The sequence below is a fragment of the Silene latifolia genome, chromosome 6 (assembly GCF_048544455.1).
Source record: "Silene latifolia isolate original U9 population chromosome 6, ASM4854445v1, whole genome shotgun sequence".
In the NCBI taxonomy this organism is placed as follows: Eukaryota; Viridiplantae; Streptophyta; class Magnoliopsida; order Caryophyllales; family Caryophyllaceae; genus Silene; species Silene latifolia.
In genome coordinates this window covers 8318956-8389371 of record NC_133531.1, presented here as the reverse complement: position 1 = coordinate 8389371, position 70416 = coordinate 8318956, and the positions used below count along the sequence as shown (strand labels likewise).

At 35.8% G+C, this 70416-nt stretch overlaps 6 protein-coding genes across 10 annotated transcripts in view; 3 read left to right on the top strand and 3 right to left on the bottom strand.

Annotated features, from left to right (window-relative positions):
- LOC141586224 (WAT1-related protein At3g30340-like) overlaps positions 1-1748 on the top strand; it is a 2645-nt gene extending 897 nt beyond the window's left edge. Inside the window, exons 4-6 of the mRNA XM_074407393.1 lie at positions 399-798; positions 1077-1228; positions 1426-1748. Coding sequence (XP_074263494.1) covers positions 399-798; positions 1077-1228; positions 1426-1573 — 700 coding nt within the window. The 3' untranslated portion in view covers positions 1574-1748. The remainder of the gene's footprint in view (positions 1-398; positions 799-1076; positions 1229-1425) is intronic.
- Positions 1749-10427: 8679 nt separating this feature from the next.
- On the top strand, positions 10428-22930 carry LOC141586222 (endoribonuclease Dicer homolog 1). Its single transcript, XM_074407389.1, has 19 exons — positions 10428-11932; positions 12030-12143; positions 13768-13978; positions 14167-14561; positions 14648-14876; positions 15469-15641; positions 15727-15849; positions 16351-16511; positions 16616-16849; positions 17644-17794; positions 17894-18076; positions 18520-18681; positions 18811-18906; positions 19021-19646; positions 19729-20029; positions 20115-21029; positions 21326-21490; positions 21775-22148; positions 22481-22930. The coding sequence occupies exons 1-19, from the start codon at positions 10817-10819 to the stop codon at positions 22656-22658; spliced, it is 5907 nt and encodes a 1968-aa protein (XP_074263490.1). The 5' UTR covers positions 10428-10816; the 3' UTR covers positions 22659-22930.
- Positions 22931-23108: 178 nt separating this feature from the next.
- Positions 23109-25841, bottom strand: LOC141586223 (soluble inorganic pyrophosphatase 1-like). 3 transcript variants are annotated; one of them, XM_074407390.1, is made up of 9 exons: positions 25711-25841; positions 25283-25414; positions 25168-25196; positions 24757-24822; positions 24518-24625; positions 23896-23961; positions 23692-23812; positions 23513-23594; positions 23109-23386 (listed from the first exon to the last, which is right to left on the bottom strand). In XM_074407390.1, the coding sequence occupies exons 2-9, from the start codon at positions 25401-25403 to the stop codon at positions 23344-23346; spliced, it is 636 nt and encodes a 211-aa protein (XP_074263491.1). In that variant the 5' UTR covers positions 25404-25414; positions 25711-25841; the 3' UTR covers positions 23109-23343. The 3 variants fall into 3 exon arrangements, with proteins under 3 accessions (XP_074263491.1, XP_074263492.1, XP_074263493.1); XM_074407391.1 differs by having other exon boundaries at positions 25283-25408; positions 25711-25823; XM_074407392.1 differs by having other exon boundaries at positions 25568-25735.
- An 8213-nt stretch (positions 25842-34054) lies between these two features.
- On the bottom strand, positions 34055-37710 carry LOC141586221 (probably inactive receptor-like protein kinase At2g46850). The gene is made up of 3 exons (XM_074407387.1): positions 36761-37710; positions 35675-35758; positions 34055-35452 (listed from the first exon to the last, which is right to left on the bottom strand). The coding sequence occupies exons 1-3, from the start codon at positions 37566-37568 to the stop codon at positions 34428-34430; spliced, it is 1917 nt and encodes a 638-aa protein (XP_074263488.1). The 5' UTR covers positions 37569-37710; the 3' UTR covers positions 34055-34427.
- A 2190-nt stretch (positions 37711-39900) lies between these two features.
- On the bottom strand, positions 39901-47659 carry LOC141586220 (protein LATE ELONGATED HYPOCOTYL). Of its 2 annotated transcripts, XM_074407385.1 has the most exons (8): positions 47374-47659; positions 46262-46445; positions 44730-44841; positions 43909-43970; positions 41972-42199; positions 41740-41881; positions 40733-41640; positions 39901-40506 (listed from the first exon to the last, which is right to left on the bottom strand). In XM_074407385.1, the coding sequence occupies exons 2-8, from the start codon at positions 46298-46300 to the stop codon at positions 40111-40113; spliced, it is 1887 nt and encodes a 628-aa protein (XP_074263486.1). In that variant the 5' UTR covers positions 46301-46445; positions 47374-47659; the 3' UTR covers positions 39901-40110. The 2 variants fall into 2 exon arrangements, with proteins under 2 accessions (XP_074263486.1, XP_074263487.1); XM_074407386.1 differs by lacking the exons at positions 43909-43970; positions 44730-44841; positions 46262-46445; positions 47374-47659 and adding an exon at positions 42892-43055.
- A 10887-nt stretch (positions 47660-58546) lies between these two features.
- Positions 58547-68541, top strand: LOC141586217 (pre-mRNA-splicing factor ATP-dependent RNA helicase DEAH10). Of its 2 annotated transcripts, none has more exons than XM_074407383.1 (13): positions 58547-58873; positions 59921-60093; positions 60176-60222; positions 60349-60429; positions 60993-61209; positions 62566-62971; positions 63995-64198; positions 64342-64502; positions 65475-65660; positions 65818-66049; positions 66783-66982; positions 67136-67270; positions 67830-68541. In XM_074407383.1, the coding sequence occupies exons 2-13, from the start codon at positions 60029-60031 to the stop codon at positions 68011-68013; spliced, it is 2118 nt and encodes a 705-aa protein (XP_074263484.1). In that variant the 5' UTR covers positions 58547-58873; positions 59921-60028; the 3' UTR covers positions 68014-68541. The 2 variants fall into 2 exon arrangements, with proteins under 2 accessions (XP_074263484.1, XP_074263483.1); XM_074407382.1 differs by having other exon boundaries at positions 58785-58873; positions 60008-60093.
- The last annotated feature ends 1875 nt before the right edge of the window (positions 68542-70416 follow it).

Sequence of the window (70416 nt, the reverse complement as noted above, 5' to 3'; positions counted from 1 at the left end):
TTTGTCTACTAGCTGAATAGTGAGGCTTGTATGAGGCGGTTTTTTCATTTTATACTCCGTATTTTTCACATACTCATAGGATTAAATTTGTTCCGACAAAATTGACTTGACCTTAACAAACCCCAATACCTGAATATTACCTGAATTGACCAGATCCGGCCTGCGTTACCCCGAAATGTCTGAATAATGGCACTCTTGAAACATACCCGAGCCCAAAATATCCCCATCCTAACCCGATTTCAAGCATACATGAATTGACCAGATCCGTACCAAATCTGAATCACCCATTTACCGTTTTAGATAATACGTTGGTCTCACATATGAGAGCGTCTCATAATCTCATAGGAGTATAAGTTTTTGTTCTAGCTTATTGAGGCAAAAATTGCACTAATTTGCAGGCAGGAAAATGTAAACTTGAGAAGAAAAAGTGGGATCGCTAAAGTATCAGGCTCGCTAATTTGCATAGGTGGAGTTGTAGTTCTGATATTTTACAGAGGATTTCCTCTGAACCATTCAGGAATGTCTACTTCATACCACCATGCTCATAACTCAAAACTTGACGGACGAAGAAACTGGACTGTTGGGTCGTTATTCCTAGTTTTAAGCATCTTATGTTGGTCAGGATGGTTTCTTATACAAGCAAGAATTGGTCAGATGTATCCATGCAAATACACAAGCACAACTGTGATGTCGGCTCTTGGTGCAGTTCAGTCAACATTTCTGTGTTTTGCCATCAACAGGGATACTAGTGTCTGGATTCTCACTGGGAAGCTTGAGATCATTACTGTATTATTTGCAGTGAGTTTATTTAGACTAGACCTCCTTTTCCGGTTTACACAAAAATGAGATACCACAACTGGCTAATAGTTGATTTTGGTACCACCTTGGAACCCACTATCAACAATCTGCTGATAATTTTTCATGGAAAACTTCAGACGCTACCTGTGCTGTGTCTATCTTAACAATGTTATTTTTCCAAGACTTTTTGGGATACCTTGTGCTTAGTTTTCTAAGGAGTTTTAAGATGTTATACAGCATATACAGATGTTGACTGATAATAATGGTGATAATTACAGGGAATATTTGGATCAGGACTTTGCTATGTCGGGATATCATGGTGCGTTGAACAAAAGGGACCAGTGTTTACAGCGGCATTCAGCCCTGTCATACAGATTTTTGTAGTGATATTGGATTTTACCATCTTTCATGAACAAGTTTACATCGGAAGGTCAGTCGCTTTCAGTTTTTCTTTTTCTTTTTAAAACGACATACTTCCTGATGGCTTGGTCCCTAGTCCGGTTACTCAGATACCTCATTTTGACAGCGCATCACTTGTAGACACAACTACAGTTTTTTTAGGTCAAAAACACGGTATTTGGCTAGTTCTAACCTCTCATATATGACCCTTTCTTGGTTTGTTCTCAGTGTTTACGGATCGGTCTTGGTTGTTTGCGGTCTGTACATTCTTCTGTGGGGTAAAAACAGTGACAAAGTCGCAGTGGTGAACATCAGTAAACCAGCCGAAGTTGCAGAATGCAATGGAAATTCTGCGCCCTTAACTACGGTTATTTGAGATGTTACTCTAATTAGCTCTAATTCAAGATGTTACTCTTATTTTTATTTTGATGATTCAAGTGACTTGGATAACATATCTGCTAGTCTCAATGTAAACATTTAAGGAAACAAATCTATTATGTTGCAGGGATAATTTAACATGGCAATATCGCCCGTATGTGTTAGAAAATTGTTTATTTTTGTGTATACCATCTGATTTAGTCCTGATTTGAGTTGAGTAGAATTATTACGGATTTAGGTGTGTTGGAAAATTGTTGAGGGTTGGTAGTACCTTGAGAATCTCGTGCACGGCCATTATTTGGATCTCTAATCGAACAACAATCTATTATAACCAACATTATCGTGTATCAACGAGTGGTGCAATCGTACCCACCAAAATTTTTTGCACGAAGATCAAACCGTGCATGCTATCACTTGCTTGATAAATGAATCAAGGGGGCTGCCAAAAAAAAAAAAAAAAAATTGAATCAAGGGGTTGATTGTATTACCATTAGAATGGATTAGACGATCCAAATTTGAAAATAAATTTGTATAAAATGAATTTAACGATCGTGTAAATTTGGATGGATTTGCACATAAACGTGTGCAAGCATCCTCTTTCGATTCCGCCCTATCGTTTTTTAGTTTGGGCGTTCCGCACCCAGTGGCGAAGCCAAGATTTCAAGGCAGCGGGAGCGAAAGGGAAATATTATAAGGCGGCCTCGAAAAAAATTCAAAAATTTTAATTAAAAATTTTGAAATTTTCAAACTTCAGCGGGGGCGACCGCCCCTGCTAACCCCCTTGCTCCACCACTGTCCGCACCCCAACCATGGCGATTATCTAGGTTAGGGTATAAACCACCACCTCTGATATTACATTACATGTTGACACTTTTATAGTGTCACTGGGCTTTTGTGTCACTTTTGTTCCAAATGATTTGAAATTGAGGAGGCGTGAGTGTCGAATGAGATGTCTAAGCTATTATAAAGTCGTCGTACTTAGTGCAGTTGTCTATTACCGCTACAAATCAATTAAGTTGCACAAATACTTGCGTAAGGCGGTTACAGGGCCGTCTCCGCGTATTAGGGGCTCCTGTGCAAATTTATAGTTTGGGGCTCTCGACAATTTCAGCGTGCTGAAATTATGTATATTGATTTTTTTTTTTTTGTGCAACGACTCTAATAGCATAATTTGAATTTTTTTAATCTCATGTCCGACTAGTTTTAAATACTCAATAAATCAAAAACAACACTAAAAAAAAGACTATTAACTAGATTAAAAGAAATATATAAATCAAATTACAAAGAGGAACTGAACATAGTCTCCAAAAACAAAAGAACATAATTAAAAAGAGAGTAGCAAGAATTAAGAAACATTCATGATTAACTTACCCTAAAGAATTCAGGAGGAAAACAAAATATTAATGTTGATAAATGCAATTTTTCTACCTCTCGTCTTGAAAAATTTGCCAATCAACAATGTTTATCTCGTTTGTAAGTTCACTCACAAATTTTATGGAGAAGCTTTTTTCTTTTACTTTGCTTGTGTTTGTTTTTTTCCCATGAAAAGTATTTGTTATAGTAATTAATTCAGAAGGTAGTAAATAAGGAAATTAAACCAATTCTAACGTAATGGTTGTGCTATGCAAGATTATTTTGGGAATAAATTTTTGGAAATTTGTTATAAATATGGAAAATTGAAAGCTAGTTTTTGGAAATCTCAGTAAAATAGATGAGAAAATTATATGCCGCTTAAAGTTTAATTGCATTAATTTACTTTCCACAATTTTTTTCTCTTCCAAGATTATAACAGACCGCTGATTTTGGACCAAAAATTGGGGGGCTCTGTGCGCCTGCACGGCCCGCACAGGCCCAAAGACGGCCATGGGCGGTTATATAAAAATATAAAACTTGTACTTATAGTAACTACCTTTATCCATCAACATGGTTGGTTATATTTGAATCCGTTCTACTACAATTATGTAAATCGTTTTATACAAGACTAAGCAATGAAATGTCATGGACCTCATGGTCAGTTAATAGTGGTACACTGGTACTGGTATAGAGTATTTATTAGAGCATCTTAAATGCCTCTTTTAACTCTGCCAATCTTTAGAATAGAGGTGTCAAATATGGGCTTGGGCCAAGCTCACGTTAAATTTTCGGCCCTCGAACAAGCGGGTTAGCGGGTTTGGTACGGGTTAATGGGCTGTTCCTTTGTATTTTTCTTTAAATGTCTTGTCCATACCCGTTTAATTTGCGGGCGGGATGGGACGGACTCAATGGACGGGACGACCCATAAACAGCTCTACTTTAGATTAGAACAATGATCATAGTAAAGAATAGTTGCATCACTTGCGTGATAACAAATTTATACTCCTTTCATTCCGACATTTGTTTACATTTGATTGAAATATATATTTGTTTACATTTGATTAAAATATCACTCACAATGAAATGAATATAAAAGATAAACAAATGACTGATGCAAAAAAAGATACCAAAATAGTACTCCATATTGATGAATTGTTGTGTGTTGGTGTAAATTTTTACTCTCGGAGAATAATCAGTTATTGAATTATATTGATGTTATTTCTCGTTTGGTTTGGTATTAATTCTAATAAAATATATTCGTAATTGATAAACAAGGATACGTATGATATCGAACTCAATGAACACTTGAACATACGAACACCCTCCATATATAATAACCAGTAACAACCCTATCATATATTGTTCCTTTAATTTCTAACAATAATATCATTTATATTACGAGTATTATCTCGAAAAACAATAACGTATAAATTATACGACAATTTTCCACCATACTCAGTATTATTTAATTGAGTAGGGATCATCTGTCCTATTTGGTGTCCCGATATGTGTGTCACTCCAATCACCTTCTAACACATCAACAAATTAATATAATTATTGCAATATTTTATTTTGCAACAAGTGATGTGTCAAAAGCTGATTGGAGTGGCACACACAATGGGACACAAAAGTGGGACAGAGGATCCTTACTGTATTTAATTATTAACTGGTTCACTATGGATTCTTAGAAGGTTTCTTTCAAACGTTTATTTTCGTCTGAAGGCTTCAAACGGGTCATATATGCTCCATTTACAGCCAAATATAGCCACTTTTTGACAAAATATTACCTAAACAGTCAACACTGTTCATAATATTTTGGCGTTAAATTATCACATTTTACAATAGAAATAATCACATAAGACCATCGGAATTTTCAAACGGAATATCCCGTGTGAAACGAGAATTGATGGCCAATCACCATAAAGTCCAAGTGAAAAATGTAACCAATGCCGTAGTTTTTGCACGGCTATTTCTTATGACAGCACATGATCACTTATTTCATCACTTGTGTTTTTTTGCCCCATCTCCGCATCATTGTAAGACCCACTCTTGTCTTTTCCTCTACACGATTTTATTCTTGAGGTATAAATGACGACACTCCACTTTATACTAAGGGACCAGGGAGGAGTAATATACGCAAAATCTCTCTTTAGACGGATAGATACTATTAGTCTAAAATTATAGACGAATCAAATATATTACCACTTTCATGATTAAACAAATAATAAGTGGGATAGTGGTGTTAGGGTGCAAACACATGTCTCACATCAGTAGAATAAAGATGGAAGATCATCTTTATAAGTGTCTACAAAATATAAAAGTACGAAACCTTTTGGGAAGGGGCACAAGAGTAAATCCGCGAGGGCTTGGCCCAAAGCGGACAATATCGTACTATTATCACAAGGTGTTGGACACAAGAAGAAGCATGGAGTCAAGACTTAAAGGTGGCGTACACTATAAGGCATGAAACTCCTAGCTCGGGGGTGAGTCCTTGAGCAAGCCCGGTACAGGGCTAAATGGATGAAAGGCGTCATAGGTCTTGTGGGACAAAGACCATTTGTGTACTAGAACTGTTGATCAGGTGGACGACCCTTATCAGGTTGGGTGCAACACGTCTGGTTCGATATGCAGGTGTAGCAAATTCCCAGACTTGGTGATGTTTCGGGTGTTTAGAAGTTGGGGGTGGTCCTTGGTTTGAGGAGAGGATTGTTAGGGTGCAAAACTGTAAACTCATGTCCCACATCTTTAGAATACAGATGGAAGATCATCTTTAAGTATCTACAAAATAAAATAGTATGAGCCCTTTTGGGAAGGGGCCCAAGCCAACATGAGGTATTCACGCTTCCGCACAACAGTGGGGTTATCTTATTATGAAAGTGGTGACATATTTGACCTGATACATTTGGAATATATTGTTGTCTTAAATTTGTTAAGAAACTTTATTAAGATACCAGAAAAGCACTTCCTCATATTGTCCAACGTGAACGTGATCGATGAAGATAAAATTGACGATCTAAATTTTGCTTAAGAGCGAAACTAACCTGCTCAAAAAACCTAACTTGGTAATGTGATTAATTTACTAAAAATTTTAAATAACATTTACGTTAGAAAAAAAAAACCAAGACCTTTAAACATGCTCTAAACCAAACTTGATTCATTAGACTCATAACCATTAACTAAAATAACTCTATCCAAGTGACTTGCTTCTAAAGTTACTCATCACTAACATAAAACACAAAATCTCATTGAAGACGGACGATATTCATCACAAGTTTGTGACGGATACCGTTTTCTCTCACAAAATGTCCATTGAGAGATGAGTGGGAAGCACATGGGGGGTGTCCCACCTTGTCCCCTCTCTCTTTTTGTGAGAGGTCATAAACTTGTGACGGGATTAGCCCATCACAAACAAGACTAGCTAAACATAAAAATATTTGTATCGCATCTAACCGATCTTTAAACTTAAAAGTTTAGACCAGGTTGTATAATACATTTGTATTGTCAATTTCAATTAAACCCGACTCGATCGAGTGATGACCTACTACTTGTCCGGACACGACACAAGTGAGAAGCCACCAATAAAAAAGTGGAGGGAGACGAAGATTCTGTAGTGGACCACTGAGTAAGAAGAGCATAAATTGACCTACACGAGTTGTCGCATTTCTGCTTTTCTCAGCACTCATCTACTCTTTGTTTGGTCTTGTAATTAAATTGCATGTCACGGGTGGGTTCTCTGTGGTCATATTCGTACTATCATATCGCTTCTCACGTAAAATATGGAGTACTCTATGTACGTAGTCACGGATCTTGTATGGGTGCATGGAGAAATAAACCCTCGAATATACGTGATAGTATACGTGATAGCCTGTAAATTATACTTCCTCCATTCAACTCCACTCTACCACTTTCTTTTTTCACGTTTGCCAACGCGTGTTTTACGCGCTAAATATCATTAGTTACGTATTTGCAAAAATTATAAAAATTAGATATTTTTAATGTAGTCGTAAAGACGAATCAAACAAGATCCCACATGAACATATTTTCACTTACGTATCGAGAGAAAATCGAAATTGAATATACAATTATGAATAGTGTATAAAAGAGAAATAGGTAGAGTGGAGTTGAATGGAGGAAGTATATATCAGGTAAGTTTTCCGAGAGTGGTTCGAACTTTAGAAAACATGGCCTTGGGTTATAAATATTCCACAAAATTGCTCTTTAGGAAAACTTAAATCTGGATCTCCTGGAAATTTCACCCAAAATATAATCACTGGACTCCACTTTTACGGGCTATAGCCTATAGCTCGGATTCTTAAGACATTGGGATATTGAGATATTCCATTTTAATATTGATTGAAAGCATGAATGATTTAGGATGGTAGGTTAAGCATGATCTTTTTAGTTAAAAAAAGGCCACAGACATGGACAAGTCTCGTTTGACCTCATATTTGCTAGATTTCTGCAGAAATGATTTATGGTTTTTACCTATTCACAATAAATTGAAGATTTTCTTGTGGAAAATAATGTGCAATTTGTTGCCCCGTGGACATGAAGCATTGAAACGAGATCTCCAGTGGAACTATTATTGCTCTAATTGTTGTTCTCATCCACCAAAGATTGAATCCTTATGTCATATTTTCCATGATTGTCCGCTTGCTTCTCGTATCTAGTTTGCCTCTCCGTTGGGTATTCGTTGTCAAGTTGGGGATACTATTGCAATTCAGCAACCCCCCTACTACTAAAAGAATAAAAATTCTTAGTTTTCCCTACAAAAAACATCTAGCTAAATAAGGTAATAAATAAAAATTTCTTTCATTACATTATTATCTTTTCAATGAATATATTCTTATAAATAAACTCTATTTTTTTAAATAAATTCATAATTATGATTTTTTCATTAAATAAAATAAAATTGATATTAAATTATAAAGTATAAGTTGCTAAATTTTACAGTAATGCAATAATTATTACTGTAGAGAATAACTTGACACATGCTTAATTGCTTATTTTCTTACTATTAGCTTCGTGACAAAAAAACATCCACTAAACAAAATTCGCAACTTAAATAATTGTTTTTTATTAGTCTTCCATTTCAATTTTTTTGTTTCATATCAAAATACAATGAAGTGAACTGATAAATATTAATGAGGTGTAAATTTTAAAAGTATAAATCCTCCTATATACTAAGTCACTAAGAGAATACAACTTCTCTAAAGTTTTCCCTCCAAAGTGCTCAAACTTATATATGGAAACAAATTAGATTTTCATTTATTAAACTAATTTTCCATTTAAATTAATCTATACATAAAACTGTATCTCCTATTATTAAATTCGTGACGAAAAAAAAGTTTTTTAAAAAATTTGATGTAGTTAAAATATTTTCATAAAAAATACAATTCATGGAATTATTCAATTCTTTTGATTAATTTTAATATTAGTTATTTTTTATAAAAATTCGCGAGATATAAATATAAAATCTATAACTAATACACTAAAAATTAAAAAGCCTATATTTACCGCGCATTTGCGCGGGATTTACACTAGTGGATTATTAGTTGGATAAAATTTCTCAAGAAAAGTGATGACCATATTTCTTCCATTTCAATCCTTGTGAGCATCTTGTGGGCCTGTGGCAATTGTGCATGGTGCGTAAGGAACAAAGTGGTTTTCCAAGATGCTCTGGTGATCATTATAGCCTCTTTAGGACTCTGACCTTTGATGCAAACAACAACATTTGGGTACAAAGTCAGAAACAGAGGCAAGTAGCTTCTTTCAGTTTCGATGATCCTATTGACTATGATGGTGCTTCAATCATTATTCAGCATTACCCTCATCTCTTGATTGGTTCCAAACTTTGCACAAATTATATTCGTATTAAATGTGATGTCTCGTGGAAATCTAACTATAAGGCTATTGCGGGATGACTCTTTCAAGATTTTGTGGGTGTAAATTTTCACTTTGGCAGTACTCTGTTTTGGGCGAAGTTTTCCTTTCAAGCTGAAGCTATGACACTTAAATTTGCCATTATGGATGCCACTGCTCACGGATTTTGGCATTTGAATGCGACTTCTGATTGCTTGAATCTTGTGTTACAGGTTATGGCTTTGCCGATGTCATCCAGGATGTAAAGTCGATCATCCGTTTTCTTTCCTCACTAGTGTTATCTTGTCATTGTTTTTCTCTTAGTCACTACCCTAGAAACCTTGATAGAATTGCCCATGCTCTAGCTAGATCTATAGCCTAGACGATAATCTTTCAATCTGACACAAAAAAAAAATAGTTAAAAGCTCTAAAAGTTCTAACATACTGTTAGAGATAATCGTATGAATATAATACACACGACTCTTTTTTTTTTTTTTTTTTGTTACAAGAAGCGGGATTAGCCCATAAAAGAAAACGATAACAAAACTAAAAAACAGAACATACAGATGAACTACGCATCACGAGCTGGGACAATCCTCGGCCATGAAACACCACCGATGTCTTGTATTATATAACTAGTTGAGATCCCGTGATAAAGCACGGTATTTGTGAGGGTTAAATTAATTGAGCTTTAATTTTAACAATAATAATATCACATTTTTATATTGGACATTAAAACATGTTAGCTTGTATAGTTGTATAAGATGAAAATATTAAAAAGAGCGAAGTTGACACATTTTATTTATATAATCAATTGGTTTTTTACTTAGCTAATTAGCTTTAATCAAACTCAGTTTCAATGTCAAAATTTATTTATACATCATAGCTAATTTTTGTACGTTATTTAAAACGGCAAAATTTATTTATACATCATAAGATTTTGGAGATTTTATTTGTATTAATTATACTCTTTAATTATACTCTATAATCTATATTATATTTTATACAAACACCATAATGTTTGGAGCTAAAACTTTTCTATGTATAGAAATATATGATACTGAATATTTTATTTGTGCCAAAGATTGCGCATATAGTTATGGAAATTCTATTAGTATTAAATAAGGTAATATTAATATAAAATATCAATGTTTGGGGCCCACCGAGTTTCTTGTTTTAGAGAAAAAATTATACTTACACATTGAATTTTTCGTTGTCTCACTAATGTATTGAATGGTAGTGAATTAAGATGACAAAAAAAAAAATTAGGCCTACTTATAGCAGAATGCATTTAGGCGGGAAAATCATTGAGTTTTCTTATTCTCTTAGTTTGGTGGGATAGACTTCTACGATTATCCAAATTAGAAAATACGGAGTATCAAAGATCTGTTTTCCTAATATAATATTATTTTCCTAATAGCATCACAATAAGATATAATGTGATTATCTCAAACACCAATAACCGCTATAAGCGATCGTTTTGCATAACATAAAATAACTTTTACAAAGCGTAACGAGATTGAATCGGGACACCCGAGTCGATTTTTACTCACTTACCGGTTCACAAAACCCCTCACCGGCTCGAACCTTTCTTTCCCTTTTAAACTTCTTCCATTCTCCGTTAATTACCCAGAACACAAGCAAATAGAGCCCCTCCCCAAAAACCAAAACCCCCAATTTTGCCAAAAACCCTAATTTATCCAATTAATTCCAATCTTTCCAATTAGGGTTTGATAATTTACCAAATCAATTAATTTCAAAAGAAGAATCAATTGAGTGACTTTATATCTGCAGAATCGCGTTGATAGACCGTCGTATCTTTGAATCACACAATTCGCACTTTCTCTCTCTTCTATTGCTTGTTGCGTGCTTCATACGGTCTATCACCGCTATTTTCTGCTTACTATAATTCATCTTGCAATTTTAAATTTTACTCTTTGATTTGATTGAGCTACTTTCGTATTTAATTTATTTGTTTTTGTTGATTATTGTTGCTTAATTGTTATAAAAGTTATTGTTTTCGTCAATGGCGGATGAAAAAAGCGATATTGAGCCGGTGACGGAGGTGACGGTGGTGCCGAGCTCGTATTGGTTGGATGCGTGTGAGGAAGAAGATGACATAGTTCCCTGTGAGCTAATCGGCGATTTTCCCGCCGATTTTGAAAACGGCGGAGAAATCGCCGATAATTTCTTTGGTGGAATTGATCATATATTGGATAGTATTAAGAGCGGGGCCGGCTTGCCGGCCAATGTGGATGGTGATAGTATGGAAATTTTGCAAGTTGAGGACGTTAGTGTTATGAATGGTGTTGGTGTGGAGGTGGCAAATGCTAGTGTTGAGTGTAAAATGGAGGTTGATTCGCCGAATGGTGTGAGTTTGGGGGTTCAATGTAACGGTAGGAAGGATGGGAGTGATAATGGTAAGATGAATGGAGAGATGAAGGAGGAAGGTGATAGAGAGCGGGATAGCGAGGGGACGGATGGGAAAAGGCGGCGTCTTAGTGATGGTTATAGGGATGAGAGAGGGTATTTGAGTCGATGTCCGACTTATGGTAGAGATCGAGAGAATAATGGGAGGAAGAGATACCGAGAGTCCGAGGAAAATGGTAGAAGGGATAGGGATAGGGATAGGGATAGGGATAGGGATAGGGATAGGGATAGGGATAGGAATTGGGATAGAGATAGAAATAGGGAGAGGGATTTGAGTAGTAGGAGAGTAGATTATCATAATGGGAGAAGAGAAGGTCGAGATAGGGAGTGGAGAGACCGAGAAGCAAAGGGTTATTGGGAGCGGGAAAGGCCAGGATCTAAGGAAATTGTGTATCGTGTGGGGTCGTATGAGGTTGAAAAGAATAGGGATGGGAACAAGTCTGAGTTGGAGAAGAACCAAGAGTGCAATGGAAGAGCGGCCACGAATGAGGGGAATTTTAAGGAGAGGAATTTGGAGGAACAAGCACGCCATTATCAGCTGGAGGTACTTGAGCAAGCTAAACAACGGAATACAATTGCATTCCTTGAGACTGGAGCGGGGAAGACACTGATAGCTGTTTTACTAATGAAGAGCATTTGTGAGAAATTGCAACCGCAAAACAAAAAAATGGTAGCCATTTTTTTAGTACCAAAAGTTCCATTAGTTTATCAGGTAAAGATATAATCTGTGTTTCATTAATTGTCTGAGGATTTGAACTGTGGTTTTTGAGGATAATTGAATTGTGCCCGTTGTAATTGCCTTACCTCAGCAAGCAGAAGTGATACGTGAGCAAACTGGATACAATGTTGGTCATTATTGTGGTGAGATGGGTCAAGATTTCTGGGACACTCGGAGATGGCAACGTGAGTTTGATACTAAGCAGGTATCTTACATGATAGAAGTCAGCATGTGTAAAAGCTTGTTGGTTTTTTGAGTAGGCAAACTTTGTTTTGTCACTGCAAATGAAATTTCAGTTTTTTTAAGTTTTAATGTTTTACTACTTTGCATTCCTTTGGCATTGATGATTTTTTGACTTAACATCACTTTGGTGTATGATTGTTTGCTTAAGGCTCCCACAGTGCAATCTTTTTGTGCATCCTTCGTGATGCATGATTATGTGGCTTTGGTAGTATTGGCCTGCACCTTATATGTTTGTTGTGTATTTTGTCATTTATCTTGGCGGTGTTACCTTTTACGTTTCATTTTCTGTTGCATCAGAGGTTTCTTATGATTCTGTTAGACTATTATGGAGTTAATACGACCATTTGATGCATTTGTGGGAAGCGCTAAGATTGTTGGGCTGTCATGTGCCTAATGGCTTGTTATTATTTTCTGTTTGATTTTGATGTATTTTAGTGTAGCGGGTGTTTCTTGTTTGAAAGTGTTTCTCTGGATTTACATTGGAGGATTTGATAAGCTTTGTGACATATACTGGATTTTCAATTGTAGTATGTGAACATTTTGTTGTAGAGTGAGATAGGAAGTGGATGATGGTGTACCAATGGAACTTTTGGAACCAAATATATGTGAAATGTTTCTCTGTACCAAATGTTATGAAAATGATAAGAAAAGGTATAAATTTATTGGGATGCTGTATTTGGGTTGGATTTTATGTTTATTTCGGCAATTCTTCTAAAAATCTTTTTCTCCCTCCCACAGTTGCATTTCATCCCCATATACGAGGCATTGGAACTCGAGGGTGAGCTTGACAATTTGTTTATTGAGAAACTTTCAGCAATAAGAGAGTTTGAGAGGGGCAGAGAGAGAGGGGGGGATATAGAAGTGGGGGAGTAAAAATTGGTAAAAATTCAATGAAGGAGATAATTTGGAGGGAAAAGTAAATAAGAGCTCAAAGTTGGCCGGAAAATGATAGCATGCATTTTCTAACAAAAAATGGGTTTTTAGGCTCGCTTGAAGACTCACACCTTAAAAAGGAGAGTCAACCGCCAGAATGTGGACTTTTTTGGCTGGAAGCGAAGTTTGGTAGTTTTTAACAAAAAACAAAAATAAAGGGGAATTAAAAGCCAAAAAAATGAAAGGTAGTTGCTTGCAAAACACCTTAAATAATACTATTAAAGGTAGTTTCTGACAAAAAGCCCTTAGTTTTAGTTGAAATGTTTTTTGGCAACACTTCTATCGTTTTGCTGCTACCGTTCCTTTCATATATAATAATAATAATTAAGTACTCTGACCATTTGTAGTCTGAAATCTCTGTACATGCATGTAGCATGTCTAGAAGTTACCGAATTCGCTATGAATACGTCCTTACCAATTCGCGATTCGCTCTTATAGAATGTGTGTTATATGTATTTTTAGTAAGCAACATGATAGAATTCGCTTTTAACAATTCGCGATTCGTAGGGCTCCAAGCGAATTTGGTAACCATGAGAACTCCTCTTATTTGCTGTTCTTTTTGCGGGAAGCCTCTGAAGCTAAACAATTTTTCCCTCCTTTGTGCTATGTAGAGGTTGTTGACATTATATTTGTGCCAATTCTTTCTTATGCAGGTTCTAGTTATGACAGCCCAAATTTTGCTGAATATTCTTAGGCACAGCATAATAAAAATGGAATATATCCATCTTCTTATTCTAGATGAGTGTCATCACGCTGTCAAGAAACATCCATATTCATTAGTGATGTCTGAATTCTATCACACTACGCCGAAGGAGAAACGGCCTACAGTTTTTGGAATGACGGCTTCTCCTGTCAATTTGAAGGGTATGTACCTAATGCATTTTAAATGAGTATGACTCGAGGTCAGTCGTGCACCTTCAAGAGTGTTTTGACGTCTGCTTATTGTTCAGCATTGTAGTTGTGGCTCCTCTTTTTCTCATATCTGTAAATGTATGCTTGTTCTTGTTAATATGTTCACTATGTTATGCTTTATACAATTTCTGATTGGGCAGGCGTTTCCAGTCAAGTGGATTGTGCAATCAAAATACGCAATCTTGAGACTAAGTTGGATTCTGTTGTTTGTACCATAAAAGACCGTAAAGAGCTGGAAAAACATGTCCCAATGCCATCAGAAATAGTCGTGGAGTATGACAAAGCAGCATCATTGTGGTCTCTTCATGAAAAAATCAAACAAATGGAACTAGCCGTTGAAGAGGCTGCACGAGCAAGTTCGAGAAAAAGTAAATGGCAGTTCATGGGTGCAAGAGATGCTGGTGCCAAGGAAGAGTTACGCCAAGTTTATGGTGTTTCTGAAAGAACTGAGAGTGATGGTGCTGCTAATTTAATTCAGAAATTAAGGGCGATCAATTATGCACTTGGTGAACTTGGACAGTGGTGTGCTTACAAGGTTTGTCTTTAAGAATTTAGTTTTGGAACTCATTTTAAGTTGGTCTTATCTTATGGTGCCAATTTTTCTGATTATGTCATCTGCAGGTTGCACAGTCATTTTTAACAGCTTTACTAAATGATGAGAGGGCACACTACCAGCTCGACGTCAAGTTTCAAGAATCCTATCTGAGCAAAGTCGTCGGACTTTTGCAGTGCCAGTTATCTGAGGGGGCTGCTTCAAGCAAGGATACAAATGGTACACAAGAGGATTTTGTTTGCCATGATACTAACAATTTTGATGAGATTGAAGAGGGAGAGCTTCCTGATTGTCATGGTGAGTATTGTGATTAATAATTACTGACTGCTTCTCCACAAATAACAGTGAAGAGCCAAATAAATACTGATCATAAGTCCATGAATATGTTCGGTTAATTAAAGATGTATATGCCTCTTAACTGGTTGAGATGGGGATTTTTTCCAGTAATCTTATTATTTTCACCACCTCTTACACTTCTTTCTAACCTCTATTTAAGAGATTTTTTAACATCTCTGGACACTACAGGCTTATGTGGACTTGTAGTCCCTGTTCAAATATTCTGTTGTGGCTACCTATGTTACTAAGGCTTGATTAGAAGTATGTGACATGGTGCATGTCCTGGTGTCATATTCAGCTATCTATAATCCACATGTTTTGTCTTAAACGAATTGTCCAAGTGTCGAGTGAGGTACTCAAGGTGATAGGAAGAGTCAAAGTGACATAGGTGGCCACAGTATATAGCTTCTATCTAGTCTCTCTCTCTTTCTAGTTTAAGTCAAAGCCGGGCTTGGTAGTTTTTTGAGGAGTCAATCAAATTGAGGATAAATTGTCTTTGCGCGATTGATAACTGATTCTATTTGTCCTGAGTGGTGATTTACTCGTGATTTAGTGGTCTCTGGTGGGGAGCATGTTGATGTCGTTATTGGTGCTGCTGTAGCTGATGGGAAGGTCACCCCTAAGGTGCAGTCTCTGATCAAAGTACTCATGAAGTACCAGCATACTGATGATTTCCGTGCCATAATCTTCGTGGAGAGAGTGGTGTCTGCCTTGGTTCTTCCAAAGGTTCATTATACCTTTGATGCTCATTTCAATGTATCTCTTGTCCTGCTTAGTGTTTCAAATATTTGAAGGCTTGGCACATATGCAGGTTTTTGCTGAGCTTCCTTCTTTAGGTTTTATCAATTGTGCTAGTTTGATTGGGCATAACAATAGCCAGGAGATGCGCACATCACAAATGCAGGACACAATTGCCAAATTTAAAGACGGCCGTGTATGTTTTCTATCTTACTAAGGCGGACAAATCTCACTGTGATTATTCTGATGTGGGTGCTTCTCTGTATGTTTATTTAGTATTGTTGTGAGTGATTTTATGGTAAATGTTCCTATGACTTAAAATCCTTTCTGAAGTCTGCCTTGAAATTTCATAGTCCTGGGATTGGTTATGTTGGGTGCCTGCTTTCTTAATTCTTGCTCTAGACATTGCTGTATGCTTGTAGAACCTTTATTGTGAGAGGGAGTGACAGAAGTTTTTTTCCAACCTAAACGCTTTATTAACGAGGAATTTTAATTATGCTTTTTTATAAGTGAGTATTTGCATTGAACATTTAGTAATGTTGCATAGCTTCATGGCTGTGATTTTGTTCGCACTAGTGGTTGAGTGGAACCAACCTGTCTATTTGCTTCTCTTGTATCCTCCTCTACAAGCTCAAAGAATTAGACTTCACTTTGTGCTGAAAGTGACCCTTTATGTTACTGTTATGATATGGTCTAGGTGACTTTGCTTGTTGCCACGAGTGTAGCCGAGGAAGGGCTTGATATTCGACAATGCAATGTGGTTATTCGCTTTGATCTTGCAAAAACTGTTTTAGCATATATACAATCAAGGGGTCGTGCGAGAAAACCAGGCTCTGATTATATCTTGATGGTTGAGAGGTACTTAACACCTTTCAAATTATGATCTTGTTCCTTTAAACTTTTACTTTGATTAAAAGACATGGGAAGGGAGACATTACACTCACCACATTTTTATTAAACAGGGGGAATCTTTCACACGAAACATTTTTGAAGAATGCTAGGAATAGTGAAGAAACTTTACGGAGGGAGGCCATTCAAAGGACTGATATAAGCCATCTTAAGGGCAATTCAAGACTATTGTCAGCTGATTCTGGCCCAGGTTCAGTATATCAGGTTGCTGCAACTGGAGCAACTGTGAGCTTGAATTCTGCTGTAGGTCTTGTACACTTCTATTGTTCACAGCTTCCCAGCGACAGGTGCAGTTTATGATGTAGTTTTACTCTGTTATTCTTTATCTCTTTTTATTTTGTTTTTTGAAACTAGGATAGATCCCATGAAATGCATGGTATTTTCTTGATTATATTATATAAAGATGTCCACAATTATATTAAGAACATAAATTAACTGTACTTCTAATATAATGTTATAATCTACAGAGTACTAAATATAATGATTCACAGTTTAAAGTTAAACTATTTTTTTCTTAACCTTTAAAGTTTAACTAAATATAATTAACAATCGGTAACGACCTTGTAAAAATACATCAGTAAAAACAGTACATCCAAAAAGACGATTTACGGATTATTAAAATAATGTTTTCTCTTTTCTTTTTTTAAATTAAAACACAATTTTTTTTTACTTACAAAAATATATACGGAGTATACTAAATCAAATGACATACTCTGTTATTTTCGTTGTAGATTTGCTTTGAAAGAATTTCCTTTAGTTTGTTTCCGGTACCAATTCAATAGAAATTGTTTCCTTATTAAAAAAATGCAATGTATAAATTGCAATTAGTGAAAAAAGAAATATCTCTATATTGCAATTTTATACCTTAAATTGCACATGTTATAGTTTTCAAAGGTGGGCTAGTGGAAAAGTAGGATCAAATGTTTTATACTGTCCATGTTATAATTTAGCATCCAAAGCAATGGCCCATTTGAATAAATAATGTGCTTAGGCGGGAAAACTAAGAGAGATTCTCTTAGTAGTAAGAGGATTGAATTTTTCCAATCTTATTATATTGGCCTCATCCACGAACCACATCCAGGTATTCAATTCTTCGTCCCGAGTTTATCATGGAGCGGCATGAGAAGCCAGGTGGTGCCACAGAGTATTCTTGCAGGCTTCAACTCCCTTGTAATGCCCCTTTTGAAAAGCTTGAGGGACCAGCATGCAATTCAATGCGCCTTGCTCAACAGGTGTGTTGGATGTAAATTCACATAGAATAATCAACTCTAATCAAATGATGTGATTTTTGTGCATTTATTTTCTCTATGCTCATGAGCTTCAATTTGCAGGCTGTTTGCTTGGCTGCTTGTAAGAAGCTTCATGAAATGGGGGCATTTACTGACATGCTCTTGCCTGACAAGGGAAGTGGTGAAGATAGAGAGAAGACTGAACCTAATGATGACGGTGAACCACTTCCAGGAACTGCCCGACATAGAGAATTTTACCCTGAAGGGGTAGCCTCAGTTCTTCAGGTTTGTTTTTGACACATAGCTTAATGTAGGTCTATTTCGTCTTGTAATGCACTAGCATGTTGATTTTTGTCTAGTTCAGTAGCCCGTTGTTCTCCTGAAGATGCAGCACATGTCATGCCTTCAGATCTGTTCTAGAGTATACTCGACAGCTGATTATCCTAGCTTGTTTTCCTGTCTATATGGTTGTGAAAACTCTATGTGCCTCAGTGAAGGCATAATTTGGTCACTTGTCTGGATGCTGGTATAATGATACAAAATGTTCATTATTAGGAATTTTGTACCGAGTATCATGTACCGTTTTAGCACTTTCTTTATCTTCACTTTTATTCCCTTCAATCTACATGATTTCAGTCTGCATTTTACGTCTATGTTACCATTTATTCCAAGAGGTAGGGTGGGAATTTTTCAGTCGCAACATCACTTTTTTATTTCTGACTGCACAGGGTGATTGGATCTTGTCTGGAAAAGAAGTGTGTGATAATTCCAAAATATTTCATCTGTATATGTATTCTGTGAAATGGGAACACATAGGATCCTCAAAAGATCCTTTCGTGACCCAAGCATCAGAATATTCAATACTTTTTGGCAAGGAGCTGGATGCAGAGGTAGTTAAAACGATGGTCACTCTTTTCATTCTGACTTGCTTGTAGTTTAATTGCATTGTTTTTCTTGGTGTAAATGAGCCAGAAGGTCAGCTTAATTGCATTTAAATATTAACAATATTCGGATATCAGGTGTTATCGATGTCGATGGATCTCTTTATCGCTCGGACCATGAAGTGTAAGACATATGTTGTCTTTCGAGGATCAGTTAATATCACAGAAAGTCAGGTGTGCTTTTAAGCCCTATATCTTATTTCTATTATTTTTAAAATCTTTTAGTCGCGGATTTGTGGTGTTCTGCTTTTGCTTAAAGTTGCTGTTCACCCCTTCCTACATGGACAGCTAGCATCCCTGAAGAGTTTTCATGTGAGATTGATGAGCATTGTACTAGACGTCGATGTTGAACCTTCAACAACTCCATGGGATCCTGCAAAGGCTTATGTTTTCGTTCCTATGGTTTGCGATAAATGTGTTGATCCACTTAGAGAAATTGACTGGAATCTTATTGAGAATATAACAAAGACAGATGCATGGAACAACCCCTTACAAAGGGCTCGGCCAGATGTTTACTTGGGAACAAATGAGCGGAGTCTGGGTGGGGATAGAAGAGAGTATGGGTTTGGAAAACTGCGCTATGGTATGGCATTTGGACAAAAATCTCATCCTACTTATGGTGTTAGAGGAGCTGTTGCGCAGTATGACGTTGTCAAAGCTTCTGGGTTGGTTCTTAACCGAGATGATGTCTTGCATGGTAAATCAGAACTTCCTAAAGGCAAATTGGTGTTGGCTGATGCCTGTGTTAACGAGGACGACCTGGTTGGAAAAATTGTCACTGCTGCTCACTCTGGAAAGAGGTTTTATGTGGACTCTGTACGTTATGATATGACTGCTGAGAACTCTTTTCCTCGGAAAGAAGGTTATCTTGGTCCATTGGAGTATAGTTCATATGCAGACTACTATATGCAAAAGTATGTAACCTGGATAAAACTTATTTTATGGTCTGTACATTAGTGGGTGTCTTTAGGATTCATTTGTTTATGCTATCTACAGGTATGGAGTTGAATTGAACTATAAGAAACAACCTTTACTTAGAGGTCGGGGTGTTTCACATTGCAAGAATCTTCTTTCTCCGAGATTTGAACATTCAGAAGAACCTGAAGGTGAATCTGGGGAGGCCCTTGACAAAACGTATTATGTATTTCTCCCTGCTGAATTGTGTTTTGTGCACCCACTTCCTGGAGAACTTGTTCGAGGTGCCCAAAGACTGCCTTCGATAATGCGAAGAGTAGAAAGCATGCTACTTGCTATTGAACTCAAGAATATCTTCAACTCCTCTGTCCCCGCTTCAAAGGTCGTCCTTTTCTCAGTTATCCTTGTGTTTGTTTCTTCAACTGTATAACTTTCATCTGTGAATTTAACTGGCTTGCTACTTACAGATTCTGGAAGCTTTGACCGCAGCCTCATGTCAAGAGACATTTTGCTATGAAAGAGCAGAACTCCTCGGAGATGCTTATTTGAAATGGGTGGTTAGTAAATTTCTTTTTCTTAAGTATCCCCAAAGGCACGAAGGTCAGCTCACTCGAATGAGGCAGCAAATGGTGAGCAATATGATTTTATACCACCATGCACTGGGTCGAAGTCTTCAATTTTATATCCAAGCAGATCGGTTTGCACCATCTAGATGGGCTGCTCCAGGTGTACTTCCAGTTTTTGACGAGGACAGCAAAGATGAGGAATCATTCTTATTTGATCAGGAAAAATCTGATTCAAAAATCGGTCTTGAAAGAGATGAGATTAGTTATGATGATGATGAGATGGAAGATGGTGAACTTGAAGGTGATTCCAGTTCATACCGGGTTCTTTCTAGCAAGACATTGGCAGATGTTGTTGAAGCACTTATTGGAGTTCATTATGTTGAAGGTGGAAAGAGTGCTGCTAATCACTTTATGAAATGGATTGGAATTGAGATAGAGTTCAATCCTGAAGATATTGAATGCCCAAATAGGCCAACCAATGTCCCAGATAATGTCCTCAAAAGTGTGGATTTTGATGCATTAGAAGGCGCTCTTATGGTTAAGTTCAATGATAGGACTCTGCTGTTGGAAGCCATTACACATGCTTCACGCCCGTCTTCAGGAGTTTCTTGCTATCAGCGACTAGAGTTTGTGGGCGATGCCGTACTTGATCATCTTATTACGAAGCACCTCTTTTTCAAGTATACAAATCTACCTCCTGGCCGTCTGACTGATTTGCGTGCTGCAGCTGTTAATAACGAAAATTTTGCACGGCTTGCAGTTAAAAATAAGCTTCATATGCATCTAAGGCATGGTTCTACTGCTCTCGAGAAGCAGGTATCATTTTTGCGATTGTTTGAAAGTCCGAAGCTTTTTCATTGTACAAAAACTTACGTGAGATGGTCTTGCATGTGGGATCAACCCATGAATTCAACAATGAGATGAAGAACGCATAGAGATCAGGGTTGGTGTTATATGTGAGATCGTCTCATACAAGTCTCCCTACGTTGTTTAGTTGGTTTGCTCAGTGTTTCTCATCCTCTTGTGATTTTTGTTTAGTTGGTTTCGTGCGCTTCGCATAGTTTTGTAACTTGATGTAATTTGTTTTCAATTTTATCTCATTTTTCCTTCAGATTCGGGACTTTGTGAAGGAATTTCAAAAAGAGCTGTCAAAACCGGGGTTTAATTCATTTGGACTAGGTGATTGCAAGGCCCCAAAAGTACTTGGTGACATATTTGAATCAATAGCTGGAGCTATTTTCCTTGACAGTGGACTTGCCACTTCAGTTGTTTGGAGGGTATGTTTATTGTCTTGCCCCCTCTCATATTACTCAACAGTTCACTTTGGCAAAATGTCCCGTAAATCACCACACGACGTTTCTACACTTCATTTTGGACCAAAAAACGAAAAACATTAATTTCGCAAAGTTATCCGGTCTGATACTAGACACGTCCATCCGTACAGTTAAGTCCGAGTAGGAGTAACAGAGCTCATGCTTTTTTTATATCTGAACTGTTTGTTGTATAGCAATTTTTGTTGGTAGGCTTGATGACTAATACAATAACTTTTCTCAATGATCAGGTTTTTGAGCCATTGTTGCAGCCGATGGTTACTCCAGAAACTCTTCCAATGCATCCTGTGAGGGAGCTGCAAGAACGTTGCCAGCAACAGGCTGAAGGCCTTGAGTATAAGGCGACTCGAAATGGAAATCTGGCCACTGTTGAGGTTTATGTTGATGGGGTCCAAATTGGGCTGGCCCAAAATCCACAGAAAAAAATGGCTCAGAAACTAGCTGCTCGTAATGCGCTCGTCACATTGAAGGAGAAAGAAACTCCTGCAGTCAAGGACAAGGCTGATGACAACGGGAAAAAGAAAAAGAATAATGGAGAGAAGTTCACGAGGCAGACGTTGAATGATATCTGCTTGCGCAAAAACTGGCCCATGCCGCTATACAGGTTAGAATCGTTTTATCCTTAAACTTTCCCTTCATCCGTAAGTATGAGAATGTACTACTCATATTTCTAAAATTTCACTTCAAACTCAATATATTCTACATGATATTTGACTGAATTGTTATAAAAATGCACTTTTTTGAAAACATTTTTTTTCTATAAATCTAATGGTACAAATTTGTTCATGTTTCTCTCAAGTAGGCAGGCTTTTGTGAATAGAAAGTCATATCACCACTTTTCTTTAATGATGAAAACGTCTTGTCTTGTGTTAAAAACCGGAGGTAGTGTTAAGTTGAGAACTCGAGAGATAAAGTATAACACGACTGTGTATTCAGGTGTTTGAATGAAGGCGGTCCAGCGCATGCCAAGAGATTTACATTTGGAGTGCGAGTGAATACTACCGATAAGGGTTGGACTGATGAATGCATTGGAGAACCAATGCCTAGTGTTAAAAAGGCCAAAGACTCAGCTGCCACACTTTTGTTGGAGCTTTTAAGCAAATGGTGCGAATGATTGCAGTTGATTTTTAGACTTTGGCGTGAGTGCGTGACCAAGGATGCATTCATCTCCAGGTTTGGGTTTTCAGAGGGTGTAAACCACCTTGATCTGATGCAGTCGATTAAGATAATAGTAGATTTAGTAGATTAGTAAATGAGATTCAGTGTGTAATACCCATACCCGCACAATGCTGCTAGCAAATCACTTCTGAAATTATTGTAATACATTGATTGAACTATTGAAGCGCGATATACCAATGAAATCTTGGAGAAATTTCGGTCTACAAACTCGCCTTAGGTTGTTCAACCCCTCCAATTTTTTAGCTATTCTGATTGTTCAACTTGTATCTATAACCACGGCTTCTGATCCAACTAGGGATAAGTCATCCAATTCTACTGATGTGTTAGCAATAACTTTGAGAGGATATTATTAAGTTAAGACGGTCTTAAGCAAGACTTACTCCCATCATGTTAAGCTGGAAATATATAACCAGGTCGAAAAATGTAATACACGCTCTCATTTCAGGCTTCTTAATACAAGCTACCGCTTACAGAATCTGAACTTACAATTTGTTAATAAGGAATAAAGAAGAAAAAGATGAATATACAATACAGGAGCTTCATTTCATATGCTCCTTCCCTAGGCAGAAGGTTCGATCGAAACACTGCATTTCGAAAGAGCTCCCTTTACAGATGACTGTCTATTGTCTGAGAGTGCACATGATGTATTCGCCATACAGATCCCTGCGTTCCATCAACAACGATTAACGAGAAAATAAGATAGAGCCATAGAGGGTGGGAGAGAGATTATCGCATACAAGACGGACTCTGACTGAGCATAACTGTGAGGACTCAGATGGAAGAACTTACATTGAGTGCTGAATAGCATCGAAGGCGACATGCTTTGGCAGAAAATCATTGACAGCTACTTCTTTGTTCTCATTCTTTTTGTCTGTGTTATTTGTTAAACTGAAAAACAACCGAAACTATTTCTTAAATTCGAAAACAGTTAGGAAACAGAAAATAACTTGGGCATTGTTTAAGGATACAGTCTTCAAAGAAACGTCGAATTTCAGCAAGTCTGTGTGGAGGAAGTTCTTTGATGTCATTGTAATACTTGTACTCAGGATCATCTGCGCAAACTGCTATGATCTTATCATCTGCCTCACCCTGCAACATTAAAATCTGTCATTAGCACGTCTACTTTCGTTTGTCAGGCAATCATTTTGGTTTCGGAAGAAATAATCCCGTACCTGATCAATCATGGGCATTAGTCCAATGGCCTTTATTCTCAGGAAACAACCAGGAAGGACTGGTTCCTGTTCATAAGGTGAGTTTAAACAAAACGCCGAAAAACATGCATAAAAACTGACTGTATCATGCTTGGCCGCTTGGGCACCAGTTCAAAACCGAACCGGAACCGGAATCGGCAAAATTCACAGACCGGGACCGGACCGGGTTACAAAAATTCTGGTCCAAGACCGGACCGGACCGGTTGGACCGGAATTACTCACTTTTTCAAAATCCGGTCCGTTGGACTGGAATAAAAATACAATTTTAAGAAAAAAATGAAAATAACCATAATTCCGGACATTCCGGTCCGGACCAGAAACTAGAAACCGGAATCTTGGAAAATGGTGGACCGGAGACCGGACCGGAATTTTTAATTCCGGTTCCGGTCCACTCGATTCCGGTCCGGACCGGAATATGCCCACCCCTACTTAGGCCAGTTCCTCAAAATCTCTCGCCTATATCAGGCTAAGAGTAAGGGAGGCTGGATTTACGCAATTGTAAATTAAAATACCAGGAAATTATTTCCGGATGAACTACAGTAAAAAAAAAAAAGTGTGAATTTATTGTCGAATAGAGAAGTACCTGCATGAGAACCAAGACATCAAGGGGATCATTGTCATCACATAACGTGCGAGGGACGAAACCATAGTTATGAGGATAAACAACTGATGAATATAGGATGCGATCAACCTGCAATTATAAGACGAAACTTCAAAATGACAATCTATTTTTGGTGCTAAATGCAATGTAGATATTTTTTTTACAAGTTTTTTTTTTTTTTTTTTTTTTTTTTTTTTTTTTTTTTTTTGATTTTTGATTACCTTAATTAGCCCTGTTTTCTTGTCAAGTTCATACTTAACCTTGCTTCCTTTTGTGATCTCAATAACCTACATCACATATCTGATTAACAAGGACTTTTCAAAAACAGACGTAATAAGTCACCTAAATTGGAGTTTTGAAGCAATTTTTTGATAAAAGTGCATCTTAAGCGAGTAATTTTAGGAAAAAGTTATATAAGGGAGTAATTTTAAAAAAACTGTATTTTAAAAGGGAGTAATTTTTAATTTACTCTAAGATTAATGTTACGCGCCATGTTGAATCCCGATATTCCTGTACTGTCCTTTGCGTCTCATATTCAGTAAAATGAAAATTTAATGCCAAATCTAACGCGAAATTGTGAATAAAGGACCCGAAAAAATACGCTAGAAAACGTTCTGATGGTAAGAACTTACACAATTGACAATCTGTGGTGCTTCAGGTCCTGCAACAAGAATTTTGTAAAACTTGAAATTTTGAAAGGGTAGCATTATGTATTTTATGTAATTTATTAGACGAATTTGAACGTACCGATCTCAAGATCATGCCATGGATGTGCTGCAACAGATCTCCTGGACATAGATGACAGAATCCTTTCGTTCAAGCGTGCAGGTTGACGAGGTGAATTTGCAGTCATATTTTCTTCAGCCATCTCTTCTGCTACTAAAAAAAATAACATTTATGTTAAGGCACATTTTTTCCGTCATTAATACATTAAAAAGTTTTTTCTTTTTAAACTCGAATTATATAGATATTATTCATCTGATAAATTTGTAAAATATATGAAAAAAGATGCACGTTTGCATGAATATATACGTTAGTTAGATCATTTTACGTGTTAGGGTCCGGCCTCATAGGGTATGCATCTATGTGACACAAATTACATCAATGTAAGGATAAAATCCTAAAATCGCCTCTGCATATATCGCATATTAATATTGCGGAAAAGCTATCTGTACCTGAAAACTCAAAATTTAGAGGAATGGGAATAATGCAAATGTGGTAGAAGAAAGGAAAATGTATGTGTTAGAAGGGAGAATTTATGTGGGAAAAGAGAGATGTAAGGAATGGTGGTTAGCTAATGGTCAATATTTTCAAATTAAAATTAAAATTAAAATGTGGCTTCAATTCATAAGAGAAATTATAGGACATTGAAACAAATATAGTACAAGAACATGTCAAAAGTTGTGAGTTATGACACATGTTTTGTTTAGTGGAATTCTTGCAATTTTGCAATATGCTTGTGAAATGAGTGTCCTTGTGCATTTATTCCTTGTCCCTTTCTATTTTCTTCCTAGTTTCTCCTTTTTATAAATTACTATCATCATGGCGAATATTAAACGCGTGCACGGTTTTAAACCCTCTTTCTCTTTTCTTCGTAATTTTTTCCTAGTACCCGCTTTAGAGATTACGATGACGTCATAAGAGATGAAGTTTATAGATGATAGTATTCCAAATGACGATCAAGATTTCATATTCCGTATTAAAAGATAAAACTGAATACAAGATACATTTTGTATTACAAAATGTTTACTTTATCGTTCAGTATGTGACAAATGTAAAGATGGTGACATTTTGTAGAAGAATATAAACATACAGCTACATTAGAAAAATTTAATGCACATTTCAACATGTTCACAAAATTATTCAATATGTCACCACATGTTACCATTTCAGATAACCTCATTAGAATATACAAATGAAAACAATTATCTTTAAAATGGCCATATATTATACAATTAGTCTTGCTGAAGACGGGTCGGAGCAAGTGACGGATAATGCCACTCACAAAACGAATAGGGGGGACAAGGTGGGGGCACCCCCATGTGTTTCCCTCTCTCCTCTATTTGGGTCATTTGTGAAGGAAAATGGTATCCGTCACTCCAAAGTGACGGATACGTGCCGTCACAAATGAGATTTTGTGTATATTATATTTTGGAACATCTTTACCTAAATTTTATTAAGTGACCATTTGAAGAGTATCATAATATTCAGTCAACTAATATGTGATAGGGACCAATAGATTACACCCAGTTAAATTTGGTCACAAACATTTAGAAAATGAAAACATATTTAAGTTTCCTACATGTTTACTTATTTGATCAATATGTTACCATCTCCCAAAGTCTGTAAGATCTCTAAAATTGGTTACAAAGTATTTTAATATATAAATAAGTGAACTCGATGTGGTGATATTGTCTTGTTCTTCAATCAAAATTTCATACCATTCAAAAATGGGAATAATCTTGGAATTTGATTAAAAAAAAATGATATAAAGTTTAACAAAACACAACAACTATAGGAAGGAAAAATGAACAACAATTATAACAATCAAACTAAAATTGGTAACAATCACCAATAAAAATTCAACGGTAGCAATGAAAAGTGAATTTAGCCAAAAAAAATGCACTAAAAATGATAACATCAAACTAAAAATGTAAAAAATCAAGCTAAAAATGGTAATAATCATGGAATTTGTTAATAATAAAACTCATATTGGTTTGGTTTTTTTGTTAAGTAGTAAGGATGAAGATAAACATAGGGTTTTGGTTTATGATTTGGGTTTCGGAAAAATGGGATTGTATTGATCTTCAAATTGTGGCTTTTTCATGACGAACATGAAGATGGTCGATTTTTAGGTTTTTTAGAAAGAGACAATGGAGATTGAAAAAGTCTGTTTGAAACTGAGATGTGAAATGTTACTGCATTTTCCTCAGTTCATAGACTATACATCTGAGGTAGTACCTCTTATTATTTATTTTCTGAGTTTTATTTTAAAGTTTTTGAGTTTTGTTTTAGTATAAAGTTTTTGAGCATATTTACTAAAATATTACACTAAAAAAATATAATATTGCTCAAAAACTATATTTATAAATGTTAATATGCTCAGAAAAAATGTGTATATGCTCAAAAACTACCAGGTCTGAGGTACTACCTCAGATGCGTAATCTTTTTTCTCCATTTTCCTCTTTTTGGGAAACAAAATAAAATATTTTTTTATTTTAAAAAGGTCATGACAGTCTTTTAATCACATCTTGTCTATTGTTTTACTCATATCCACACAATAAGGTATGCAACCCGACCCATCGCAAGCTTATGACGGATACCTCCGTCACAAGCAAGACTAAATGTTGCCATATTGTTCTCCAGAGTGCTTTGTGCAGTTTTATGTGGGAAATCACAAGCCCTGTTGTACTCCACTTGACCCTGACAATTAAGGGTGACGATTAGACCTGGCAAAAGTAACTCAACCCGATTGACCCGACCCGAAAATGCTGGCCCCAGACCCGAAATTAACCCGAACTACATCACCCGATTGTGACCCGAAATCCCGAATTGACCCGACCCAACCCGAACATGACCCGGACTTTTTTGACCCGTACTGATCCGATCCGAAACCACTCAACCCGAAAATAACCCAACAAAATATAACTCTAGTTGAACCGAAAAGACTTGAAATGGCTATTTCTCTCTTATTCATTGACCCGAAAATGACCCGACCCGAAATGACCCGACCCGCTTGACCCGAAACAGACCCGACCAACAAACCCGAAACCCGAAATGTCCTGATCGCCCCGAATTAACCCAAAATCAATTAAAAACCAAAACTGACCCGACCCAAACGCGACCCAATTGACCCGTTTGCCAGGTTTAGCTGCCGGTGTGCAATAAACCAGTCTCGGGCTTAAATAGGATACTTGTTGAAATTGGTATTATTTTTGATATTTGGTGCTGAAATTGAATATGGTAACTCCTGAATTGACCTTAGAGACGTGGTAAAAAAAACCGAGAGAAAAATAAACACGACCCGGAACGTCCACTCGAACGGCTCAAATTGAAGTGTATAATACACGTTTTTCGGTATTCTAATGTCCAGGAACAAAAATGTCCGTAAATCACACGGATGAATTCTAGAATCAAACAAAGATGCCTCACAAAATTTGAGGAGCAACAGAGCACATTTGAGACTGCCGGTGTACGATAAACCAGTATGCGGTTTAAATCGGATACTCGTTGAAATTATTTTAATACTTGTTATTTGTTGCTGAAATTGAATAGGGTAACTGCTAAAACAACCTTAGAGACGTGGTAAAAAAAAATAGGAGAAAAGAAACACGACTCGGAACGACCTCTCAAAAGCTCAAATTGAGGTGTATAATACACGTTTTTCGAAATTTTAAGGTCTCGAAACAAAAATGTCCATGAATCACGCGAATGAGTTCTCGTGTCAGAACAAGCGGCCTCACAAAATTTGAGAAGCAACATAGGACATTTGAGGCTGCCGATGTGCGATAAACCAATCTTGGGCTTAAATCGGATACTCGTTGAAATTGGTTTGATACTTGTTATTTGGTGCTAAAATGTAATGACCCGAAAAAAATAATAATTTTATATTTATATAAATAAGACAAGTCGATAACCACTAAGCGGTTTATATATTATCTTAATTAGAGTAAAATTAATCACAAAGATTTCGCGTTTGTAGTAAACTATGAAGTTAAAGAATAGAACCTAGCTTACTAATATTGTGGATAAACCTTGTCTTATAATAACCAATAATAAGGTAATAAAAATGAAGAGATGAACATTAAGAAGTCTTGTATGCTAAGTTTCTTGCATAAGCTATGACCAAATCACTCAAATTGATTAGAAGATGTACACCGACTTATACGGCTATAAATACACCACACTTCTATTTTATGGAACTCAAAAAGACAAGAGACCAAGATGAAAATAGAAAGGGTTTGAGTGCTTCTTAATACGAGTAATATTCTTAGAGAGATCCTTAAATAATAAGGTATGATTTCGGGACCCTTCGTCATAAAAATAACAGCTAGTCTTGCTATAGACGGATATATCTGTCTATAGCTAAAGACTAGTCAAATAGCTTGAAAGTGGTGACATTTTTTGCCCCCACCACTCCACTTGTTGCTTGTCCTATTAAGAATGTGGTATTGTATTTGGTCCGTCTTTAGTTATAGACGGATATGTGCCGTCTATAATGAGATTTTGTGTAGAAATAATTAATATTGTACTGATTATTGTGTAGTGTGATCGACCGTATATATAATGTTATATATCATTATATTACTCACATGTTATATTAAATGTCTTTATATGAACATGTGATTGCCATGTTACTACTATTGTTATAATGTGCTATTGGCCAATTGTAGCATTCGGAATACGATTACGGGAGAGAGATGACATTATAAATTTATCATGTGTACATGGAAGGGGGCACGTCCCCATGTGAACTAAGGTTCTGATTATTACTGGTGAAAGTGTCAGGGGAACTACATGGGTCTTAGACCTGGGATCCTGTGTACATGGAGGAGGGCTTAGCCTAGGGGAGTTTCTACTCCGTAGTGTCTCTCTATTCAGTAATGGTAGACCGGTATAATTGTAAAGTGAGTTTATTGCATTCTGAAATGACAGGTTGTGCATGTCTATTTAATAATTATTCGACTGTGTTCATGTGACCTATTTGTAGTCCTTGTTCGACCAGGAAGAAGTATAAATATTAAAATGGAGGTAAGTAGGGCCGGTGGAGATTACCAGAGTCATACTCAGCCTGTGGTTGGCTGATTCCGTTACTTTCATTCTCTTTCAGGTACAAGTGTTGGGGAAGGACAAGTGTGAGGAATTTCAGATAGGATCAATGACCTAATAGGATGAATATGTAATAGAGTTATTAGTTTTAACAAGTGTATTTATCTTTATTTTTGTAAAAGCCTTGTATTTTCCGAAGGGAAATACGGCGGTGACGCCCTTGTAATTCCGCTGCCATTATTGTTAATAAAGAGAGTTATTTTGAGCTGCATGTTTGCTTTTCGGGGGCGTTACAGGAACGGCCTCTCGAACGGCTCAAATTGTAGTGTATAATACACGTTTTTAGGGATTCTAAGTTCCCGAAGCAAAGATGTCCGTAAATCACACGGATGATTTCTCAGGTCAGAACAAGAGGCCTTACAAAATTTGAGGAGCAACAGAGGAGATTTGAGGTTGTCGGTGTGCGAAAAACCAGTCTAGAGCTTAAATTGGATATTCGTTGAAATTGGTTTAATACTAATTATTTGTTACTGAAATTGAATAAGTGATAGAAAAACCAGGATAAAAATACACGACCAGGAACGGCCTCTTAAACGACTCAAATTGAAATGTATAATACACGTTTTTCGGGATTCTACGTTCTCAGAGCAAAAATGTCCGTATGTAATACCCGTCCTTTTAGGGACCCGTTGACTGACGTTGACCGACCTTGGTGACATGTCTTAGTCTTTAGGAAACCTCATGAGAGATACCTTGTGTCATGATAAGCGTTGGGTATGTGGTACTCGATCTAGTCGAAGCTACTCGATCGAGTAGGTGGGAGGCTCGATCGAGTAGGGGTCACTCGATCGAGTAAGTTAGTTACTCGATCGAGTAGCGTCTTTACAGCGAGGATTTATATATCGTGTTTTGAGAAACCGCAAATCATTTCCGCCTCTTTCCTCTAAACCTAAATGTCGTCTCTCCTTCTTCCCTTCACCCTAGTTCCTTCCATGGAAGCCTTTAAGGATGCTTGTGCCGTAGGGATGGGTTACTTGAGTCGGGTAGCGGTCTTGATGTCGGATAGCTATGCGTAGGTATGTCACCGTCATCATCATTGTCGTTGTTGTTTCAGTTAGGGTTGTAGTAATAGTAATAGGTGTTTGTACTGCTTGTATAGGTGTGTTGATTGGTTGGTTGATATCTTGTGGTCGGACTCGGAATCGCTGCGGTTGGCTAGAGGTAGGTTCGCCTACTCAGTACTGTTGGGTGTCTAGTGTGTCTTTTGATATGAATTGGCTAATGTTGTGTCGACGTGATTGATGGATTGTGATAATCGGTTGGTGTTGTGTTGTTTCGGTTAACGTGATTGTGGTGCAGCTGATTGTGGTTATCGTATAACTGTCTGTGATCTTCGGGGCGCGTCCCTGGCTGAGTGGAGTCACTTGCTGGAGTGGCTTCACGCCCTTGATTCGCCCTCTGTGGAACCCGCCACAGGAGGGGATGTGCACATTAATGGACATGGGTTTATCGCTCGTTATGATGAGCGGGGATTTGGTGGGTACGGCTGCGGTCCTCCACTGGCAGGGCTGGTCCAGTGGACAGTCGGTGAAGGGGATCGGTTGTAGTAGTGGTGGCTTGTGTGTGTGTTTTGTTGTGTCTGTAGTGAGTTGGTTGTTGTTGATGTATTGTTCGCAGTTACTGACCTTGTGTGGTTGTTTTCTTGTTTGCTTCTGTTGTGTCTGCCGTGATCCCTTATGGTGAGCAGTCAGTCTTAGCAGGTGATGCCTTGAATAATAGCTGGACACTTGGCGGGATGAGTCTTTCACGAGTCATGAGAGGAATAGTTCACATAATGATGTTGAGTTGTATCTTTTATGTCAGTAGTTTTGGTTTAACCTTGTAATAAACTGTAATTGTTCTTTTATCGACTTTTGATGATTGCTATCCTCGGGCAACCGAGATGGTAACGCCTTTATATGCTAGGGAATGTCTTGTAAAGGCTCCTTGGTATATGAGGGTGTTACACCGTAAATCACACGGATGTTTTTTGGGTCAGATAAAGCGGCCTCACAAAATTTGAGGAAGAAAAGAGGACATTTAATGGTGCCAGTGTGCGATAAAACAGTCTTCGGCTTAAATCGAATACTCGTTGAAATTGATTTAATACTTGTTATTTGGTACTGAAATTTAATAGGGTAACTCCTGAAGCGACTGTAGACACGTGGTAGAAAAACCAGGAGAAAATTAAACACGACCCGGAACGGCCTTACGAACGGCTCAAATTAAAGTGTAAAATACACGTTTTTCGGGATTCTAAGTTCCCGGAACAAAAATGTCCGTAAATCACACGGATGATATCCCGGAGCAGACAAAGTGGCCTCACAAAATTTGAGTAGCAACAGAGGACATTTGAGGCTGCTGGTGTGCAATAAATCGGTCTTGGGCTTAAATCGGATACTCGTTTCAATTGGTTTAATATTTGTTATTTGGTTCTGAAATTAAATAGGGTAACTCCTGAAGCGGCGCTGCTAGACACGTGGTAGAAAAACCGGAAGAAAATTAATACGACCCGGAACGTCCTCTAGAACGGCTCAAATTGAAGTGTATAATACACGTTTTTCGTGATTCTAAAGTCCCGGATCAAAAATGTCCACGGATGGTTTCTCGGGTCAGACAAAGGGGCCTTACAAAATTTGAGGAGCAACAGAAAATATTTAAAGGTGTTGGTGTACGATAAACTAGTATGGGGCTTAAATCGGATACTCGTTGAAATTGGTTTAATACTTATTACTTAGTACTGAAATTGAATAGGTTAACTCATAAAGGGACTGTAGACACGTGGTAGAAAAAGAATAACATAGATTGGTGAATTATTTTATATTGTGTTGATGGCTTGAATTTGACCGGGCAAAAGTAACCCGACCCGATTGACCCGACCCGAAAAGGCTGACCCGAGACACGAAATTAACTCGAACTACATCATCCGATTATGACCCGAAAACCCGAATTGACCCAACCCGAACCTGACCTGAACTTTCTTGACCTGTACTGACCCGATCCGAAACCACTCTACCCGAAAATGACCCGACAAAACATAACTCTAGTTGATCCGAAAAGACTTGAAATGACTATTTCTCTCTTATTCATTTACCCAAAAATGACCTGAAACCGACCCGAAACCCGAAATGTCCCGACCCGACCCAACCCGAATTAACCCAAAATTAATAAAAAAACCCCGCACTTACCCGAATTAACCCAAAATCAACATTTCTAAAAAAAAATTATTGTAAAATTTACTTAGTTTGTACTCTAACCGAGTATGTCATGTGATGGCACTCTTATTTTTCTTGGGGGTTTGTGAGCTGGGTGTTCATCTCTTGATCCAATGATCTTTGATTTTATCTAATTTTGTGTTAGATGAATATTAATCTAAGGTTCATATTTAAATTCTTTGAATTTGTGAGCAGTTTTGTGGTCCAAAGATTAAATTCCAGTCAAATTGTCATTGCAAGCAATCTCCACAGTGTTTTGTGCAGTTTTATCTAAAATATGATCCGGACCGTTAAAAAGGAAATGGAAGGAAATGGAGAGAAGAAGAAATGGAGAGGATGTGTGTTGGTAAATTTCAAGCCCTGCTATACTTTACTTGAAATTGCATGAAATATGAATCCCTGGAATCTGGCACTAAGTTCAGATGTCAGCTATATCTTTAACTGGTAAAATTGTAGATGAATGATACTTACGACCTGGGTTTGTATCCCGTTAACATCAAAAACTGCCCCGTGGCTTCCGTTACATCAAAAGGAAAATATCTTACATCTGCTAAATGCATATACACAAAGGTAGGCTCATTTACAAACTAAGAAGATTTCAACAAAGCTTAAGAACACTACAATTCATAATTTCATACACTTGTTAAGTGAAACAACATCGATTTGGATCTTCCGGTATTTGTCGAGACCCGAAAGCTGGAAGCAGTGGTGGAGCGAGGGGGGCTAGCAGGGGCGCTCGCCCCCGTTGGCATTGGAGATTTTCGAAATTTTTAGTTAAAATTTTGAATTTTTTCAAGGCCCTCTTATAATATTATTACCCTTTCGCCCCCGCTGGCTTAAAATCCTGGCTCCGCTACTGGCTGGAAGAGTTAGACTTTACTAGGAAGATAAATCGAATCAGGAGACATTGAGATCATCTGAAGTAAACTTGAATTAGAGAAGGTTTCCTCCAAAGCAGGACCTCTTTTACTACCACCATCAATACTCTCCTTCATAATATGGACGAGCTCTCGCGCCACATCCACCATCCTAAACTTTCCTTCTCCTCCAAATATCAAACACCTTGTCGCGATATCAGCAACCATCTCTATCTGTTCCTTCCTAAACGGAGGCTGTTCATGGTAGTAAAGTAGAGGATCCGCCATCTCCTCTATTTTTCCGTCTCTAATCTTCTGTATCCCAACTGTAGGTAAATCGGTGTGACTTGATCCCGAGATTAACTCCAGAAGAACAACTCCAAAGTCGTAAACATCACTTCTATACAAATTCGACCCCTCCAACATTGCGAAACAAGCGATTTTCACATTACATTCTTGGTCGAGAAATATGGAACTCGTCTTCAAATCATGATGAAAAACAGGAGGAGATATTTCATGTTGTAAAAAAGCGAGTACACTCGCTGTTTGCGCAGCAATACTCAACCTTTTATACCAATCGAGTCCAATTTTCTCGTCTTTTCCCTTCTGTAAATGCTCGTCAAGGCTCCCATTTTCAGGAAACTCGTAAATAACCATAGGAGCGTAACCAGAGTCGATACAACAACCAAAGACGTGAGCAAGCTGTCGATGTATAATCGAGGATAGAAGCTCAATCCGGCTTAAAACATTCATAAGATCTTGCTCATTTTGGCATTGGATTCTCTGAACTGCGATACCAGAACCGTCTTTAAGGGTACCTTTATAGACAGGGCCACCATGGCCTTGATCAAACCCATTGGTAGCTTCGTTTAATTCTTTTAAGGTAAAGAGGCGAGTATTACAGGATTTTCGGAATGAAAAAGTGCTTCGAAAGTGAGGCTGGTTGTCTGATGAGCCATACACAGAAGGTTTAACTGACCTTTTTATCAGGCAGACTAGTGTAAGCAAGAAGACAGCAGCAAGAGTTGATGTCAGAACTGCAGATATAACAGTAACATTGTTCTTAGCATTCAAAAGTAGAGTTCTTAAGGAACACTAGGTCTTGCTTAAGACGGTCTTAAGTTAAGACCTCTCAAAATGCCGTTTTCATTTTAATGTTAGTACGTCTTAACTTAAGACCATCTGAAACAAGAATTTGTGCTTAAGGAATACTGTAGTTTTACGATTTTTTTTTAATGGATGAAAGTCGGTATATATACCAGCTAGTATTATGATCTTCTTTTTCGGGTTTCTGTCTGGTTCACAGTCTTCGCCAAATTTTTCCTTTCCATCCTTGAAGCATGCTGCAGAAAGGGAAAAAAATAAAAAAATATTCTGAATTATTTACATGTAACTGTCCTACTTGAAATAGTGTTGTTCGGGTTTCAGGGTTGTTGCTAAATTCATCTAAATACAGAATACTCCCTCCATCATTCAATTTACTTTTGTCCTAAATCCGGAGTAATTTTTAACTTGATGATACTATAATACACCATAATAGTTTTGATGAATCAAACATGACAGCATTCTGCAAGTATTATGCAAGGGTAAATAAATTTAGAATGGAGATGATACTAATTTGCGGGAGTTATTGAGACACTGGGTTAATATGATTAATCAAGAAACCAAGTGATCAACTTTTTCCAGTAAGTTGACACTTGACAAGTTCCAAACCTATATCATAATCAGTAAGGGAGTTAGGGGGCTAGTAAGAGCGCTCGCCTCCATGAACAATTGAAAATATTAGTTTATATATAAGAAAAAGTTTAAGTTTACGTTATTGTATTACCTGTTCAGTCCTAACTACAAATCCTAATTCCGCCACTAGTCATAACTATACCAAGAACTAACTTATGCCTTCTACACTACGCCACCTTGTAAAAGGTTGATTGACCTGATATACGTGGTTTACAGGCTATCGCGTATATACCCAGTGCACACTAAGGGTGTGTTTTGATAGCAAAAGTGGTGGAAAAAGAAAGGGAGGGGGAAGGAGGGAAGGGAAAGGGAGAGAAGGGAAGGGGAAAAGGAGTGCGGGTGTTTGGATACAATTTTCCTCCAAATCTTGTCTATTGTAGAGAGATTTTGATTAGGCTTAGAAGAGAGAAATTGAATCCCTCTAAATCTCTCCCCCTTCATTTCTCTCCACCCTCATTTGCTATCCAAACAAAGGATTTTAAATCACCTACTCTCCCTCCCTTTCTTTTCTCTCCAAATCCCTCAATCCAAACACACCCTAAAGGTAGCTGATGCGTGTTTCCTCGCCATTGAAAGAAAAATAGCAAAGGGAATTGAAAAGAACAAACCTTTGAGGCATCCAGTTCCATTGACATAACCATCACCAACAAAACCATCATCACAAAAACACCTAATTCCATCTTTGACATTAGTAGCATTAATCATTTGTGCATTAACATCACAAATAACAACACCATTATTAGACAAATTCATAGGAATTGCCCATTCAAGTTTAACACCTCTTTTACCAACCTTCATACCTCTTGGAACAACCCATGAAGAAAACCCTCTACATTCATACTTAGAAAATACATCAAAATCACTTCCTTTATACCATACACTATGATCTGATAATGGATAACAACATGTAGGTCCATTAACATTATTATTATTACCGTTGCGGTCGCAATTTGGAAGATTGTTAGCTTCACAATTAGTTTTACATAATGATGAATCTTCACAATCATATAAACCAATAATATTATCATTTGAAATTCCTAAAAAATTATTAAAATTGTTTGCATTGAATTTAAATGAGTTTAAGTCATTGTAAGGTCTACAAGTGTTGGAAAATCCAGGAAAATTTAGTAAAATTCCATCAGAAAAAAATTCTAAAATTCTATAGTTTTGTGAATCAATGTTTAGGAAAAGGGAAGTTGAATTAAGACATGAAAGTTGGAATGTGTTAGACCATCCACATGATGCATTGTTTATGTAAAATGGGTATGATACTTGAAAATCACCACAAGTTTCATTACATTTAGGGTTTATTTGAGATTTTTGTGTTAAATTTGTGATGGGTTTTGCATGAAATTGAGTAAAACTTGTAAAAGTGAGGACAAAAGTGAAGAAAAGAGTGTTAATTAAAGAGGGCATGTCTAAATTACACTAAAGAAAGAAATGAAGGGAAAATTTGAAGTTTTTTTCAATGATTTTAGTGAGATTTGAAGGTGCAAGTGGAAAGTGTCAGTAAGAAAGCAGGTAATGTAGTGAGTGAGAATTAGAAGATGTTGGAGAGTGAAAAGAGGACATTTGGAGATTTACTATAAAAAAAAAAATTGTGAGAAGGTTTTTTATTGATCGAGTTAGACCCTGTTTTTTCGTTTGAAACTTGAAAAGAGCTAAATTGAATTGAACTGAGCTGAACAGAATTGAATAGTATGGAAGTAAAAGTTTATTTGTGAAGAGATTAGCTGAAGTGAGCTGAAATGAATGTGAATGAAGCTGAACGGAACTAAACTGAACTGAATAGAGCTAAGTTGAACTGAACTTAATTGAGCTGAAATTAAGCCAGAATAAACTGAGCCTTAGACCTAGTAAATAAATGGGCTAATCGGGTCGAGTTTGCAAAATCTCAGGTCATGTCGGGACATTTTTGGGTCGATCTTTTCGAGTATACAATTATCAAGATTTTTAGGGATAAATGTTCAATTTGCGATAACAAATATTCAGGTAAATTCAAGTTACGAGTTATTCTAAAATCTTCAATTCAGATGTCGGGTCAGATATGAATCGGATTATATTCCTATACAATAATTTGATGGAGATTATGGAGAGGAAAGAGGAGAAGAGAAAGATATGCATTGGAGTAAAAGAAACACTTTAGAAATGCACAAATTCTTATTTGTGACGGAGGTATCCGTCACAAACAAGAGACGGGTACCATATTCTCTCACACAAAACCCATAAGGGTGAGAGACAAAGCACATGGGGTGGGTACCCATCTTGTCCCCTCTACCCATTTCCACTCACATAATACCCGTCGCAAGATCCGACCCGTCGCAAGCAAGACTTATTGTTAGAAATGAGGGAAATGAAGACGGTTGGTCTGAGTAATGGGGTACACATACCATCTGATTATGTGCCTCTTAACCCCTCGTGTGCTGTGTACTCTTATTTGTAGGATCAAAAAATTTGAAGCATGTGTCATGTGTTAAGATTTGTAATTTACTGTACATTGGACATATAATGTCTAGATTAATGTATAATGTCTAGGTTAATGTAATTGGGTGATATTATCTCTGCTTTTTATGGATTAAGATTAGTTTTTACAATTATTGTATGTCCTCTATTTTGGTGAAATTTTACAAAGAAGTTAATATAATAAAGGGTAAAAGTACGTCAATTGTATTTGTATTTATAGGAACACAAATTCTTACTTGAATTAAAAAGAAAATAATTTCTGAGAACTAATAAACTTGTGAATGTTGTGATCGTTACAACTTATAAGTAAGAGTTGTTCTTAAAAAAATGATGATGTTTTAAGTTTTTAACGGGGAAATTCTGAAATTGCTTACGGCTTTTATGGGCTGGGTGGGGGGCAAGCATAGGCGCTCGTCCCTGCTGGCGTTTGAAACTTCGATTTTTTTTGTTAAAATTTTCGGATTTTTTCGGAGGTCCCTTTATACTTTACCCTTTTACCCCCCGTTAACTTCAAATCCCGACTCCGTCACTGCCTTCTGCCATTCACTTGTAAAACAAACGCTCAAATGTTGTTCTTAATTATTTTACGTATAGTATAGACTATAGAGTAGATCTACGCGTGACAATAACATCACTATATTGGTCTACTCGATCATTTTAAGTGATTAAGATCCGAAATAATGTTAACAGAAACAACATATGGTATATTTGCATGGTCTATGGTATTGCATGGTCTATGGTCATACTTGAAAAACACAAATATTTGCATGATTTCTGGACTGGGATGAGTTCACTTCCAGTTGAGCACATTGGAATGAATGTGTGACAAGGTCAAGGTCAAAAAACCATTGAAATTTGTGATTTTGGATTGAATATGTGACTTAAAGTAACAGAATTTTAGCTTCATTTACACTCTACACTCCACTACTACATTAAACTCGGAGTTAGTCTCTCAAGAGTAGAGACGGACTATTTTGGTCTGAAAAAATAAGACGGGATTTTTGACCAGCTAAATGCGACCATTTCTGGAAAACAAGTTACCACAAGCGATAACACTGGCTAAACAATTGAGGTTACATTTGACCATAAAATGGTGACAATCCCGTCTTATTGTTTCAGACAAGACAAAATGGCCGTCTGAAACAAGAACTTGTGTTAAACTCGATATTTCTCCCTGCTTTGAGTTTTACAAGGCATCAGTTTTCTAAGGTAAAGGTTATACAGTAGTACTCCCTCTATGTCGGTAATTTGTTAGTAAATCTAAAGATTCAAGTGTAACCATGTGTATTACGAAGTAACAAAAACTTTAGATGATGAATAAGAATTACAGGGATTGTGAGAGTTATTCAAGGATTTATAAGCGTCAGAAATATTGAAGTCTTCTAATAGTTATACACAACACGAAAAGTCTCGTGATTTGAAGGGGAAAAATTAAGCTAAAAAATGAAATAAAAAACATACAGCTCCTATGAACACTTGTGTTTGGCATTGGACATTAAATTGAAGACTCTCCTTCGAGTCGCAATCTCTTCGAACAATTACCTTCTTCTTGATTGCTGGAGTTCGTCATCCCGCTCTCCCTAGCCTCCACGGAACATCTCTTGTATGGCTTAAAACCTGTTCCGCTGCTCGTTTTCGCCTCAATGAACCCAATTGTCGACGGCCCCTCTTTGGTATTATTATTATTACCCAGACAGTGTGATCCAATTTTCCCTAGACTTTGATCACCGGAAGCTGTTTTCCATGGGATGCTATTCAAATCGAGTTGAAGTGCTTCTTCAATTCTTTGTTCTGTGTTTTGCGTTAGATCTTCAACAGCAAGATGTTGACGGCGTGAAAAGCTTTGAGGCAATCTCCCTTTTGAGAAGAGTGCTTTAAATGCCAGGCGACCCTGAGATGTTGAATTACACGACAAAACCAAATAAGCAGTGAATCTTGTATGAGAAGTTTCACACGTGAGACCAACCCAAATCCTTGTGTATTTCTCATATATAATATAAGGTTACGAATTGGTAACAAGTGTAAAACAGTCCCATATAAGTTTTGTGTACTATGAAAAGGGACACATTACGATTCAAGAGTCAAGACTCATTTTTTGACAAGGGAACGAGCATTACCTCTTCCGAAACCTCTTTCCAGTTATCGTTTGTGTTCCCCAAAAAGCGAATGCGTCTATTTTCGTCGGGTTCCTTGGATTCTTCATTTCCCTTGCCGTCCTTCCCTAAAACATCAGTCTCAGCATCACTGCCTGATGGTGTGTTGGAACCACAGGAGGAGCGATCCACCTGCTTCTTCGTGACTTCATTTGTGTCTTTTTGTTCACTTGTTACAGGAACCTCTACAGCATCGTTGGCTCTTTCTCCAACATCTATAACTTCAACAGAATTTCCCGAATTAGATGATGAAGTTTCTGAGGATTTAGAATGTTCCTGTTCTGGTTGCTGTACTTGAGATCCCGGTATTTTGAAGTTCTCTTCCTTTTCTTCATTAGCCACTGAAGTTTGGCCAACATTACCAAAAGAAGGGAAACCAGCAGGGAAAGGAGCAGTTAAGGGAAGAAGTCCATGCGCGGCCCACCAGGCAGTAGCAGCTGCTACAGTGGCTGCAGCAATTGCTGCCATACTTGGCCCAGGACCAAAACCTGCATTATTGACTTCAGGAGAGTTGACTGAATTTTCAACAATTGGGTTGGGCCAAAGAGAAGCTGCAGAACTAGCTGCAGCATAGGCAGCTGGATTCTGGAGGAGAGCAGACAAAATAAGACTTGAAAAAGTTGACGACATTTGCAGGAAAGAAGAGTAATCTCCGTGGTGGTTGGGGAATGGATTATATGAAGGATGAAAAGTCGGGTACATTTGCTGATTTATGGGACTAGATGCAGGATGGCCCACAAACTCCGTTTGAGGTTTGGGTTCTTGATATGATACATCTGAAGAAAGACCCTGACTGCATGTTCCTGAGCTTCCGTCGAGGATCTGAACACGAGCATGCCTGGGAAAAGTTTTAGCTGCATGCATTTCATTTTCTGACAATAGTACGAAATTAGATTTGTGTCTTTGGTACAAAGACTATTGAGAAGACAAGTTTTACAAAGTAATTAAAAAAAAACTGTTTCAAATCTCACTTGTATCATATTGAGTTATCTCAATAGAATCAGGTTTATCAGGGCGTTCTCGAGTTACTCCCAAGGATGTAACAGCTTCAGAGCACTTGTCACCTTCACAAGTCCCTTCACGAATTTTTTCGCCATCATCACAAACATGCTTCTGAAGAGCCGCAATTATGTGCAGAATGTTGAGCGAGACATGGTAAGTAAATTAAGACCTTATTACAGGAAAGGGAAGGACTAAGCGTACCTCAGGTATTGGTTCTTTTTCCAAGTTTATCCCTTGTTCTGTATGATGTGAAGAACAGGGAGGCATATGCTTCCCATCCTTTGGTCTGACCTGAGTGTTTGGGGAACAAACAGCACCAGGCTTACGAGGATAAGGATTGCTTGGTTTCCTTTTAGGACGCGGAGGAGGAATTTCTATGTCAATTGCTTGTCCAGCTGGAACACCTTTGACAAGAGCTTCCTTCTCCAACTGAAAGCAAAAAACATGTCAACATTTCAGCACAAAGAACTCTTAAATCTCAATGAACCACTTAAAAGCAATATTGAACAATAATAAAACATATTGCAGGTTCTGTATCCAGAAAAACTTGTCTCGTATCTTCACAGGAGTCATCCGAGACAGTCTCTTTGTTCTGATACTTCTGAAGATAGGGGTAAGTGGGTAACGCTACATATATCACGCCCCTTTAACCCACCACAAGGTAAAGACTTTGAGACATTAGAAAATGTTGCAGCAATATCTTATAGAATTTTGATATACATCATCGTATGAAAACCCCTAAAACCTCGAGCAAAATTAAAAGCTGTCTAGATAAATCACTTAACTGAGAACTGAATTTTATAGTACTATTTCGACCAATCTAGAAGGTGAGAGACTGAGAGTAATGCAACAAAAAAATGTAAGAAACATAGTTTGATGAATAAAAGTCGAATTATTTCTAGCTCATGTATTTGATCAATGTTGCACAAATTATGTCAATATCAACCAGTTGTACAGAAGCTAAAATTTGTCAAAACCGAGGAACGTAAGACAATAATGCACCAAAGAAGTTTTTGCATCTATTAACTAGAAAGTTATTTTTACTCGAATTTTCATATAACGTCTGCCCATTATTATCTATTTCTAAAACTTCAATGGCAAAAACAACATATGAGACTTACTCATGCATTCTTAACCCGGAGGCATTGCATATTTAGTAATGAAGGGCTGAGCTATATAGAAACTCAGACTAACACCCGAAGGCCGAATGCTTCAATGATGGTAAGTTAAAGATTATCCTCCCTTTTGAGTTTGCTCAACATTTTGAGTTTGGCTCAACATACATCTGGATAAAATCCAACAATTAAGACTTTTAATTTCTAAACATTTTTGTTCAAGAAGGAAGACATAGGAGAAATTACTTTCCCAGACTCGAACAACTACCTTCTAGAAATTTTTCTTTTAATAAAAAAAAAAAAAAAAAAAAAAAACTGCAGATGGGTATGTAACTATGTTACAAATTGTGGCTTCTCCAGCGCTAACATATTGACTCGAATGCAAACATACTGAAAAGACTAAAGAGGTAAGCAGATAAGTATGTTAATATATTATTTATTGTAGCTTCTCCAATGCAAACATATTGAGAGGAAGTGGAAGAAATTGTCACAAACTGGTCTCATAATAATGATTATGCAACAACATTACCCCATTGCCTCAATGGCTCCTACAATGCCAAAAAAATGCATCCCTAATGAAATCATGGTATAATACTCCCTCCACCCCGATGAATTCTTTCTATTCTGTTTCACACATAGGCCAAGGAAAGAAAATATATGTGAAATAGACCAATAAAATAAAGTATGTTCACCTCCACACTAGCCCATTTGTCTACTACTTACTCAATAAAAATAGAGAACAAATGAATAATAAACCTAGAATGGAAATAAATAACGTTACACCGGGACAGAGAGGGTAGAAAATAAAATGCCGTAACTATGAGGGGCTAATAAGAGAGGAACAATACCAAAACATACAGCTGGACAACAAAGAGATATATTTTAGCCAAAGACCATCACACAGTTGACATCCAAAAAAAAAAAAAAAAAAAACTTGCATTGAGAAATAAAGTCTTTGCTCCCGAACAAGCGGAAGCGTATATTATCTATCTAAACAGAACTAGATGAGAGATTCCAATGAACCTTTGAAAAGAACTTCTGAGCATGACTTCTTATTTGGACAGCAGTCTTTGTCCCAATATGCTCTGCAAACCACCACACAAAAAACAGAAGGAAGAAGGAATAGCTCTTCGAGTAAGACAAAATACAAAAGTAATAAGCATACGAACCCATCTGGCGAAATTCATTACAATTTTTAGGTAAAATTGTATGATATGTTTTAAATAATATTTGGAATAGCTAGAACTATGATTGCAGCTACAGAACAGAGTACTCAATTTGACAAACTTGATATAGATTCATAGCTTCATAATTACCCCATTATTACAATCTCAACTCTCAAGTCCTCCAACTTAGCATCAGCCATGAAATCATTCCCAGACTACGCCAAGTAATCATTAATCAAGATGGATTAAAGTGGTTTTCGTGCAAGCTAAATAAATACTTCCTGCGTTCCATTCATTTGTTTATCTTTGATTAAAATACTCACCCACAAAGAATTACGTAAAAAGAAAAGGTGATAGGGACGGAGGGATTAATTATTAGAACTTTATAAATTCAATTCTACTTGATGTATTTAATTCTCACTTTTGAGAACGCCGGTACGTAGATGAAAAATGTTTGTTAGAATCATTATATATTCACGAAGTTGCTCTCTCCCTCCTATTACAGTGGAAAAGCCAATGTTTGTGACTCACGTCTAGTAGATTGATTTTCAAATCTCACTATCGGTATGACATAGATGTAGCTATATAGGTGACCTAATTTTAAAAGATGTGGTAATGATTAATGAATCATGATTAGACATTTGAAATAAAACAACAAAGGTCAAAGCAAATAAGTACCTTCAATCCGCTGCCAGGCTCGACCATACAATTTCAAGGCCTCGAGAAACTTAGTGTGCTCCTCTTCCGTCCATCTCTCTCTTTGCTTTGTAATCGTATATGGTTTCCTTGTCTAACACCACAGCAAAGAAAGATACAATCAACATAGAATGGACATTTTCTATCTATCGACACAATAACTGGTAAACCTTTAGTTAAAAGAGGTGCTTAGAACGAACAGGGTTAAACCTTTTGGGGTACTTGGTATAATTATTGTAATGAAAAGTCGACAAGCTAGCCGGTATAATTATTGTAATGAAAAGTCGACAAGCTAGCCGACTGTACTTTAAGTGTAACAAGAGCATCGTAAATCAAGCAAGGCCAAAACATCACTAAACAAATTGGATAACTTGGAGAGATCATAGCAGAATTCAAAGTCCACTAGCTACACCGATTGCCGATTTTTAATACAACCTTGACAGCCATTTTGAGACATTATAAGCTATACCATAGGATACCTCAAAAACACTTAAGAATCTATTAGTAATTCTTATACCAGACTGAAAGCAACCTTCTATTAACCGCGAAAGTAGTAAATTAGCCCCTTAACTTAGTCTAATCGTGAGATTCAACCCCTTAAGTTTCAATTGGGGTGATTAGGTCCCTTAACTTTTGCAAAAAGTGAAATTAAATCCCATATCAAAATCTCATGAGAAATCTATTTTCTCATATTGTAAAAACCAAAATTAGTTATGTTTTTTTTTAAAAAAAAAAAAACAAAAAGATCGGATTTTTTAAATGTAAATAAAATTATGTTTTTAAATTCTGAAAAAAAATGAAATATTTTATTTTATTTTATATTTTTTGAGAAAAAAATATTTTTTTATTAAAACATTTTTTTGTTACCTAAGAAAAATTTAGTGTTTAGACAATTAAAACCAGGCACATATATTTTTTAGAGTATTCATTTTTTTTTTCAAAAAGAAAATTATATACTGTATATTTTTTAAAGAATTGTTAACAATTTTAGGAAAAATATTTAGTTCTTTTATAAAATTTAAATATTTTTTTCTATAAAACAATTTAAAATCTTCTCTAATTGATGTTAATTCAATTTCGATTATGATTTCATTTGTTAATTTTATTTTATTTTGAATTTTGATTGTATATTTTGTAAAAAGTATAATCAATTTCACTTTTTGTATATAATATATTGAATTTCTCATAAGATTTTGGGTAATAAAGGGTTTAATTTCACTTTTTATATAATTTATGGGGCCTAATCACTATAATCTAAACTTAAGGGGTTTAATTTCACAATTAGACAAAGTAATGGGGCTCAATTACCAATTTTGCGTTCTACTAACTTCAAATCACTTATATGTAGCGACACTAACATTGAAGTTCAAAATGGTCACTTTACGAAAAATTATATACACAGTTAGTTCATGTGATGAGGTCAAGGTGCATAAGCATTACAAAGCCGTTATACTTTCTAGAACAATCTTATACAAGAATTTGTGTAATATAAAGCAAAGGTAAAGCGAAGAGACCTTAACAAGTAGCTCTTCACCGGAAGAATAAGCGTCCATTTACCGGACTACAGCTGAAGATAACAACTGCCCTTAGTTCAATCACCTATTGAAACAACAAAACCCTGCTCTAAACACTCCGAGCATCACAAGGTAGCTCTACTGAATTCTGAATTCACACTCGTTGAATTCTGGTAAGTAATTACTGCACAAAAACAAACAAATGCAGCAAAAACAGCTCACAAATTGATAGATATCCACTTAATTCACACAAAATCAACCGAAAAACAAGGAAAATATCACAAAATCAGGATGAACAGTTGAACATAACTAAAAGCTTTCTCACAAAAATTCAACTAATTTTCTCCAATTCTTCGTCCATTTTTTCCTTCCAAAAAATTTTTCCGCCTTTTTCAATCACGTATTATCATAGTTTCTTCACTGAAGCAATCACAAACTTCAACAAAAACTTCATCCACAACATCGGCTTGTCACCAATTCTTCCTCCATCTTAATCCGAAACTTTTTTTTCGCCTTTTTCAATCACGAGTTATCACAGTTACCTCACTGCAACAATCGCGACTTCAACAAAACCTTCATCCACAACAATAACAAACTAAACATCGATCTTTCTCAAATTTATCCTCTTTTTTTCCTTCCAAGAACTTTTTCACCTGTTTCAATCACGAGTTATCACAGTTTACACACCGCAACAATCGCGACTTCAACAAAACCTTCGTCCACAACAATAACAACATAAACATCAATTTTTTCTCCAATTCTTCTTTTATTTCTTTTCTGGAAATTTTCTCCTTTTTCAATCGCGAATTATCACAGTTTCGTCACCATAACAATCGCGACTTAAACAAAACCTTCATCCACAACAGAAAGAACAAAAACATCGATTTCTCTCCAATTCTTCCTCTTCTTTTTTTCCGAAAACTTTTTCGCCTCTATCAATCGCAAACTATCACAGTTTCTTCACCGCTACAATCGCGACTTCAACTGAACATTCATCCACGACGACAACAACAACATAAATCGATTTCGCATACTTTACACAAGTTCACACCCTAAAAATCAAACAATACTAAACAAAAACAAATCAAAAACTCAATAATTATAATAATTACCTTGAGATAATGACATCGCCGATCCACTGACAGTCCCAAACAAAATTCGCCTAATTAATTATTACAGTAACAATTTCATCAAAATTAATGCACTGTACATGAATATATGAATTAATTAATATTTATGAAGATTGATGGATTAGTGAAGAAGAGAGAGAAAATGAGCGAAGTGAAGTGTAGAGCAGGGAGACGAAGGAGAAGTTGATGGAGATACTAAGGAAAACTAGGTGATTCTCAGAAACAATCTCAGCCACGAATATTTTTTGTGGATTTCATTTAATTTTCTAGAAAATGATTTTACGTGTTTAAGAAAAAGGAAAAGCGGTGAAAATTTGAGGTGTTGACAAGTGGCGGAATGGTAGTGGGTGGATTAGTGACTAGCCTTGCACTTTTGGGGGATTTAAATGGGAGATGTTTTGAGCCACATGCTCGGTTGGGGACGAGTTAAGGACCGAGTTGAGGGAGCCAGTTCACAGCATTTTGTTTTTCCATACGTGTTTTGTACCGGTACTTTTCCAGTCTCCCTTATAACGGGTATATTTGTCACAAGTTTGCAATAGATTAAGTAATATCATGTGAAGTAGATAAGATAAAACAGAATGTTGTTTTCTAGGCACTCTACTTTTATCTTATCTATCCGATATGGGTTGTATTTGACTCGTCGCAAACTTTCGACGGATATATCCGTCACAAATGAAAATTTGTGTTTCCAGATACTCTTTTCTTTTTTTCAATAATTCTCAAAATACAAGAGTAAACCCAATAAGATGTATATTTATTTAAATGATCTTTTCATAAGGAATTTTATGGTATAATTTTTACAAGTATTAATTTAATGTATTTTTGTAAAAATCAAAGTCAATGGCTCACGTCGAAAAACAAAAAATCATATAATATGAAACGGAGTGAGTATATATATTGAATAGGTTGATAAGGTGTTTCATAAGTGGAATATAATCGAATATAAGTAGTACTCTTAGGGCATCCACAATAAATAAAGTATAAACGCAAAAAAAATTGTCCTTAATTTCCGAATTTGTTATCATAACACACCACAGTGAGGGTCGAAGTGGCTCAAGACAGTGTCTTACACAATGTCTCAATTAAGGTTATTATTGATCAGATAAATTCATATTTCCCATACATAATACTAACTCAATAGTCTTACTTAATAAGTCTTGCTTTAGATTGTCTTAACTTAAGAATTAAGACCTTTCTTTGTGATATAAAAATTTAAGATCATTAACAACTTTTTTTTATTTTTATCTATTTTGCGAGTCATTTTAAATTAAAACGGTCTCAAACATGAATATTTGGTGATGCGAACTGAGAAAAAAAAACAGAGAAGATAAGGCTGCAAGTGGAAAGTATGTAACTGCCACGTGGTTAAAGAATGGCCTTTAAAATTGCCAACATGGCAGCAAAAGCGAGTGCTACATGGCAGTTGTAAAAGGGTTCAAGAGTTATTGGCTGTCGATTACTGTAGAGGTGTAGAGTAAAGGAGGGGAGAGAAAGAGAGTATTTGGCCATAACGTGTTAGCTAGTCATTGTCTGAAGCTTTGTTCCATCTTTGACCGTCAACGTGTGATCTATTGGTAAGCATCATGAATCTTGGTCGTTAATTTAGTTGGTCAAGTCGGCCATTCTTTTATTTTTTCTATTAATAAAAACAATTGGTCTCCCTTGTCACGGGTTACCATTTGTGGCGGATATTTTGTGAGATAAAATGGTAACAAAATGGGTTAGTGGAGAAAGGGGACCACATGAATAGTATTGCAGAGCGAGAAAAAGTGGGTATGTGCCGTCACAAATGAGAATTTGTGTAATAAAAATAAGGGATATTTTTTCCGTCTACACTTAGGGTAACATTATTGGTAGTCTTAAGACAAGGCTTTGTAAGTCTTAAGACAGGACTCATTCAAGACTACCAATAATCTAGCATAGTCTTGACAAAGTCTTAAGTTGAGTCTTGGAAATCAAAGACTCAATTTAAAATTTTGGGTGATTCTTGACCTCCCATCTTAAAGGAAGATTAACCAATGAGTGAATTTCATGTGTCATTTTTTTAAAAAAAAAGAGTAAAGTGGAAAAGTAGAGTCCGAGCCGAGTTTGACGGATAATGTATAAAGTCTGCACTGGGTCTGAACAGTAAAGAAATAATAAAAGTTAGTGAAAAGCTAACGTGGCAGAGTCTTAAGACTTGGCAGAGTCTTAAGACTTGGGAGAGTCTTACTGATAATTTCACCCTGAACTTTTTCATTTTCTTAGATCTACCCCTATTTTCTTGCAAAAAAAACTTTGACCGTCGATAACTCTTGCCTACAAGTTCAGAATACGATAATTTTTTTTTTTTTAAATTGACCGTCTTTAAGAGGTCTTTAGTTTGGAAAATAATTCACCGACGTCTCAACTCGTAGTCGGGAATTATGGTCGGTCAAAGTTTATTCGTTAAAAAATGTTTGACGAACTATAACTTTTTGCGGTGATTTTTTTTTCAAATTCAAGGCCTTTACGAGATAATTGGTTTGAAAAAAAAAATTACCGTTTTCTGAACCCGTGACAGAGAATTATTGTCGGTCGAATTTTTTTTGTGAAAAACGAGGAGTACACCTTAGAAAACGAAAAAATTTAAGGTTACACGAGAGAATATCCCTAAAAATAATCTAAGAAGATCTCAATTTATTGCTTTAGATGGACATGCTCGTCTTAAATTTAAAAGAGTAAAGTAGTGTAATATAGTTTTTCGTCCCGGTCAATTGTCCCCACTCATATAGGTTGGTTTATTTACGAATAAAAAGTGTAAATTATTGACTGATACATCTTAAATAAGAGTGAAAATTATTGACCAGGATGAACAAAGTTTTCTGAAAAACATATTACCTATGAAGTAGGGAAAAAGAAAGACTTGTCTTATTCTTACAAATACTCCACTAATTGTCCCTTTTTAAGTTTAATAAGGCATCTATATTATTCTTAATATTTAAAAGAGACTGACTGTTAAAACTTAAAAAGATAAATATTGTCAAAATGGGTAGGCAATGAAAATATTTCTCGTTTTAGGTATACATAGGATCAGTGGCGGACCTAGAAGTTTAAGAGTGGGAGTGCACAATTGAAAGAAAATAAAATTCGAATAACATTGCAAAATAATTAGAGATAAAATTTCATCATCGTCATTACATAATCAAATTTCACAACACAAAATCATAAATAGACGACAATGAATCAAAACAAAAAGCAAAAAAAAAAAAAATGTTCATAGAAAATTTTATCTAAGAGAACTGAAAATTAACATCTAAATTACAAAATTGGTGAAGAGGGAGTTTCAATACTACATTTTTTTTTTGAGAAAAATATTAAGGTTTTAAGTTTTAAACAACTTACACAAAATGCAGTACAAGTCGTTGGAAAAAAATAAATGAAATAAGTATGGTCCGAGTAGCAAAGAGCCAAAAAAAGGGTGCTTCAGGGGGATAGAACCCTTGTGCAAATTAGACGAACCCTTGGAGTATTCAAATTTTATCTAAGAGAATGTTCATAGAAAATCATAAATAGACGACTATGAATCAAAACAAAAAGCAAAAAAAAAAAAAAAATGTTCATAGAAAATGTTATCTAAGAGAGCTGAAAATTAACATCTAAATTACAAAATTGGTGAAGAGGGAGTTTCAATACTGCGTTTTTTTTTTTTTTTGAGAAAAATATCAAGGTTTTAAGATTTGAACAACTTACACAAAATGCAGTACAAGTCGTTGGAAAAAAATAAACGAAATAAGTATGGTCCGAGTAGCAAAGAGCCAAAAAAAAGGGTGCTTCAAGGGGATCAAACCCTTGTGCTTTTGCTTAAAATTGAAAGCTTTATCCGCTGAGCCACTATTTGGCTATTGCCTATGTTTACACGGAAATGGTATCCATTATTGTTTTACGTTTTAGTTTTTAAAAAAAAAAATCCGCCAATCAAGGTGCGCACGTGGGGTGCTGTGTGCACCCCTGGGTCCGCCACTTCATAGGATTGAAGTTTGAATGTGGTTAAACAGTTTAAAATTGTGAATTCGCATGGTGATTATAGATTAAGTCGTCATTGAAAATGAAAATAAAAATAGATTTATTTGTAATCAAATTTATATTAAGTGTGGAAATGGATTGGCTTAATGGTAAAAGTGTATAGAGTAAGTTAACCTTACCCTCTATGGTTCGAGACGCCGTAGTAATTTTTTGGTAAATTTGGATAATAAAATAACGGAATTACTTTTTCACATACCGATTTTACTCTTTCACATACACTTTTTCATTATCTTTTTATCCCCTACCCTTCTTACCTAAAACCTAAATAAATTAATTCCTACTTCAACATTTTTCCTAAAATCTAATTGAGTTGCTCCAAAAAAAAAAAAAATTAAATAGTGAATCTTAATTCGCAAATTATAGTAACTTACTTGTTAGACAAATTTTTAACTTCAGAAAGAAAAACAAGTCATAACATCGATCAATTAATTAATCCTATATATTAAAGCAACAACCACAGAGCCTACGTGTCGCTCTGTGGTTAAAAGTCAATATGTCAAAGGCGGTTTTTAGTTTCCTGATTTTTAGGCCCATGTTCTGTATATGAATTAATTATCAAACAACTTTTGTTGAATAAACTCCTTTATGTATACCATTGACAATCAATTACTCCTTAGTTTTTAAAGTACGAGTAGTTTATAGTACAAAGTAGTAGGAGTTTATAGTTTTATTTAAATAATTAAACATTAATGGGTAAACATATATATTTAAAATTAACAAAATCAACAAGTGAAAAAATTCAGTTTATCAACTTAATAGAGCATAAATCACCGAAAAAAATAATAATAATTTGCTTATAATAGAGCAAAAATTACAAAAAAAATAAAAATAACTTGAATAATAGGCAATAATTTTCTTAAAATAAAAATACCAGGAAAACATATAACGAAAAATGTAATTTAAAAATACTAGAAAATAATTAAAGAGGAGTGAAAAATTGTTGGAATTGAAATTACGTTAATCAGATATCCGATTTAAAGTTCAAATTTTTCGATGTCTGATCCGAGGAACTACGGATATATCTGATTATTGATATCTGAATATTTACCGAAATAATCAATTATTAAATTTTGTTAAATAGTAACACCCAGACATATTTCGATAAAAAAATAAAAATTTACCGAACCCGAATAATATAGCCATAAAAGACTATAAATAAAAAATTTATCGAAATCAAAAAAATATGGGAGAAATTTATGAAGGATCAAAAGAAAGGGGGATTGAGAAATATAGTGTTTAGCTGGTGTTCCGATGATCTTGAAATGGAAATAGTGTAGCAGCGTAGGTGAGACGGAGTGAAGTGAGAAGGGAATTTACTCCGTTGTAGGCCGGGTTAAATCTTGAGGGTTGAAGAAGAAGATTGACTGCTGAATGAATGAGGAAATGTGAGCAAAGTAGAGATTTTAATTAATTTTTATGGTTGGTCATGTATTTAAACTAATGAGTTAATGACCCATCTTTATTATTGGACATGTTTTTAAGCAGTCTATTTTTAATATCATGCATCATGTATGGCATTTTGGCATCACCGTACATATCTGTCGCCTAAGAAGTTCAAAAATCCATCCTGTATATTTTTTTATTTTTTTTTATTATAACAAAAATTTTATTGGATAAATTAAAATTTTGGCATTTTGGCATCACCGTACAGGTATATATGTATCATGTATGGCATTTTGGCATACATTAATATCATGCATCATGTATGGCATTTTGGCATCACCGTACAGGTATATATGTATATTAGGTAAATTACTCGACAGTGACGGGCTCAAAATTTACAAGACATAGACTGAGGTAAAAAATACTCCACAATATCAATCACGAAATTATTAGTATATGTACTTTATTTCGCATTTCAGATATACATATAGTAATACGTTTTTGAAAATATATGGCTTATAGAATTTAATTCAACGCCTTATTGATTGAATCATTAATTAATTTTCTTTCTATAAAATAAACTTATCTTTGCCTATTAGATTAATTGCGTCCGGTTTAAATTTTGACCCTAAATTAAGGGATTAATCAGGGCGCAAGTTATGATTTATTTGCCTTGGCCTAAGATAAACGAGTCAAGGCAATTTTTAATAGGTTTAGACAAGATAATATCTTCATAGGCTCATTGTAAATCCGAAATTTTAATAAAACTCCTTTACACAAGTTTGATTATAACATAGTACCCGCGTAATTTTGCACGGGTTCAATAGTATGACGGTATGATAGTTGATAATATGTTATTTAATATAGCGATAAACGCGTATGTGATAGACTAAATAAAGTTGGCCCAAAGAAATTTCCCAAATATATTGTAAATTATAACAATGTGATAATATTTTATTTTATTTTTCGTATTTTCATTTGATAAGTATGGAGGAATATAATCTGGATGCGAAATGTGTAGTTAAAAAATCACGATATCTTTATTATGCCTATAATGATAATGAATCTCTTTATCGATAATGAATCTCTTTATTGCTAATGAATTTATAATTCAAAGTTTTGTGTAGTCGCAATTATGACATGATAAAATTAGGGTGCTCATTTTCGCAGTACATATTTTATTCATCACAATACATTATTGACAATTATACCCCTCTCATTTCTCCTTCCATTTTCTCTCTCTTATTTCTCTCTGATCTATTCTCTCTAATTTCACATACCCATTCTCCTCTAATAAACACGTAATACGTTGACAATTATTTTAATAATTGTATTGTACAACTTTATTAATATACTACATCAACAATTATTTTACATAAATGAGTATGTACTACGATGATAAATTTACCTAATATCTATATAAATATATTACGTTGATTTCTATGTAGTGTACAAGATATACGCTAAAATCAACCATTAACGATGTATAAAAATCACCAGTTTAACTACTAAAGCACACTATCTATGTACTACATCGTTAATAGTTTTGCAGTTAAACTAATGATTTTTTGTTAGAGATGCTAAAATCAACAATTAAAGAGGCTAGAAACCCTATCTTCATGCAAAGTACTTGATTAACCGGCGTTATTAAACGGTAATAGTATTTTGAGTCAAGTTTGCTAGAAGTATGATTTATGAGCTTTAAAAAAATTATTATCGACACATGTATTTCGTTGAAAACGAATATGGTCTCATTAAAAATGCGTTAACTTTGACAATTAATTGTAGAAGTTTTTATGTTGTGTCGCTACACAAGGTGGAAAAAAATATATTGTTTCATGTTAAAATTAATTTATATGGCCTTACGTTGTGCAATTATATGGGATTATTAGAGTAATTATATCAGATTATTTTATATGGCCGTACGTACTGGTTTAAAGTTGGTTTCTTTTAAAGACTAATTTTTGTTTGTTAGTTAGAAATAACGTATATTTTAATAAAATTATGAAGTATATAATATTATTGTTTACTTTTTAGTTACCATATATTTACAGAATAATATTACGAGCGTTTTAAAATGTGCACGAGAGACGATTTTAATTTTGTCCTATTTTACTAATTAACAAACTAAATGAAAAATGAGTTAAAATTATTTTAAACTTACACGGGTTCTACAAACGTGCACTAAATGAAAAGCATGTTTAACAATTTGCACGGGTATGTTACTATTCATACCAATTCACCTTTACAAGTTTGTGGCTATTTCAAGAGTCACAAGCAAAAAATGACCGAGGATTCTGATTAGCGATAATGATAATCGCGTGTCCACTAGAACAAATAACGTAGTTTATAAAGAAGTTTTCGAGAAATTACAGTACAATTTACTTGTGATTTTACACCGTAACAGCTTATTGGCTTATTGTTGTATTAATATATATATATATATATATATATATATATATATATATATATATATATATATATATATATATATATATATATATATATATTAATATATATATATATATACTCTCGATAGATACAACTTTATTATTGCTGTATTTTAGATATTTTGGATACATACTTCATCTAAAGAGCAACCACTATTAACACGTTTTTCTACAACAACCTAAATAATAATCCCGTGCAATTTGCACGGGTATAAAACTAGTCAATGAATAAAACAATTAACAATTCTAATCGATTAATTTGCGACACAAGTACTTGACCCCATGGACATTATCAACATATGAGCAATAATCATGGTGATATTATCAAAATTAACGTTTGTTCATTAATTCATTGTCATCATTATCATATGAGCAACAATCATGACAATCTTTCTAGAAAATAGTCAAATACATCATTTCGTCAAGTTTTTTATTCATGAATTCAATGTGGAATTTGGTCTTCGCTCCATGTGATTTTTTGCTTGCGATTGAGCGGCGGAACTGCGATGCGATTTGTTGTTGATAATTTGGGGATTCGGTCGTATCTAGGGTTAGAATTTGGGTGATTGATGGCGAAGTCGACCTAATTGTTGTCATTGTTGGTCGAATAAGGTAGTCGACTGGTGTTTGCCATCTAGAAGGTGGTGGTGGTGAGGGTGGCCAGTGGCCTACTATAGGTGGGGAGAGAAGGTGTGAGTAATTGTTTTGGGAAGAAAAAAATAACGAGGTTAAAATCGTAAAAAACGTACGTGAAAAAGCACAACCCTAAAATAAATGCAACGAGTGAGGCTCGACTGACTATTCTAACTCATTGAAAAACTGTTTTTTTTTTTTCCTCAAAAAAGTAGTCACTCGACCCATTCCAATGGCTGCAATTATATGGGATTATTAGAGTAATTATATCAGATTATTTTATATGGCCGTACGTACTGGTTTAAAGTTGGTTTCTTTTAAAGACTAATTTTTGTTTGTTAGTTAGAAATAACGTATATTTTAATAAAATTATGAAGTATATAATATTATTGTTTACTTTTTAGTTACCATATATTTACAGAATAATATTACGAGCGTTTTAAAATGTGCACGAGAGACGATTTTAATTTTGTCCTATTTTACTAATTAACAAACTAAATGAAAAATGAGTTAAAATTATTTTAAACTTACACGGGTTCTACAAACGTGCACTAAATGAAAAGCATGTTTAACAATTTGCACGGGTATGTTACTATTCAGACCAATTCACCTTTACAAGTTTGTGGCTATTTCAAGAGTCACAAGCAAAAAATGACCGAGGATTCTGATTAGCGATAATGATAATCGCGTGTCCACTAGAACAAATAACGTAGTTTATAAAGAAGTTTTCGAGAAATTACAAGACAATTTACTTGTGATTTTACACCGTAATGACTTATTGGCTTATTGTTGTATTAATATATATATATATATATATATATATATATATATATATATATATATATATATATATATATATATTAATATATATATATATATACTCTCGATAGATACAACTTTATTATTGCTGTATTTTAGATATTTTGGATACATACTTCATCTAAAGAGCAACCACTATTAACACGTTTTTCTACAACAACCTAAATAATAATCCCGTGCAATTTGCACGGGTATAAAACTAGTCAATGAATAAAACAATTAACAATTCTAATCGATTAATTTGCGACACAAGTACTTGACCCCATGGACATTATCAACATATGAGCAATAATCATGGTGATATTATCAAAATTAACGTTTGTTCATTAATTCATTGTCATCATTATCATATGAGCAACAATCATGACAATCTTTCTAGAAAATAGTCAAATACATCATTTCGTCAAGTTTTTTATTCATGAATTCAATGTGGAATTTGGTCTTCGCTCCATGTGATTTTTTGCTTGCGATTGAGCGGCGGAACTGCGATGCGATTTGTTGTTGATAATTTGGGGATTCGGTCGTATCTAGGGTTAGAATTTGGGTGATTGATGGCGAAGTCGACCTAATTGTTGTCATTGTTGGTCGAATAAGGTAGTCGACTGGTGTTTGCCATCTAGAAGGTGGTGGTGGTGAGGGTGGCCAGTGGCCTACTATAGGTGGGGAGAGAAGGTGTGAGTAATTGTTTTGGGAAGAAAAAAATAACGAGGTTAAAATCGTAAAAAACGTACGTGAAAAAGCACAACCCTAAAATAAATGCAACGAGTGAGGCTCGACTGACTATTCTAACTCATTGAAAAACTGTTTTTTTTTTTTCCTCAAAAAAGTAGTCACTCGACCCATTCCAATGGCTGCTCTTTTATGGAGTCATCATGTGACTTGACGACTCTTTCTTGAACTATTTTTGATCTTGTGTAGATTCTAGTTTGACAAATATTTCAAAATTAGTCAAATTGATTTTCTTTTGACATTATTTTTTTAAAAAAAATGTCATTTTTCCCATGTTTGCATTTTAGTAAGTGCAAAGTTAAATGGATCCTAAATCCCCGATCATTAAGAATTTAACATAGTTTCACACACTATTATTTCTCCCAACTAAGCACCTAAATTTCATCTCTTATCTTTCTCTTAAAACCTAATGTAATTCATCCCAAAATCTTCTATACTTGCAATACTTCTTTTCGGGTGGTGTACGCCATTGAAGATGTTCACTGATGAGCTCATATAATCGATGTTTAAATGGATTGAGAGTATTGTTATTGGCAATAAATTACGTTTCTTTTTTTTGGAAGCACTATTCGGTCATTATGTGCATATTATGTAGATTCTCCACGATTGGAGCGGTGAACATTTGCATAAACTTGTTGCAAAACCGCAACAAGGCTTTGCCAGGTGATTGAAAGGTGACCGTGGTCAAGTCGATCATGTCATACGAGTCCGAGAGCACTACGACCAAAAGAGTCATAGGCCAAACTGACATAACTATGATGACACAACATAGTAGAGGGAAGGAAAGAACAATGAAGAGTTGAGGCATTGGTACAATTTTGTGTTTTTTTTTTATCCAAATCGTTCCGAGCTACACTATAACGAAGAATTCGAATTTAACCTACAATTCGAAATCCGACCGCATTCGAGCTGATACAAATATCTCTTTATCCAAATCATAGAATAACTGAATAGCAACATGCCTAAAATTGACTTGAATTCGAAATGACCCGTTTCACTCGGCTGCCCCAATTCAATTAACCCGTTTAACGTGTCTACTAGGCACTACAAGTCTACAACCCCCTCCCTACTCCCTAGTCCATCCATCGACATTTGACACCATCACTTAAACACTTGCCGCCATCTCCTTTTTCCCCAAATCAATTTGGTTTATTGCTGAAATTAGGGTTTTAATTTTTACAGTTGCTGCTCCGTGTACTGAGAAACAGGGGGAAAAAAGAAAAAAAAAAAAAAAAAAATTGAAAAGGCGCTGTAGAATACCACGTAAACATATTACTCCGTATATTCTATACAAAATAAAACAAAACCAATATCCAAAATACGACCACTTTACCGCCGCCCACCTCCGGCCTTCCACCTTACCGTCGGCTTACTCCTCACCTCCGGCCTTAATCCTGCCGTAGTGTCGCCCTGGGTAGTGGGTAAGTAATTTTTTTTCGCCCAAATTCGATTCTTGAGCATTTGATTGATTGAATATTTGGTTCATTAATTTGTTAATTGTTCTTATTAGTTTGTTAATCTATTTCTCTATTTGTGTAATTGTAGATTTGGGTTAGTTTAGATTGAATGATTGGTTAATTATCTCATTTTTCTCAAACCCTAAATCAATCACTCACTTAGCAATTAATTTCGATTCGTAGGATACTTGTTTGAGTTCAATTTATGTATATTGGGTAATTATTAGAGGCGTTTGGCCCCGCCTTCTTTAGTGCCATCAGGTAGGTTTTGTAGTAATTGATTCTCTTCATATCATGCCTTCCTTGTGGAAGTCTCACATTTCCTGCATCACTCATGCCTGCATTTTGGTTTCACATACATCAATGTTTAAGTATTTCCATCTTTTGGGTAAAATGAACCAAGGGTGTTGAGTCCTCCGGACAGCAGAGGTAGGGTAGGGGAGGGCTAATTGAGGCGCTTGGCCCCGCTGGATAATAGACTGTGGGATTTCCGTAAAGCTCTTTTTACATAAGTAATAGCCTTGTATAAACCCCATAGTACCTCATTTAGCCTATAAGAGTTTGCCTGCCAATTCAACAAGAAACGAATACAGAAGAAAACCAAGGATAAGCATGTAATTTTAGTACTGTGGGTTATTGATTGATGTATAATTACAAGTAATGAGATGGAAGTGTGAGTATCATAGAGGCGAATCCAGCATTCCAGTCATTTCGGTAGCCGGGCGTCTTAGACTTGCTTCCCAAAGGTGGATTCAAGATATAGTAAGATGTGGGTTGGTGTTTCGCCTCTTAATTGCATTAATTTTGCTTGGTGTTTCGCCTCTTAGTTGCATTAATTTCGTTGTCGTTTATTTATTATCTAAGATTAATGTGAATGATATGGCTGTGTTCAAGTTTTGGCTGTGTTCAACTTAGGTTTGTTGGTATTTGGTTTAGAGTTTTTGGTATATATGTATTGACAATGTTAGAATTTTAATGTATAAATGTTGTCCGCAATTTTTTTTTTCTTAGTGTGCCACCCCTTTAGTCAAATCCTGGATCCGCCCCTGCTGAGAAACGTAAATTATTCAGCAGCTAACTAATCCGCCATTGTTAAAGCTCGAGCAAAAATCAATCGATATGCCATCAATGGCGAACTCACAAATTCGCCACTCAAACGACACCGTTTCCAACAACAACTCCAGGTTTTCCTCTTACTAACCGTTTTTTCCCCAATTTATCTTTGTTTTTGAGCTCTAATGAACAATTAATTCGTTCCTATTGCAGGCGGCAAAAGATTTTAGAGCAGACGAAATCTCTTCCTATAGCTTCAGGTAGAATTCAACTTGTCTCACTTATTATTGATTTATTATTATTGTTGAAACTAATGAACAAATTTAGGTTTGGCAGAACGATTGAATTGTAGAAGTAATGTTGATTTTGTTTTGAATTTTTGATAGTTGAGAAGCGATTAGTTGAAGAAGTTCGTAAGAATCAAACTCTTATTATTGTTGGTGAAACCGGAAGTGGCAAAACTACTCGTAAGTTTTTCGACTGTTCAATTGTATTGTTCGTGTTATCGTTGGATTAATTTGTTGTTCTATAGTCGGTAATGCATAATCGTTGGTTCGAGAAACAATGCAGCTTGTTAGATACCACTGTTTGTTAATTTGTTAATTTTTGTTGTTTTTTTTCTATGTGATTTGTCTATTTGTCTTTTTAGCACTTAGTAATCACTTCACATACTGAAGTTGTCGAATTTAGTCGAACTTTGCTCCTTGTCCCTCAAGACCTTGTTCTTTCGGACTCAGTATAAGCTCATTTCAAGTCAGTTCAACAAATTTCAGTTCAAAAAAACATGGCCTAACTCTCTCAAAGTTCAATGAAAGTAGGAAAATTTGATGAACAACTGCAAGATGAGGTTAAGATGTTTAATTTAATCCGAGAAACATAAGTGAGAGTTGTTTTTCATTGGTGAGGCAATACTTGCAGTTGTAGCAAAGTAAACAGGAGCTATCTTTTGTTGATGTTTCTGTGAGAGACTGAGAGTGCCTTGTTTACGACTTTGTCATGCTGAATGGAAACCCTTTTTTTTATACCACAGAGCTACCGCAGTTCTTGTTTAAAGCTGGTTTTGGCCGTGAAGGAAAGGTGATAGGGGTTACTCAACCAAGGCGTGTTGCTGCTGTCACTGTAGCAAAAAGAGTAGCTGAAGAATGTGGTGTATCGTTAGGTCAACGGGTTGGTTACTCGATTAGGTTTGATGATATGACTTGTAGCTCAACAAGAATCAAGTATATGACAGATGGATTATTGTTGAGGTACATACATCCTTTAAATGACTCGTCGCTTTTTTAAATGTCATAAAATTTGTTGTACACACTGCATATTTGCAAATTACTAAGTTATGCTACTTGGGATTGATGTGAGTAGTTACCTGTATTTAAGAGAAACATGACGATAAATGCAGTGTTAAGTGGTTGGTTCATTATCTCCTTTTTCTAAAGAGCTGAATGGTGGGTGTTGGTCTAACAGCTTCTAAAAACATTGGATGAACTTTACATATTCTTTTAAAGTGTCACTTCGCATATCTTTTTCCTTTAAGCAGCAGACAATACCATAGCTATCTCAATTCCTATTACAAGGCTCTTGTCAAGGGAACTGTTTCATCCATAACTACAAGAAAGCTCACTCACCAGTTCCTTATTGGACTCCTGGACAGACCACATAATGATTTCATTTTACTACAAATTCTCCCTTTGTTGTGAATAATAAGCCATGTAATTTTATGGCAGAAGCATTGTTAAACTGGTCATTAACTGTGAAAGATGCCTACAATTATTCACAAATTGGTAGGTCATTCTGGTGCATTGGGTTCCTCTACATACTTATAGAGTTAGTTATTTTATGTAAGCTTCTCTACTTTCTACTCTGTATAAGATTGAAAACCAGAAGAGGAAAATGCAGGAGCACTTGGCTGTTGTTTGGTTTTTGAGGTTATGATGCAAAATTGATGGCATTATACTAAGAGACACTTTCTTAGTTTCTCTCTGTGTTTCTATTGTGCAATGACAGAGGAGATCAATCAGGCATACTATTTATGGATGAGAGGAATTCACTTCGAGAGCAGTGGATAGTATATACACCAGTTTTTCACAAGGGACCTTGTGAACAATCCAATGATGAGAGTATGCCAATCCTATGTCTTAAGGGCAGTCTAATATAGTGACGTTGAGGGTTCGTAATATCTAGGAAAAGGAGGTAAGAAAAAGGAGGGGCCTATAAGAATCAGTTAGACAGAGTAATTGACCTGTGATTTCTACATTGGGGCCATGCTTAAAATTTTAGAAGGAGCATTATGTGGAAACAAGTATGTCGTAAGATACCTGATGACATTAATAGGCTAAGTTCTGACGTTTGAGTTACGGAAAAGATGGTCACTTGCATTGCAATTAAAGCTCTTAATGTAGATTAGCAAGGAGGTCATATGGGTGCTACATGTTGCAACATTGAAATGTTTCTGATTGATTGCTTTCCTTCTGGTCATTATGGGTGCTCTTAATTCTACATCATTGAGATATTATGTAATGGTTTGGTTGCTTCTTGATTATGAAATTTTAAGTCTAAATTTTTCCACATTATGAAATAATAATAATGTGAGTGTTTCTTATATTCAGGGAATCATTGTTGGACCCATATCTATCTAAGTATTCAGTTATCATTGTTGATGAAGCTCATGAAAGAACTGTTCACACTGATGTGCTACTGGGTTTACTGAAAGATGTCCAGAAAGTAAGATCACTTGCTGGAAAAGACTCCTTAAACCTTGGTAGCACAAATATCAGTAGAGACGTTAAGTTAGATAAAGAAAATGGGACCACTCTTAAGCAGTGCCAGGTTACAAAACTTCCTCCGCTGAAGTTGATAATTATGTCTGCTAGTTTAGATGCTCAAATTTTCTCCGAGTACTTTGATGGTGCAAAGGCTGTCCACGTCCAAGGCAGACAGTTCCCCGTGGATGTGTTCTATACTCTGTATCCTCAGTCTGATTATGTGGAAGCAGCAATATCAACAATATTTCAGGTAGTCTAGATTCTTAGTGGCCAATTCTTTTTATCTGGTACTCGTACTACTGGTAAAGGTGTATGAAATCTGGCAGTATACTAGTTGATCTAAACTTCCTAGTTTTTGTTAGTTGTTCTTGAGTTTCAAATCTGATTTTACCTAGTATTTAACTAAATTTTTTAGAAAGAAAGAAACTTTTATGAGTCATTTTCAATCAAGCCTGTTTTAAAATCCCCGACTCCAAATTATTCTGGGACTGAAGTAGCGTTGTCTTTTTTAAATATCTTCATTTCCAGTGGAACCAAATACTCATTATTCTTTGGTTTTGGATTTTACGATGGAATAAAGAAAAGTATCTGACCTAACTGATTGTGCCTCATTTATTGTGAAGTAGCGCGCCATTCTCTTTGCATTGTTCATTTTGGGTCATTGGAAACAAACCATGGTTTAAAATCGCGGTATCTATCGCAATAGCGGTCAATGTAACGATGTTGCAGAACCGTCCGCTACTCGGCTGTCGCCGTCTGGGTCTCTAGTGATGATATTTATTTTGAAAAGCTGTTATAGGTATTTTTTAATTTATTTTCTACTTCATATCAAATTAAGATTATAACTATTTAGAATAATTAATTTGACCAATATTATACAATGTTTTAGTGTTTCTCATTACAATGTTGTGGCCGGTGAAGTTAGAACTCGGTTATCTCAGGGTTCTTTTCTCTCTTCACATGTTGATTAAAATCTTTATGTTTGGACGCTCGAAGGCCCTTGTTTAGAGCTTTTATTCTCATGGCTGTACAAAACAAAGTTAACAAACTATAGGGATGCATTTTTTGCTATTTGATCTCTGGACATGACACAAGTCCGTTGCTATGCTGTCTGCTGTACCAGATTAAATGATCATAAGCATTGAATGTGGTTTCTTTGCTCTATTATGAACTGTGAATGACGGAGGAACTTACATTGATAATGATTTCGTTTCTTCATTGCTTTATGCTTATTTCATGGTGTATGATTCTCAAGGTTTTTTTGCATTTGTAGATTCATTTAGAAGAGGCTCTAGGTGACATACTCATATTTTTGACTGGTCAAGAAGAAATTGAAAGTGTCGAGGGGCTTGTGAGAGAGAAACTACGTCAGTTCCCTGAAAACAACCAAAATCTTGTGACTGTTTCTATATTTGCTTCTCTTCCCTCTGAACAACAAATGAAAGTTTTCATGCCTGCGCCGAATGGCTTTCGTAAGGTAAAAGATACGAAGTAGTTTTTTCCTCTCTTGCGAATTAATATCAGAAATCTGACAATACAACAACAGAAATATTAAGATGATAGCTAAAGTCGTATCTTCTATTTTATTGAGTTTAAGGCTTATAAAGTTATCATATCTAGGTAATACTTGCAACAAACATTGCCGAGACATCGGTGACTATACCAGGAATAAAGTATGTTATCGACCCGGGAGTGGTGAAAGCACGTAACTTCAATCCAAAAACAGGGGTAGAATCATTAAGCATTATTCCTACTTCTAAAGCACAAGCTCTTCAAAGAAGGTAGGTATGCATGGATGCTTGACAATTTTTCTCGTGCTATTACTATTCTTTGGTCAGATGACATTAGCCTTTTCATTAGTGTCACTGATGCTTCCAACTATGTCTTGATTAATAGTTACTGTAGAGTGCAGAGTAAAATTTAATCACAATCTGCAATGGAGATTCTCAGATCATATTACCCATTTACTAGACGATTATTTGTTGATATCAAATGACTTTTACTTCTCATTTCCTTGCTTCTCTTGGTGTTGGTCGTGGTCCTATTGTGTTCAATTTCCTTGAGCTTAATACTTTCAACCAATAATAGTATAATCATCGAAGTATCTACTGTAATATCAACTTGGCTGTTTTAGGTTCTTTAAGTTCTGGCTATTTCTGCTATGATTATTGTACTCTGAATTTTAATTTGATAATTATTACACCAATTAGATGCAGTTGTAAGTTATAGAAGGGTATGCACAACTAGATTGAGCTACAGGTTTTAATTGCATTCATTACGTTAATTACGTGAGCTATCAAATAATGATGGGTGGGAATCTTGATGAAAATGTGTTCACTAATTGGGAAGAATTATGAAAATCTTGTCAACAAGATTGTTATGCAGTAATGGGGCTGCCTTTTACCTATTTTTCTACTATAACTGTCATAGGTGCTCCATGCTCATTGATGGTAATGTAGAAAAGAGTGTAATTTAAATGTTAAGCTACACCCCCCTCATACCCCTTGGAGCATTTCCTACCAATATGAAAGCATTTATTTTTCCATTAGGTATTAGATACAAGTTCTTGCAAGTCAAAAGCATTTATTTTCAAAGTTACAGTGTCATTTAGTAGACGGTTTCATTAAGGCGGTGGGCCTGTGGGTGTAGCAACATGGCTATTGACTTTCTATTTTTCCTGTATAAATAAACAAAATGGTGTAGGAAAATTTGATGATTAGTCATCTAAACTTCATAGTCACGCCTTCTTTCAGTGGACGTGCAGGGCGTGAAGGTCCAGGAAAGTGCTTCCGCCTCTATCCAGAGAATGAGTTTGAGAAACTTTTGGATTCCACAGTGCCAGAAATCAAAAGATGCAACCTCTCCAATGTCATTTTACAGCTCAAAGCTTTAGGTGTTGATGACATTATTGGCTTTGACTTTATGGAAAAACCTTCACGGTAGGACAAAATTCAATGACCAACTTAGTTTAACAATCTAAAAGTTTTTAAGTTTTTACTCGATGATCGTAATATACAATTCATGATCCAGCTGTATGGCTCCTTATGGAAATCTGGAGCCTTTCTGTTTTTGACAATCGTTGAAAATTTTGAGCAGGATGGCCATCGTGAAGTCTTTAGAGGAATTGTTTTTGCTTGGTGCTCTAACAGACGATTCTAAGCTATCAGATCCTGTTGGGCAGCAAATGGCTAAACTTCCGTTAGACCCTGTCTATTCCAAGGCTCTTATCTTGTCTAGTCAATTCAATTGCCTGGAGGAAATGCTGATAACTGTGGCGATGCTCTCTGTTGAATCTATTTTTTATATGCCACGTGACAAGCAAGATGAGGTATGAATGTCAAACTATACTGCCTTGTTCTTTTGGGACTGCTTTTACAATGGTTTCAAGTTTCGTGCGGATACTAGCACCATTCTGCTGTTTTTTTGTGGCTGTTCCATTACTGTTGTAGCCAACAATCCAACATCTTCATAGTTGAGCTATTCACGAACAATTAAGTAGAGTATTTGCTGTGAAGTGATTATGTATCAAATAACGTTAGCAGCAAGCTAGCGAGAGGTCGTAGCCTTCACGTTATTTTAAATGGTAATGGATGGAGTATATGATGAGCATTCCCATGTCACATGAATGAGACTATGAGAGGCTGAATCATTTTGACTCTCCAATTCCCCCATTTTTTTCACTGCTTCTACCAAGTCAATTAAAACTTCAACGACCAGCTTTCTTCCCCTTCCAAGTTTCAACAATTTATATACCTTCATGTTTACAAGGTTACAAGTATGTGAGAAAAACAGTATGAACCTGTGACCGGAAGCTTTGATTAGTTGTACGATCAACTGATAGAAGGAGTTTTCCCTTCTAGACTGAGCAAATCAGATGAAGTGCATATTTCAAAATGTGTTCAGAGAATTATTGGAACTCTTGCAAGTAATTAAATACTATCATGTTATTTGATTTTTTCATGTTATAAATTTGTGATCATGTGAATTGTTTTTCTTTTCAAAATGAACTTGTGTCTGTTTTTTGACTTGCTTTTTTTTCCGTCTTATGTTACTGAGTTCAGGCTAAGAATGTAATAAAACACTTCGCAAGTCCAGAAGGAGATCACATCACCTTTATTAATGTGTATAGATCATGTGATGATTTCATGAATAAGGCCAATGTGGGCATTAGCAAGGAGAAATCTCTCAAAAATCTGAGGAAGTGGTGCAAAGACAACTTTGTGAATGCTCGTTCATTACGACATGCTCGTGATGTGCACAGGTATCATCTCTCTAACTGATTGTTGTAAAATGGGAGGCCTGGTTGGATACTTCGTGTACACATGTTTCATGGAGTATCATACTTTTTAACTGTTGTGCTACATTTACCTCCATAATTGATGGATTTTGAAGATTGCTGGGTTTTTTCATGCAGTCAAATTCAGTCCCATGTTAAACAAATGGGATTTCGTATTTCTTCGTGCGGGGAGGATATGCTTCTATTTCGCAGATGCCTTGCTGCCGCCTTTTTCCTTAACGCTGCTTTGCGGCAGCCTGACGGTACATACAGGTACGTGTTTCTTCACTTCGATTTAAGATTTCTGTGTAGTTTCTTTGTGATTGAGAATCTTTATAACCTTTCTATAAGACTCTAAATTTTATTTTATCTTTGTATATAAAGCAAAAAATATATTTTTCTTAGTAAATGGGCATGCAGGCCTGTCATGTCAAAAACAGATCTGACACTATACCCGGAATACAAGAAATGACAAATTCATAATCAAACAGAAGATTACATATTTAAAAATAACAAAAATCTCTCTGTCACGAGTCACGACCAGCAATGACCCTAATCAAATCGGTTGACCAAACAAATAACTGACCTAAAGATAACCGGACCCAAAGTAACCCGAACTTGATGCCCAATTAGCTGAATACCCCAAACATGCTTGCAACTTGAAATGGCCCGGCTTGATCCATCTCAAAATGTATAACACACATAAATGACCCGGCCAAGCCCTGATCAAATGACCCATTTTCTGGCGGATTGCCAATTGCCATAGATTTATGATTAACCAGTTGAATTATTGCATGCAGTATTGACAATTATGTTTTTATGTATTGAATAGGGCATTGTCAAGTAGCCAGGTAGTGCAAATACACCCGACTTCATTGCTGTTTCGGACAAAAGCAGACTGCATAATATTCGATGAGCTTCTCCGAACAAATCAGAATTATATCCGAAATATTACTATTATTGATCCCATGTGGTTAGCTGAGCTTGCTCCTCATTTCTTTGCCGCTCAAGATTGACTTCGTCTCTGCCATCTATGAAAAGGTGTTAAATTCATTTTTGGCACATAGGGATGGTTCCTGCTGTTATTCAAATCTTAATGTCTCAATTCCATGGAGCAAGGAAGGTAAAAACATTTATAATAGCAGGAAGAAGACAAAGGAGCTGAACTGGATTTTAGGATGCAATAGAGAAGAGAGAATGGGAGCGTTTTTAACACCGAGTTGGGGTTATTCGGGAAGGAGAACATTGTTTCAAATTTTTGAGGAAAATGTAGGAAATAACCTGTAAATGGATAGAAAAATAGAAAAATAGTCCGAGTTTCAGTTTTTGTTAGAAAAAATGTGTAGCATTTACCAGGTAGTAACTTCTGAGAGTTTTGTAATAGGCGGTAATTGGGAGTAAAATGTTGTATTGAAACGTTTTCTTGATTGACAGAGGAAGTAATGATCGGAGTAATCGACTTCTGTAAGAAACACCATGCCGTACTTTTGTATGGTATGGAGTCTGTGGACTATGGCAATCATGAAATGGACTTGACGGATTAATTTCTTCCATTTTTTTTTTTATATAAAGGCATTCTTGTTAATTTAGTATAAGAGTATTTGTAGAGGCTTATTACTAAGCCCACCGAGTATCGTCTACGTTGATTTTATTAAACCATAGCATTATGAGTTATGACCTTCCAATATTAATGAATATGAGGAGAAGAATAAGGGAAGCACCTATTCTTGCTTGTGACTAGGGTGTAACCGAGCCGATTTGAGCTCGAGCTCAGGTGGGTTTGTAATCGGCTCGAAAACTTGAGCTTGAAATCGGCGAAAACTTGAGCTTGAAATCGGCTTGGAATTTTCCGAGTTTAAAAAATTAAAGCTCGGATTAGGCTCAAGCTCGATTAAATCATAATTTTCTTTACTTTCTTTAACTTTTAAATCAAATTAAAAAGAAATATATTTAAAGAAAAATACAAATATAAAATACTTATTAACTACTATAATAAAAATATAAACATAAATTCTAAAATATGATTTTGTTAATAACAAAAACAATTGTAACCCAAGATGTGTGAGTCTAGTGGAATTCCAGGGTAACCTCAAAGCCTCCTAAGGAGGAATTGCGAGGTCCTGGGTTCGATTCCCTAGATGAACACTTTCTTGGGGACCTGACGTCCGGAGAGGGAATAATCCCCGCGGAAAAGAACTCACATGGTACAGGCGCTTAGCAGGGTGGGGTCCTGTATCCGGGGAGGATCCAACCTCCTCGTCATCAAAAAAAAAAAAAAACAATTGTAAAATGCCAAAATTAAATAATAATAATAAAAAATAAAACGAGCATAAACGAGTTTCCTATCCAAGCTCTACTAAGCTCGAAATTGACTCGAATTTGGTCCACCTTGGCTCGGAATCAATTTTGACCAATTTCGAGTTGAGCTTTGACCGAGTTCATTTCCGGGGCTCTACGAGCCGGCTCAGATCAGTTACAGCCCTACTTGTGACGAAAAAATACAAGGTACTATTGATAATTTTATATCTTACAATTACATTTCCTTTTTATTACTTGCCAACGTGTATTTTACGCGCTAAATATCGTTAGCTACGTATTTGCAAAAATTATAAAAGTTAGATATTTTTAATGTACTCGTAAAGACGAATCAAACAAAATCTCACATGAATATATTTTCACTTACGTATTGAGAGAAAATTGAAATTGAATACTCACTTGTGAATAGTATACAAAAATGAAATTGGTAGAGTGGAGTTGAATGGAGGAAGTATTATTTAAGTTGCTTGTGATACGTCATAAGTTTGTGACGGGTTACTAATAAAAGTTTAGGTATATACTGTAGGATTTTAGATGATTCCAAAGGAGGAGAAGGACATGACGAAGGTGGAGGCAAGAGAGAAGCAAAGGCGTAAGATTGACTGAAGGATATGGAAAGTGAAGAAAGATGGTAAAAGGTGTAAGACTCAGAATCAGAAATGGTAAAAGGTAAAAAGTGGGGCTTCCACCTTGGGAATAGAGTAGATTATCAAACTTCGAGGTGAATAATTTAGTTATGGGAATTCGGAGGGCCAGAGGTTACTTTGCATTGATTACCTTCTAAAATATCCGAATAATCCGAAAAAGAAAATATGAAAATTTACAGTGAAGAGGAAGGAGTATGACTCAAACGAGGATATTCAAACGGTGGAATATGGATCAAATTATTTATATATAAATCTTATTTACTGAAGTGTGTTATGTGTATAAAATTATAAGTTTGTTGTAAGTCGTATGACAATACTAGCCCAATACCCCGTGGTCAATTCATGCAAAATACGGAATTAAGAATTGAACAATCAGTCGGTAAGAACGATGAAAAGAGATGTGATTCGGAGTATTTGATTATAGTCTTCTGACATCAACATTAATTACGTTTATAA

Bases quoted from the DNA above. Each gene is read 5' to 3' on its own strand.
- LOC141586222 (XM_074407389.1), top strand. From the start codon at position 10,817: ATGGCGGATGAAAAAAGCGATATTGAGCCGGTGACGGAGGTGACGGTG. The intron at 15,642-15,726 runs GTTCATTATACC...GCACATATGCAG, and splicing joins CTGCCTTGGTTCTTCCAAAG to GTTTTTGCTGAGCTTCCTTC. The intron at 18,077-18,519 runs GTTTGTTTTTGA...CTGACTGCACAG, and splicing joins GGGTAGCCTCAGTTCTTCAG to GGTGATTGGATCTTGTCTGG.
- LOC141586223 (XM_074407390.1), bottom strand. From the start codon at position 25,403: ATGGCTGAAGAAAATATGACTGCAAATTCACCTCGTCAACCTGCACGC. The intron at 25,197-25,282 runs GTACGTTCAAAT...TTCTTGTTGCAG, and splicing joins ATGGCATGATCTTGAGATCG to GACCTGAAGCACCACAGATT. The intron at 24,823-25,167 runs GTAAGTTCTTAC...TATGTGATGTAG, and splicing joins CACCACAGATTGTCAATTGT to GTTATTGAGATCACAAAAGG.
- LOC141586221 (XM_074407387.1), bottom strand. From the start codon at position 37,568: ATGCCCTCTTTAATTAACACTCTTTTCTTCACTTTTGTCCTCACTTTT. The intron at 35,759-36,760 runs GTTTGTTCTTTT...CCCTTTCTGCAG, and splicing joins TGGAACTGGATGCCTCAAAG to CATGCTTCAAGGATGGAAAG. The intron at 35,453-35,674 runs GTATATATACCG...TTATATCTGCAG, and splicing joins GAAGATCATAATACTAGCTG to TTCTGACATCAACTCTTGCT.
- LOC141586220 (XM_074407385.1), bottom strand. From the start codon at position 46,300: ATGGACGCTTATTCTTCCGGTGAAGAGCTACTTGTTAAG. The intron at 43,971-44,729 runs GTACTTATTTGC...GGTGGTTTGCAG, and splicing joins AGCCTGGCAGCGGATTGAAG to AGCATATTGGGACAAAGACT. The intron at 41,641-41,739 runs GTGAGATTTGAA...TACTATTGTCAG, and splicing joins GATAACTCAATATGATACAA to AAAATGAAATGCATGCAGCT.
- LOC141586217 (XM_074407383.1), top strand. From the start codon at position 60,029: ATGCCATCAATGGCGAACTCACAAATTCGCCACTCAAACGACACCGTT. The intron at 61,210-62,565 runs GTACATACATCC...TCTTATATTCAG, and splicing joins ACAGATGGATTATTGTTGAG to GGAATCATTGTTGGACCCAT. The intron at 66,983-67,135 runs GTATCATCTCTC...TTTTTCATGCAG, and splicing joins CATGCTCGTGATGTGCACAG to TCAAATTCAGTCCCATGTTA.